This window comes from Harpia harpyja, chromosome 15, assembly GCF_026419915.1.
Source record: "Harpia harpyja isolate bHarHar1 chromosome 15, bHarHar1 primary haplotype, whole genome shotgun sequence".
NCBI lineage: Eukaryota > Metazoa > Chordata > Aves > Accipitriformes > Accipitridae > Harpia > Harpia harpyja.
This window is the reverse complement of record NC_068954.1, coordinates 28618954-28688785: the sequence shown is the minus strand read 5'-3', so window position 1 is coordinate 28688785 and position 69832 is coordinate 28618954. Positions and strand designations below refer to the sequence as shown.

The following is a 69832-nucleotide window of genomic DNA, read 5'->3' as shown; positions in this document are numbered from 1 at the left end:
TTAGCTCTGCCGATTGGGATCTTCGATACTCAAATCACGATTGCAGCCTTCAGCCAGCGGCGAGGCCAGCGGAGGCGACGGTAAGTCGGCGGCTAAGCGCTAGACCGAGGCGGAGCGGGAGGTCCCCGAGGCCCGGGAGCGCCGGGGAAGGGCGGAGGGACCCGGCCGGAGCCGGCGGCTCTCGCGGGAGAGGCTGCCGCGGCGCGGGCGTTGCAGGGGCAACGGCGGGAGATTGGAACGGCCCTGAGGAGCGCGGCGAACAGGGCGTGGCGCGGCAGTTGGCGCGGCAGTTCGTGCAGGCAGGGCGCAGCCCCCCCCTCTTCCCAGCTCGAGCAGGCTGCTCAAGCGGTGGGTGTCGGCCCGGAGGGAGACCCAGGGATGGTTGCCACTCGGGGGAAAGCCGTTGTTAGGAAAAATAGGGCAAGGCAGACAGAGGTCCCAGGTAAACATGCAGCTGTCCAGGTCTCTGGCTGCAGGGAGTGCCTGAGTCTGTCAGAAAGGACGGAGGTCAGCGGGGACACCTCTTGTGTGAGGGGTGCCCAGGTGAGTGATTTGCTCAGCCTGGTGGCAGAGCTGAAGGAGGCAGTGGAAAGGTTGAGGAGTGTCAGGGAGTGGGAGAGGGAGACAGATTGGTGGGCCCGCACCCTACACACCACACACTCACCCCGCACCCTGCCATCCCTGAGGCAGGGGCAGCAGATGGAGGCTCCGCAAGAAGCGGAGGTTCCCCTGCCCTCCTGCCACCAGGCAGGAGGGGACCTGAGAGATGGAGGGGGATGGATACAGGTCCCTGCTCGGGGAGGCAGGCGAATCCGCTCCCGCTCTCCCTCACCTTCCCAGTTGCCCCTACGCAACAGGTATGGGGCTCTGGAACTTGAGGAGCAGGCCAGTGAAGATGAAGGCCTGTCTAGGGAGATGCCTAAGCCCAGTCGGGCAACCCCACGCATTCTCACATCCTCTGAAAAAAGAAAAAGGAGGGTAATTGTCGTAGGCGACTCCCTCTTAAGGGGGACAGAGGGCCCGATATGCAGACCTGACCCATCCCACCGGGAAGTCTGCTGCCTCCCTGGGGCCCGGGTAAAAGACATTAGCAGGAAACTCCCTGGTCTGGTTCGGACCTCTGATTATTACCTATTGCTGGTTGTGCAGGTTGGCAGTGATGAGATTGCAGAGAGGAATCCAAAGGCAATCAAAAGGGATTTCAGGGCACTGGGACGATTAGTGGAAGGATCGGGAGCACAGGTAGTGTTTTCCTCAATCCCTTCAGTGGCAGGGAAATACACTGAAAGGAACAGGAAAACACACCTGGTTAATACGTGGCTCAGAGGCTGGTGCCATAGGTGGAATTTTGGGTTTTTTGATCATGGGGAGGCTTACACAGCACCAGGCTTGCTAGCGACAGATGGTGTCCAGCTATCTCAAAGGGGGAAAAGGATTCTCGCTCATGAGTTGGCGGGGCTCATAGAAAGGGCTTTCAACTAGGTTCGAAGGGGGTAAGGGATAAAACTGGGTGCGCCAGAGATGAGCCTGGGGGCAGCGTGCCGATGTTAGGGGTGGATTCGATGACCCAGCTCAAATGCATCTATGCCAACGCACGCAGCATGGGCAATAAACAGGAGGAGCTGGAAGCCGTCGTGCAGCAGGATAGATATGACTTAGTCGCCATCACGGAAACATGGTGGGACGACTCCCATGACTGGAGTGCTGCAGTGGGTGGCTACAAGCTCTTCAGAAGGGATAGGCAAGGTAGAAGAGGTGGTGGGGTGGCTCTCTATGTTAGGGAATGTTTTGACTGTACAGAGCTACACGATTCTGATGACAAGGTGGAGTGCTTATGGGTGAGGATGAGAGGGAAAGCCAGTAAGACAGATACTGTGCTGGGAGTCTGTTACAGACCGCCCGACCAGGTTGAAGAGACGGATGAATCGTTCCACAAGCGGCTGGCAGTAGTCTCAGAATCGTGTGCCCTTGTCCTTGTGGGGGACTTTAACTTTGCAGACATCTGCTGGAAATACGACACAGCAGTGAGTAAACAGTCTAGGAGGTTCCTGGAGTGTGTGGAAGATAACTTCTTGACACAGCTGGTGGGTGAGCCAACCAGGGGAGGAGCCTTGCTAGATCTGTTGTTTACGAACAGGGAAGGACTGGTGGGAGGTGTGATGGTCGGAGGCCGTCTTGGGCTTAGTGACCATGAAATGATAGAATTTTCAATTCTTGGTGAGGCAAAGAAGGTGGTCGGCAAAACCACCACTATGGACTTCCGGAGGGCTAACTTTGGCCTCTTCAAGGCACTGGTTGAGAGAGTCCCTTGGGAGATGGTCCTGAAGGGCAAAGGGGTCCAGGAGGGATGGACATTCTTTAAAAAGGAAATCTCAGTGGCTCAGGACCAGGCTATTCCCATGTGCCGCAAGTCGAACCGCCGAGGAAAACGACCGGCCTGGCTGAATGGGGAGCTTTTGCTAGGACTTGAGAAAAAAAGGAGAGTTTATCATCTCTGGAGGAAAGGGCGGGCAACTTGGGAGGAGTACAGGGATCTTGTTAGATCATACAGAGAGAAAATTAGAAAGGCGAAAGCTCAGCTAGAACTAAATCTGGCCACTATCATAAGGGACAACAAAAAATGTTTTTACAAATATGGTAACGGTAGAAAGAATCCCAAGGAGAATATCTTTCCTTTAATGGATACAGAAGGGAACGTAGCAACCAGTGATGAGGAAAAGGCCGAGGTACTTAATGCCTTCTTTGCCTCAGTCTTTAGTAGTGAGTCCAGTCATCCTCAGGGTACTCCACCCCATGAGCTGGAAGGTAAGGATGAAGAGCATAACGTACCCCCCTTAATCCAGGAGGAATTAGTTAGGGACCTGCTACGCCATCTGGACACTCACAAATCTATGGGACCTGATGGGATCCATCCAAGAGTACTGAGGGAACTGGCAGAGGTCCTTGCCAAGCCACTCTCTACCATCTATCAGCGTTCCTGGTCAACAGGGGAGGTCCCAGAGGACTGGAGGCTTGCCGATGTGACTCCCATTTACAAGAAGGGTCGGAGGGAGGATCCGGGGAACTACAGGCCTGCCAGCCTGACCTCGGTACCGGGGAAGATTATGGAACGGCTTGTCTTGAAAGCACTCGCATGGCAACTCCAGGATAAGAGGGGGATCAGGCCCAGTCAGCATGGGTTTACGAAAGGCAGGTCCTGCTTGACCAACCTGATCTCCTTGTATGACCAGGTGACCCGCCTAGTGGATGAGGGAAAGGCTGTGGATGTTAACTACCTTGACTTCAGCAAGGCCTTTGACACTGTCTCTCATGGCATACTCCTTGAGAAGCTGGCGTCTCGTGGCCTGGATAAGTGCACTATTCACTGGGTGAAAAACTGGCTGGATGGCCGAGCCCAGAGGGTAGTGGTGAATGGGGTGAAATCCAGTTGGCGGTGGGTCACGAGTGGTGTTCCCCCGGACTCGGTGTTGGGCCCCGTTCTGTTTAATATCTTTACTGATGATTTGGATGAGGGGATTGAGTGCACCCTCAGCAAGTTTGCAGACGACACCAAGTTGGGAGGCAGGGTCGATCTGCTTGAGGGTAGGGAGGCTCTACAGAGAGATCTGGACAGGCTGGATCGATGGGCTGAGGCCAATCGTATGAAGTTCAACAAGGCCAAGTGCCGGGTCCTGCACTTGGGTCACGGCAACCCCATGCAGCGCTACAGGCTTGGGGAAGAGTGGCTGGAAAGCTGCCCGGCAGAGAAAGACCTGGGTGTGCTGGTTGACAGCCGGCTGAATATGAGCCAGCAGTGTGCCCAGGTGGCCAGGAAGGCCAACGGCATCCTGGCCTGTACCAGAAATAGTGTGGCCAGCAGGAGCAGGGAGGTGGTTGTTCCCCTGTACTCGGCACTGGTGAGGCCAGACCTCGAGTACGGCGTTCAGTTTTGGGCCCCTCACTACAGGAAAGACATTGAGCTGCTAGAGCGTGTCCAGAGGAGAGCAACCAAGTTGGTGAGGGGCCTTGAGCACAAGTCTTATGAGGAGCGGCTGAGGGATCTGGGGTTGTTCAGTCTAGAGAAGAGGAGGCTGAGGGGAGATCTTATCGCTCTCTACAACTACCTGAAAGGGGGTTGTAGTGAGGTGGGTGCTGGTCTCTTCTGTCGTGTGGCTGGAGATAGGACAAGAGGAAATGGCCTCAAGTTGAGGCAAGGGAGATTTAGGTTAGATATTAGGAAAAATTTTTTTACTGAGCGGGTTGTCAAACATTGGAATGGGCTGCCCAGGGAAGTGGTTGAGTCACCATCCCTGGAGGTATTCAAAAAGCGCGTGGACAGGGTACTCCGGGGCATGGTTTAGGGGGCATGGTTAATGAATGGTTGGACTCGATGATCTTGAAGGTCTTTTCCAACCAAAATGATTCTATGATTCTATGATTCTAAGATGGGAAGGGTAAGGGGGTTTCCAAGCAGCAAACTGGTGTCCATGACGGTTTCCTTAGTCTCTTGAAACAAAACACAGAAAGACCAGTAACTTCCTGGTGAGGCTTCCGTGGTTAGCTATTTCAAACTTTGACAATGTTAAGGTTCCTAGAGTCACACATAACACAGTTCCTAAAGTTTCTATGGCTGCATTTCAAACTTAACAATCCTATACATGATACTTCACAATTTTACTTCTTAATCAAAGCCAACTCTTCTATGTGATTAAATTTTGATTTCTTTACCAGAATATTTGCAATACCGTGTTCCCTCTCACCCTGCTTTCCGTGCCCAGGAGACCGTGCAGGTCCTGCAGGCCAAGGTGAACATCCTGGACGTGGCTGTGCTGGACCAAGTGGAGGCCTGGCTGCAGGTGAGGCGGGGGCAGAAGGAGGGAACTGCACCGGTGGGTGTCAGGGCTCCACGGGAGAGCCACAGGACAGCAGTGGCCAAGGTCATGAAATTGGGGGTGGGCAGAGCTGGATTTGGGATCTCGCATCTGCTTCCCCTTTCCCAGAGCGTCCTGGGGAAGGTGAATGAAATTGCCAAGCACAAGGCAACCGTGCAAGATGCCGACATCCAGAGCAAGGTAGGAGCTGGAGGGGAGGGCCCCCAAAGGCAAGCCCGGCACGGCAGGGGATATTCGGAGCCCCCCCTCCAGACTGTGCTTGCCCCCCACTTCTTGACCCGGCCCATCCCCCAGATCCACCAGACCTATGAGACGATGCAGCACTGGGACCCTGTGGCCAGCACCTTGCCTGATGTTGTGCAGAGGCTGGTGACCCTCAGGGACCTGCATGAGCAAGGTGAGGGGCTGGAGGGGATGTTGGGGACAGTGGCATGGTGTCACTGGGAGCATCTTGGGAGGGGTGGTGGCTCTGCTCCCCGCCTCCCGCACTGAGCTTTCTTCTCCCTCCCAGCCACACAGTTTGGGCAGGTCCTCATGCACTTGGACACCACGCAGCAGGAGATAGTGGGTGCTCTCAAGGCCAACACCATGCGGCTGGCTGAGGTGGGTCCCACCAACACCCACTGGGCTGGAGTGGGATCCCCTTCCTGCCCCCGCCGCTCACCCCCTTGCCCACTCGCCCCCGCCAGGTCCAGAAGACAATGAAGGAAAACCTGGCTGTCGTAGAGGACAACTTTGCGGACATAGATGCCCGTGTCAAGCGGCTGCAGAAGTGACAGCACGCTGGAGACACCCTCGCACCGGGCATCCCTGCCGCCGCCAGGGCCCTGCGACCCTCTGGGAATCTCTCCCTCCCCAAGCGGGTACCAGCCCCTGCTTGTATATACCCTGGCTGTGCCCCCCTGCCCAGCATGGGGGCTGGAGGGGTCCTCCCCACCCCTCCATTCCCACCTCGGGACGGGGGGTGGTGGTGTCTCTGTACCCCCCCGATTTACCCCAAGAAACAGCTCCAAGTGTATCTGTGTCAGCATCTCCTCTAGGCTGTGGGACATGAGTGCGGCCCAGCTGCTGGGTTTTAAATGTCTTTTCATGGTGCATAACCCCCCCACCCCCATGCAGCCTCCTCGGTGCATTAAATCCAATTGCTCTGTCAGAAAGCTGCGACCCATGGGGAGAATGTCTCCCTGTTGCCAGCCGTGGGGCAGGAGGTAGTGTGTGTGTGGGATGGGGGCGACCCCGAGTGGGCGGGGGTGGCCTGGGGCAGGGGCGCATGGCCCCCCCACAGGCTGGTGGAGATGATTATTGCTGGGACTGGGGGATGGAAGGGGGGAACCTTGTTTTTGGTGAGGGACAACCTGGAGCAAAACTAACCCTGAGTAGATCCCGCCATGGGGCTGCGACCCCCTCAAGCCAGAGGTGATGGGGGGCAGAGGGACCCCCCAGCATGCAGAATGGGCACTGGGGACGGAGCCCTGGCTGCATCCCCTCACACCAGTCCTGTCCCCCCAGCGCGGGGGCTTCCCTGGGGTGGGGGCCACCTCTGGCCCTGGTGGGTTCGAGCCCTGGGGGCAGTTGCTGGGCCATGATCTTGTGGGGATGGCGGAGGCGCGGTGGGATGGCCGCCAGGACTGGGGTGAGCACTGGAGGGACACAGGCTCTTCTGGAGGGGACAGGCCAGCACAAGGAGGACGGGAGTTGCCCTTTATGTGAGGAAGCAGCTGGAGAGCGTGGAGCTCTGCCTGGGGATGGGTGAAGAGCTGACTGAGGGCTCCTGGGTAAGGACTAAAGAGCAGACAGGGAAGGGTGACGTTGCAGTGGGTGCCTGCTACGGGCTGCCTGACCGGGGAGAAGCAGCGGGTGAGGCCCTCAACAGACAGGTGGGAGCAGCCTCATGTTCGTGGGCCCTGGTCCTCATGGGGGATTTCGGAGAGACCTGCTGGAGGGACGACAGCAGGACATAAGCAGCCCAGGAGGCTCCTAAGGGCACCGACAACGGCCTCCCCTTCTAACAGCGAGGCCTCTCCCCTTCTTGTCAGTCAAGGTCCCTTGTACGTGGCTTCAAAGCCACCTTTACGTGGTGGCTTTTCTTGTGTAACATTGACAAGGTGACGCGCTTGTCCTACAATCACAGATTTCTTTATTCTCGTTCTAGTTCTATTTCAAGAGAACTGGGACCTCACTGGGCAGCTCCCAAAGGCGTCTGCCAGCTTTGGTGGCAGGACTCCATTGAGGATGTCCCTCTTCAGGAGGATGAAGATGAGGATGGCGATCTGCAGGAAGGCGAGGAACAGAAGAAATCTCCTGCGGGACAGGAGAGAGGTTAGGCCGAGCAGGGGGTAAATTTGTCTCAGCTCTTTCCAGCCACCTTCTTTGAATAGCACCGTGGGGCCTTGCACCGTGCCGGGCAGAACACACCCTGCTCGGGACTGGGGTGAGGACCCAGGCATCTCTCTTGGCTCTGCTGTACATCTCCCCAGTGGGCCCCCAAAATCCCCTGCTATGTGCCGCCCAAGCAAGGAAGAAAAGAAACACTGAAATACTTCATCCCTGGCAAGTCCAAAGCTGCCCAATGCCCTCGGACCACTGGCACAGGCATTCCGCTGCACAGGGAAGAGCCCTGGCACCCCGAGCAACTCACCGCAGCCAAGAAGTGATCTTATGCCTCCTTGATGCCAGCTGCTCCTCCTACAAGCCAAGGCACACAGGGACATGCGTTGGGGTGTGTGAGGCAGCTGAGGTCTGGGGGCTCAGACCCCCTCCCTCGTCCCTGCTGAGATCAGCGAGTGCCCCCATGTCCCCTGGGCACAGTGCAGACCCTTCCCTCCCCAAGGCCCACAGTGGGGTTGTCTGTCCTACCAGCCGCGCAGCCACCAACTCCTGCAGCAGGCTCTCGCCTGCCATGTCTGCCTGCGCCGTCTTCCCCCTGCTACGGACACCACGGGGTTTGGGCTGTGAGAAGAGACCTTGGCCAGCACGGTGAACCCCTGGGTGGCCAACAGGCAGCCAGGGTGCTGCCCAGCCTCTGCTGGAGCTGGCACCAGGCACCCCCGGCATCCCACCACCGCACAGACCCACCCCAGGCCTGGAGGGCACGGAAGAAGAGCCTGGGAGCTGCTCAGAGTTGTGCAGAGCTGCTTCCAGGAGTCCCGAGTTGCTCAGTGCTGTTTTGAGCAGCTTAGGCAAAGACAAAGGGCTCTCCGGCCTGCAGGAGCCAGAAGGATGTCTGAGCAGCAGCGGCCTGCCCAGTGCTACTCCGTACCCCCCCACCCCCCTGCCCCAGATTTCAGTCAGGGCCCCGTTGCCACTCACAAAGCTGTTGGCTCTCGGAGACCTTCCCGTCTCTCCAGCAGGTGCTGGAGCTTGTTCCTGAGCAGCTGCAGAAGCAAGCAAAGGGCCTGGTCAAGAATGCATGCCATGCCTCCTCTGAGGGGGGTTCCCCCACAAACGTGTTGAGCCCCCGTGCCTCCTGTCCCCAGTACCTCATTGATCAGTGCCTGCTCCTGAAGAGCTTCTGCCAGCTCCGACCACTGCTCCCTCTGCGAAGCCAGCGGGCGACGTCGCAGGGAGCCACGCGCGGCAAAGGGTAACTTCTGTGCCACTTCCAGGCTTGCGGCTGCCTCCCTCTTTGCCATTTTCTGAAAGTGCTCCTGCGAGAGAGGAGGGGAGGAGGAGGAGAAGCCATCAGGGCACCGGGACACTCCCCATGCGCACTCCCCTCCGCATTATCCCTTCCCGGCTCCCCTCGGGCACTGCCTTTGCCCTCGCGTCCCCTCTCCTTCCCAGCCCTGCAGGCAGACAGAGGGACCCCCAGGCCCAACTCTGGACACGGTCCACATCTGGACATGGGCCTGAGCAGCCGGCTGTAGGTGACCCCACCTGAGCAGGGGCATTGGACGAGACCAGATCATCTCCAGAGGTCCCTTCCAACCTCAGCCAGACTATGGTTCTGTGAACTTGCCTTCATCTGGGCCGCCTGCCTCTCCAGCTGCGCCCGTGCGGGGTCCTTGAAGCTACTCTCTGCCCTCGCTCTCCTCTCCCCCCGTCGGAGCCTTCTGCTGCACGGTGGACACAGGACAGGTTGTGGGTGAGTCGTCTCCAAACTCCTGCCTAGCAGCACCGAGGTTGTCCCCCAAATGCTCCCCCGCCTCTGGGAGCAGCCCCTTTTATACCCGCCGGGGCGCCGATGTCACAGGCCCAAGGTGACACACAGAGACACAGCCATCGCTGCCCACTGTGACACGGCCATCAGCTCCCTGGGCTGGCGCCAAGAGCTGACCCGGGGCCCAGCCGCTTCCACTGGGGAACGGGGCATCACTCTCAGCATGGCTTTTAGCCCACCGGTGGGAGCGACGGCAGGCACCACCTGTCCATGTCTCCCTGGCGGGTTTGCTGGTTCCTTCCCCAGCCGGCTGCCACAGCTCCCCACCGCAGGACCAAGCAGGAGCCAGGCTGCGCGTGTAGTCCCAGCAGACGCTCAGACAGACGTACGTGCACCACGGGTGTGCACATGTGCACGGACGGCCACAGCACGCGGGCTCCAGCGCCCACCAGGATCCAGCATCCAGCCCCAGGGGGGAACAAGAGCCCGGGAAGGGGAAAAACGAAGACCAGCCCTCTGCTCTAGCCCAGGCAGACAGCATGCTTGCAGGCTCCCAAGAGGAATGGGGTCTCTCACTTGCTCAGAGAGCAGCAGCTGCTGTCATGCGAAGGGACACCAGGAGGAAGGAGTCGGGGCACGCGGCAGGCAGGCAGTGACCCACAGGCTTCGGCTCTGGCCCCTCGAGCAGCTGTGTGCAGCGGCATCGCATTCGGGAGGTAGCAGCCCGGGTCGCTCCGGCCACCATCCGACAGGGCCCTTCCCCTCGGCAGCGAAACCTGCGAGCGGCTGGAGAAGCTGGCAGGGAGCAGCCAGGGCTGTGCCGGCGGGTGGCTGTGGGTCAGCGGGGACAGGGCCACCGGCTACGAGATTGCTGGAATGCGCCCCGTGAGATGGGGTGCAACCGGCCACAGGGCCAGCTCCACTGGGGATGGGGACAGGCGGCCACAGCGCTGTGGGGCCATGAAGGATGGCAGCCTGGGGATGGGGGGAGACTGGGGCCCTGGGAGGAAGGGAGGGAGGCTTGGGGGCTTTAGGTGATAACGTTTGCCACCTTCCGTGTAAATGTGTCCCTGGCTGCTGGAGCCTGAGTAGTCTCAGACACGCTCACAGGGGCTGGCCTGCACGGTGCTCAACGGTTGCCAAAAAGGCAGAGTAAAAAGCCCGTGGGGACATATCGAGGATCTCCGTGGGACCCCAGCCCATGCGGTGCACCCCAGCGTGTCCCCACAACAGAGAGGCAGGGAGCCTGGGGGGATCGGCACAGCCCAGGGGTGGGAGCACCCAGGGCAGCGAGCCCTGGCCAGGGGGGGGCCACGGCTCCAACTCCCCCCTGCCCCACTTCGGGGCCACACAGGGCCCCGCGTTCCCCCCACCTTAGTCTGCCCGGGGGTGGGCAAGTGCTCGGCTGCCCCAGCCCCGCGGGGTGTCCTGGACACGCGAGGAGCCTTCACCCGCCAGACTGCCGCCCCACCCGCTGCTCCGGGGGGGGTCCCACAGCCTATGGCTATATTCCGTCACCCACACGTAGGCTGCATGTTCATCGTAGGAATCGCAGCTCTTGCTGTAAAAATGTAAAATAGCCGAACTGTTGGAAAGGACAATCACAGAGTTTAATGATTTAATCCAGTCTTAAATGTGCAGTCAGCTGATGGAAAAGCCCCCAGGCTTTCTAGCTATTTAGGCCAACCCCTGCAATATTTCAGCTTTCAAGACTTCCATTGCCTGAATTGGCTTTTGGAAACTGTGAGTAGGTAGAGATGGTGTCATTGTTGATTGATTCCATGGTAGAGGGAGCTGAGGGTCCATTACAAAGGCTCTGATAAACTTTTCAAGATCAGGGCGTGAGTTCTTTCCTGTGTAGTTTTCTAAGAAACCTCATGTACTGAATTTGCGCTCGAAACCTTTAAGTGGCTGAAGACAAGGCAAAGAAGGGTTAGGCAATTTGTGTGAATAGGAACACTTTTAATTAAAACAATTCCCTGATGCATTGGCAGTGATTTGGAAGTTGAACGTAGTATTCCCGTTAGTAGGCGATGGCAAGAGATGAAATCAAGAGCAAAAATGGGTAACCTTGCTTGTTATAGGTCCTTATCTTAGTTAATAAGCAAGCAAATAGAATAAACAAAACCTCCGTTGGGCATCTACCTTTCTGTTTGGTAAGCTGACGTACTACAAAGGCAGGTCAAGACAGGTAATCATCTAGGTCTTCACATGGCAACTCTTGCACCTCTTTCTGTGGCACTTAATACTGCTGCTAAAGACATTTGGGGAGCGTTATCCACCTCTGTGTGTGGTCTCTAGCTCTCACTAACTAGGTAGGTGAAAGCTTTACTTTGATAAGCCCTCTCAAGAGGGGATTAACCATTCCAGTGCAGGAACGTAGTCAGGTCATATAGTCTCCACTCTAAAGTACGGTTTGGGTAACTGTTAGCCTTCCGGGTTTTACCCCAAATCTGAAAGTTAGGTTGAAGGGCCTTTGTAGGTGATGTGACCACCTACCAGAATGACGGAGCAGACGCTGTATTAACCAGCAAACTCCAGTTTTCTGCATAACCTTATTGCCTGCCTACGTTGGCATGAACTGTCATGTATTTCCGTGCTACTGAAAGGCAGGTGGAAGGAGGCGGCTGTTCCACATTGCAAAAGAAACTCGCACAACTCTCCCTCTGTGACTTCTGAGGGGCACAGACTGGGAAGAAAACAGGTAGAGTTAACCGCTGGGATACTCGCCTAACTCTAAAGCCGCTATTAACGCGAGTGCAACGAGAGCTTCGTTTTGCATTATTACGTGCTCGCTGGTTGCCACGGTCACTAAATGCTTGATGCCACCGCTCTGTACAATGGTCCTAATTACATCCTAAAATAATCCAGAGAGAAATGAACAAAATCTGCATTGTGCATTGCACGCAAACTGTATTAAATAACAAAATTGTCATGGATGCTATGTTATCTTCGGGTAAGGATACCCGTTGGCTTTATGCATATGTAATCCCTTTATACACAAATGTACATGCCTGGGGGCCTATAAATTATCTGCTGTTACTCTGCAATTGTAAGATACAACCTGATAAACGAAGGCAGTTAACCACGTGACTTAAGTTAAGACGCATGTAACTAACTGTTTCCCAGGTTATACTGTGTAACTCAAGTTCTCATGGCGTGCCATCAGTTGCCTAACAAGGAGTCCCCTCTTGGTTATGTTTGAACTCAGCTGGTGTTCAAAGAGGATTAGTCTTCCCTGCTTTATGTTGTGATGTTGAGAGCAGCTTATCAAAAGCAGCCAACAAACCATGTATTTGGGATCAGGAGACACAACAACATAGTTTTAATAAAGTTACCAAATCCCTCATCTCTCCCCGTGAATTCTCAGAGTTTCTTCAAAGCGTTCAGAGAGGCGAGATCACAAATATTACACCTTACTAGGTAACAGAAATGGTGCGCTTGAAAAAAGATTGTTAGAAACGGGCAGGAAAAGGAGTGGCGTTCTTCTGAAACAGTGTGGAATTTTCCTTCAAACACAAAGCAGGTCAGGAGAGGCTAGTTGTGGGATGCCGGTGTGTTGGTTTCTGTTGTAAAGCCAGCAATTAAAGTGAACTAGTATCTAGGAAATGAAAATGCTGACTGGGTTAAAGGGCTTCAAAGCAGTTTAAAAATACACAGCTGGGATTCTGTTTGCAAGTCCAAAATTCCATCCGACTTAGGTATGTGACAGGATGAATAAAGATTTCTGGTGTCTGCAGGTCCTGGGTTACTTGTTAATTATCATTTTAAAAGAGAGTTTGCACCTGATGTTTTCACCCTTATGTGTCCCCCAAATACTTGCAAAACGTTTGCCTGAAAATCGGGTAACTTGGCATGCAAAAGGGAAACTGTTCAAGGAAATGTGCTTTGGTTTTTATTGCTTTTTATTTGTTCTGTGGATGCACAAAGTTTTGAAAGGGTAGTTATTTCTTGAAATAAGAATCTGATTTAAAGGTTTCATCAATGTGTTGAATTTCCATTTAAAGCACGCATCCCTTTCTAACTCCAGGCACAAGCCAAAACTCACTGATACACGTCTTTACAACGATTTATGTTCCGGTGCTTGCACAGGCTATGCAGTGGCATTCTTTATGCAAGGAAACCGACGCGATGTGATCATAATCCTTGAAAACTGAAATATCTTTAGATACTCATGCTGAAGATGCTAGTGGCTCAGGAATTTCACATTGAAAACCTGTTTTTTTCTGAATGACATGTCGTACGCAAGCACCCAAGTATTTCTGTCTTTTTTTCCTTACTTGTGATGATGTGTTTTATTATTTGTGATTTTGTGATGGAACTCCAAAGTAGTTTTGAGACTTCCTGGAAGAATCTGGGAACTGCTCATTTCTTTTTGAACTGGTGTGGGATTTTGGCTATATAAGCCTTGGGAATCAATCAGCACCTTTGACATCCAAGTGTTTTATTTTGTAGCTGAACGTCGCCCTCTAAAAGGCAGTACCAGCAGTCAGGTTTGGTGCTAGTGTGGCTCAACTCCCAAGTACCTACTCTGTTTTGTAGAATGAGACATAAGTTTTCTAAACTACTGTCGCCTTTGTAAACACTACCCCAAGTCCTTTAAAATTAAAAACCAAATTCAAAGCTGATGTGAAGCTGTACAGAACCATACAGTTGTACTCCTATTCAAACCCAGAGAGCAGTAAAAGCATTAAAAACCCCACCCTGTCAGCTCTGTTTTCCTCTGCCAGTCAAGTTTCCTCTATGAGTACATAAACCACACAAAAGTTCATCTGTGATAATTCTGCTAACTTCTGTATTGATATCTATTGGATGCCATCAATAGCGTCTCTGTATTTAGAATTGAATTCTGTTCTCCTCTAGAGAGTACTGATAAAAACTCACATCTGTGGTGGCGTATGCCATCTACGCATGCACCTTGGGGAGGGACCGTGTGGGGGAGGTGTAGAAAGAATGAGAACTCAAGTGAAACCCGATCAGTTTTAAAGGCTGAACGTAAAACGGAGAATGGGTATTAGAAAGAGACAGTAACATTGGAAATCTGCAAAGATTTAAATCTCTGTAAGGCCCCTTGATTTGGTTTTGGAGAGGCTCAGTATAGAACAGGTCCACAAGATGTTTTTCACTTTGCAAATGCCATGCACGAATGAAGAGGTCCCTGTTAAAGTCTGGGCTCTCCAAATCACACTTGCTATTTGAGCTCAGTGATGCAGCCTGCGTTTCTATCAGTGAACACACTAAATGAAGTCTGAGCCTGAAATGGCTTGTTTCCAGCGGAGATGCTTTTGTCCTTTCTAAGGCTGTTTTGCCTAATACTCTCCTGACGGTGGACTTGGACTGCTGTTGTAAAAGTGTTCGTTGATGCAAAGGTGGTGGGAGGGACAGAACTCGTCTTTCCCACGCTTTCTCTTAATGTCCTACCTTTTGCCACATACAAGCAAGCTTTGGTTAGAATTGGGAATAAATTATCATTTCTAATGATCCGTTAAAATCCTAAAACTCTGAAGTATGCTACATGAAGAGTAGGGGGACAGGCTATTTCTGGATCTCAGTTTTATATAAATACGTAGCAAGATCAAAACAATTGAGTGCAATGATTCTTCATGTATAGCATCATGAAGACGTGGAAAATATGGCATGCTGAACTTCTACAGGATACAATACAAATAAAAATGAGTCAAGACTTAGCCCCGTGAATCCTGACAGTGTTCCTTCAACTGGCCCACCGCTCTGAAATGGTTTTGCTTTGTTTGTTTTTTTTTTTTTTTCCTTCACTTAAGGAGGTCCAGTGAGCATTTAAACCTGTCGCTTGTGTCTGACCGGCAGGTGCCAGAGGCAGAGGAGAGGTAGCCCATGAATTAAGCAACCTGGCTCTCTAGAAGGGTTATATACCGGAGGGCTCGGCTACCGATACCAAGTGCAGAGGTAGCTCTTGGTTCTTAGAAGCTGACCTTTTTCACCGCTAACTTACTTCTGATTTGCTGTGTCGTCTAAGTGCAGAAAGTAGTCTGCTGGACTCTCCCATCACACCTGCGTGATCCTTGGCTTCACACCACTCCACCAGTCGTGCCACCCGTTTTACATTTTTGCCCAGCTGTTCAGCTGCTCCTGCTACATAATGCCGGAGCCAACACCACAACAAAAAAGTTGTCACTTTTTAAAGCAAGCGCTAGAAAAATAAGCTGAAAGTTACTAAGCAGGAGGAATCTGTTAAGTAGAACTTCACTAGCTTGCACTAACAGTGGGAGAAGTCTAGGTTGCATGGAAGCAAGTAAAGCCAGTCTAAATGGAAACAAAATACAGAAAAACATTAAGAGTCCAGTTTTTGAAAACAACTTACCAGCCCCGTTAACGAGGCTTGTGCATTGATTAAGAGTAGGGAAAATACAGGGGATGTCACACCCGCAGGTGAGCTGGCTGAAAAGTTTGAAACCAGGAGGGACTGCTGCCAGAGGGAGCACTGCGGTCAGTTAGATTAGGTTTTATAGACTGTAAGTCACCTAAGTTTCTTCAATGAATTTCTATTTCACATCTAATAGCTTTGCTAGAACTAGAATGGATCTTTTGCAAAAATCTGCAGAACTGGGTCAAAAATAAATACTTGGCTAATTTATCTCATTGACTACTTCTGGTTTTTAGCAGACGTCTGATTTTATAAATCCTCATCCTGGAACAAGCTGCTAAGCTAAAAGGTGCTTGTTCATTTTGAAAGTGCAGTTTATCAATGAACAAGTGCATTAGTCTGTTCCAAGGAGCTAGGTACAGCCAGGAAATGCAGTAAGTGAACAGCAAAATGGGAGCGGTAGCTTAAAACACTCACGCCTCAATACATACTCATACGGTGGCAGTGTAGGGGAGTTCTGAAGTAGGAAAGTAAATAAGCATTTGACACCTATTCTGAGGCTCCCTGGTAGGCAGTTTTGGAGTTTGGGGGGGATCAACCCACATTTCTCCCCCCCCCCGCCCCGTTCGCCTATGTATTAGATTTATTCCAGGACTTGAGGAATAAAATTTTAAAACCCCCTCTGCTTCTCTCTTGTAAGAATCTTGGCACAGCATATCACAGACTGAACCAAAGAGAATCACTTAACATAGAGAACAGTTTATTTTTACCTTGTGTTCATCTATTAACATTCTTAATGTTCCCAGCAGCTTGAATTGAACAGGGGGCATCTCCGATCTGAGACATTTCAATACAGCTTCTGCAACACCATCTTGGAGCATCTTGGCCTTATTTACAACTGCATGAATAAAGAACAGGGATGATCTCGAGAACATTTCTGGAAGATGCAGTTTATTTCCAAGACGGTCTCGAAGCCAATTTTCAGACATGGTTTGAAAAATAGCTTGTGAACACAGACTTCAGGAACATGAGCATGCGCTGACAATACCGCGTTGTGGAAAAATGTCATGGTTGCTAAGACACGGGCGTGAACTTAAGTGCTTTTTCCTAGCGGGCACATCTGATTTTCAGTGTTCAGCCTGACCATAAACAGAAGGCTGGACTTTTGCCCCTTGGTCTAGGAAAGGCGTCTTCCACAAAACACACCAAGTAGAAGCCCAGGCTATACTTGCACTCTGAAATATGAGGAAACTTCCCTGGTTCCCAACAACGCTCTTCTATTTCACATAGGCAAAGGAAGTAAAGCAACTCATTAGCAGAATAACCTCTTGCCTGGTTGCAATACTTAGAGTACCAACACTGTGGCCTGACATGGCTGGAGCCTGTAGTCCTTGTATTGCCCCCCCCCAAACTCTCTTTCATCCCCTCCACTAGTCTACGTTCTCTGCTTTCATGGAGCGCTCTGGAATGTATGTAAGGTGCAAACTTGGTCCAGTATTGTACTTTGAAAAAAGTACTTCCTTCATATTCAAAGTAGTGTTTAACAAGCAGTTCATCACTGAGGCCAGTTATGACTTGCTCATTTTTCTATAACAATATACGTGAAATCTTATGTAGGTCTCTGGCAAGACATCCTTGAGCACAGGCTGCAGGGGAGCTCGCTGCCTGATGGAAGTTAATAGAATTACTCACCCGAGAGAGGTAAGCAAATGGCATACCACTAAAGCCGCATGGGTTTAGTTATGTATGCATGATCATTTTTAGAAAGTTATTGTTTGCCAAAACTGAAAATAGTAAAATAAGGTTAAATGGGTGAAAGGCTTTTTTTTGGCTTGGTACGAGAAAGCATACACAAGTATCACAGGCTTGCTTTGGTTTTCTGTGCATGTGCTCTGCCTTTTGTGCTCGGGTAATCAAAGCTCATACAAGTTAAGCTATTAAAAGTGACAAAATTCGCATTCAGTTCATTGCCTACGAACAGTAACTAATTGCAATAGGCTGGCTGTTCCAACAGCCTACCTCCAGCTCTAATTTGGGAATTGTCAAAGCCTCGGGAAGTTACGGTAAGATGCAGTGTTTCAACAAAGTGGGCGCTGCTGTCTGGTGGGGACCCTCAGCTGAGAGAGAGATCCCCAAGGAAACCAACCAAACAAAAAACCCGAGTGCTGTGGACAGAAAAGGTTGAGAAACCATATCCGAGGCCTCCTCCGCTCCCTGCCTGTTAGAAAGCTGCCCTTTCCTTGGTGGGGGATAATACTGTGGGATCAAAGGGGGAAAGGACGGTCAGTAGGCCTGTGATGCATTTAAAACCGCTTGTCACGACTGCTGTGCAAAAGACATAAAAGTGCTGATGGGCCTGGATGGAAAGCAGCCGTCTGACCTGTCTCTAGGACTGTCAGTCAGTTCTCCCCCCTCCCCCCCCGGCGGGGTGCCGTGGGAGAACAGAATTTCACCTTCGGGTAACGAGCAATGCGAAGCGAGGCTTACCGGCAATCGCCAGGTTTCTGAGAGCACCCGGTGCAGCGTGCTGCACGCTTCCCTTTCCATCCTCCGCATGGCTGTCTAGCAGATCCATCAGCTTTTGAGCTACGCCATTAGCCAGCATAGGGATGCAGTTTCCGCCTGTGCGAGATAAGGCAAGTCACCTGTGAATGGAAGATTATTACTAAGATTTTTGCAAGAGCTTTTTAAGAATAGAAGGGTTATTTCCTTGCTCCTTTCTAGATTTCATTGTTGAGAATTTGACCACCATCCCCAATGGGAGTTGCAGTGCTCAGGACAAATTTAGAAGAGTGATACAAGAAACACTGAAGAAGGCAGGAATCCCCTATGCCTTTCTACAGATGCGAAACCGTACTTTTAACGTAGGCTTAACGCTTTTCAGGACTGTAAAGTATAAAACTACTGATGTTGCCGTACAGCTCAACGCCAGCTTTACCGCGACACGCAGTTTTTGTTTGTAGCTGTACAGACAGAGCACGATAGAAGGGCACAGATAAATTTACATAAGCTATGAGGGCACATTCTTACCATTTCTGGCAAAATTTGCAATAGCCAACGCTCCTGCAAGCTGTAGCTGATGGCTATTGGAAGGAATCCATGAAAGTACTCTCTGGAACACACCGCCTTTTCCTCCTTCACATAACTTTTGCAGGGAGTCATCTGGGGTAAAAAGCACAGACAGTCAGCAAGCCAAAGAAGTGTTTGTTAGGGAAAATTCTTCTCTTCATATTTGTGAAGCTCTGCTGGCTTCACTACAATTCATCCAGTCCTGCAATGGGATGAGAGACAAAATCTGACCCGTTAAATGTTAACTGGCAGGTAGGAGGTCCTCTAGGTTATTCAGAAAATTAGCAAACAGTAAAATTCAGCAGCCAGACGGCATTACAAGCATCTGCTGTTGCTTTGCAGAAGATCGTGACGCACCGTAGTTACCTCCAAGCAATAATAAAACCGTAAGGTCAGAAGCTGTTTTGAGCTCTGCAATGTCATCCTCTTTGTCACTGTCCGCAGTCTTCCGGACGATCTCAAGTAAGCACTCCACCAAGCCTGCTTCAACCAGCTGCAGTTTAACGACCTCTGAAGAATAGCAGGGATGATAGGAGTCAAAACCATGATTTTAAATACATCTATTGTACGTACACGCAGGGCAGACTGTGAAAAGAAGTAGTGGTGCCAATGGTTTCACTGACAGCTTGCGTAGGTAAAACTGCGACTTCTTTCTTTGAATTCTCAGGGCCAACTTGTGTTGTTATTCATCTACCAGGCGCTCCCCCAGCTCCGGACTGCCTTTAGAGCACAACTATCCACTGAAGCTGTATGGAGCTGCTCTTCCCTTCTCAAAAGTGAGGCTACTTCTCTACAGCAAACTTGGGGCATCGCAGACGTCACGCAGCAGACTCACAAGGACTGTGCCGTGTTTGGGCTTTCCAAAGACTTTGGACCGTATTGCAGAACAACCGTAGGGTTCCTTATTCTATTTCAGGTACAGAAGAGCTACTGACTTCACTGAGACATGCAAGGATAAAATACAGAACTTTCTGATGAAATCTCAGGGCAAGTAATGACCCATTTCTTTCAGCTGAGCCAAGATCTCTGCCATTCGTCGAAGGGGCTGCAGGAGGAGTACAGCTAAGGCCAAATCCAAAAGGCTGGGTTGGGAGAGAAATTTGTTGTGATTGAAGGAAAACTGGAAACTGATGAGGTAAACTCATTTCTTAGTTGTTATTGGCAACAAGGCTCAACAGAGAAGGTGACAAACGTGTTTTTCAGGTGGTGACACAGGACTTGGGAGCAGCATTTTTTCTATTGTTTCTGCAACACAATCTTTAACAGAGTTTTCCCTGTGACCTTGGAGCTGGGAATCTCCTTTACATGCCTGAAGTCCCTTTCTGTTAAGTGGGAACGGCAGGTTGTCTGATGCTGTGTTACGTCTTTTGGTTATGTGATAGTGATTCTGGTAGGTTTTGCATGCTGATTTTAGAAAGTACAGTCACAGACCTCTGCAGAAATGTGCAAACAAATGGATTTCTCTTAGCTTTCTGCGTGAAATGGTGTTTTAACAGTCAGGAGTTTAACCCAAGTTAAAATATCTTTAAAGGCCAAAGCTTTGGAAATATTTTTTTCCATATAGTTTACAAGTGACAGTTGGGTGAGGAAAAGTGTTCTCCCTCTGGTGAAGGATGTGTCTGAGACTCAATTTCCTGTTGTCGCTAGGCTTTCTGCCTGAGTGAAATTCATCGTTCCTCTCAGAGCGGCCGACCTTCTCAGGTATTTTGTTAGGGAATGCAAAATACCCAGCTGGGATTTTTTTAAACAGGCACTTTTGCGCTGAGGTACTTGAAAAAACAGAGAGTTCCCTTAGTTACAGAATACCAGGTTGCAGATGTTCAGTGATTTGAAATATAAATTGCTACACCAGTGTGCGTAAACAACAGCAAAACAACAACAAAACCTCAAAAAACCCCAACCACCAAAATCCAGACTCTGCAAATACTTCATGTAGATGTTTTTGCCTCCTGACCTGTTGCTAATTATCTACAATCAAAAGCACCTAGACAGTACCAGCACAGGGAACTCATTTAAGTATGCCTGGAATCCACAGTGGAGGAGTTCAGCTGACTACCTCATAGCATGCAAGCACCTGAGTTTTGTTCAGCAGCAGTAAACTTAGCAAATTTTATTGCGACTATAAAACATAGTCTAAGGAAAACTAAGCATTTGAACTGAAATATGTCAAACTCGCAAAAGGTTCGACCCAATTCTGTGTCAGTCTCCAAGGATGGAACTACCTTAGAGCAACTTGCTAGTAACTATATGATAAATGAATATATTTTGGCAAAATGTGCATTTTTAGAACTGAAAAAAGGAATCCTGTTTTCACATACCACTTGACGTAAAAGCCAGAATAACTTTTTAAATTGAAGTAAAAGTTTGTCTTGATTAATACTATGTAAAACAGACACAGGCAGAGTGTGTGTGTGTACAACAGAGAAGGACGAAACCTAAATCGTTAGGGTTTACATTTCTACCTAGTAATTTATTCCGTTCAAAGAAGCTTTAATGCTGAGGCGATTAAAACGAGGTTACAGAGTCATCAAATACTGTCATGTCTTCCATGCTCAGAACTGCTTCCCACTTCAGCCCAGCTCCACCTGTTAACTCATTTCTTCATTTCCTTTAAGGGCAGATGGTAGATTACAGAAACCACCCAGAACTGCTTTGGGAGAACGTCCCGGAGGGGTGACCGGGCACACATGGCTTCCCGCTCTGGCTTGAGCAGTGAATGGAACTCAAGTCTCCTGGGGCTACCACAACATGTGCCACCAAACACCCAAACTAAATTCATATGATCTCGCAATGAACAGTAGAGGGAGAGTGGCCAGCTCTTAGCTCTGCAATTAACATGCCCCTTGCAAAAATAACGTCCATAGGAAACGGAACTGCCAGTCGTTCTGCCATCCCAGAAATGACGTGATGACTGATGTCCTGGCGGTGTAACGGACTATGAACGCTTGTGCCAGCGTTTTGCAGACAAATGTAATAAAGCCCTCCAAAAAGCGGCTTCTGATATTCCCACTGCGGGTACAGGGAAATAAACTATAACATAATCCTATACAGAGTGAATCAGAGGGGGAATTAGCATCAGCAGTTTGTTGGCTCCTGCCACGTGCTCAGACAATGAAGACCTATTCACTTTATATGGAACTGTCATCCCACGGGTGACGAGCCATGGCGGCTTCTGAACGAGGCAGCCAGTTACTCTGCATTGAGTCCCTGAAGAAGACACCGATATACCAAAATACATGAGGGAATGAATAAAAAATAGTATAAGAAAAAAAAAATCCAATTCTCACTGTTTTCTGCCAGGGGAGCCCAAACTTCAAACTTCATCTCCTTTTTATCATGCTCTATTTGCTTCTTGAACAGTTTCACAAGCTCCTCAGCAACGTTGGTGTAGGCAAACTGCTCTTCACTTCACCCTGTGAAGCAAAAGGAAAATTTCAGTATCAAGTAAACAAGCCACATCAGAAGGTATGACTATTTTTTTCCCCTTTATTACCAGGTTTATTTAGTAAGATGACTAACGGTGCTCTTCACAGACAAGAACAATAGACTTGTGCTTGTCACTAAATGCAAAGAAAAATGCCTAACACTTTAAGAGAAATGTACTGGCCTGAGTTAGTTACGACTAAGGCTGTTAAAAATATGTAAATATCTGATCAAGGCTGTTGGGGCTGTTTCTGCCCAACAGAATGTAAAGGTAGCTATGGAAACAGTAACATTACAAAAACATATATCAAGCCTTTGATTGCCCTCAGCTTAACAAGGAGACTAGCAGATTATATACTGCATTTTCTATGGGAGAGATGAAGTGTTGTACTGAACACTTGAATATTTACATGGTTTCACGACGGTGACATTTCCCTTGAAATCTGCGCGTGGGTGTTGCAGGGCCATTTCATACTGCACAGAGAGCATAAGGCCACTTTACAGATGGGCTAGCTTGCTACCAGGAGGTTAGCCAGCAGGTAGCAGTTCTTCAAATGTAGGTTCAACAAAAGCATCTCTTATTCCATTGCCTGTGTCTTATTCCTCCTCACTGGCAGTAGTACAGGGGATGCAGGGGGAAGGGCTGGTGTTCTGCATTCTCCAGGTGCCACCTCCTGAGGGCCACCTGTAGTTAGAAAACCTTCCAGCACCTTTGCTACTGCTCTAATGGATGGTTCGGGATTATGTTAATGTAGAATTGACCCCAAGGACTGGGGAAAAGCATGAACTGCAGACCTAGACCCTTTTGTGCACATCCCATTATTGTTTTCTCTCAATGTGCATGACTGCACAGCGTATTCCATCCATTCAAAAATCCACTGATTTTTGACCTTTCCAGTATTTTTAAAAGCAGAACCATCACTCTCTTTTACGGTAGGACTCAGATCAAAAATATATGCTCAGCTATTGCCATAAAATACTGTAGTTTCATCATATGCCACAATCAAATGGAATCGGGCTGGTGACTATGACTATTTGCTTCCCTCCCTCCTACAAAAAACACATCTATCCAACACTTCAGAGAGTTAATCTCTCGCACCCTGACCTCTTAAAAAAAACCACCCTCAAGTCACTGAGTATTTCACAGGGAAGTTCCTTCGTTGGCAGAGTAAGTGCCCCTGAATCACTCTTCATCCTGTGTCCATTTAAGACAAGAGAACAAAATACAAGGATGATTGACGATATAAATACATACACATACATCAAAATTCATAAACACTCTTCAGAGGAAGAGTCTGCCAAAACCTGCTTTCCATCTAGGAAAAAGAAAATTGCAACGGGTTTAAACTGACTAGACCATGTTTCAAGCCAGTGCATCTTGCCGTAACCCAGTACAAACCAGGATGCTGACTAGTAAAGCACAGTGTGTAAATAACGGTATCAAGACCCCCTTTATAAATAGGCCTTCAAAAGAAACTGCCTATGTGTGTATCCACACACACCTGGCCAATACGTACCCCAAATGCACCCTCTAGTGCTGATGCACAGCTAATTACCCAGAAGGGAACAGAAAGGAATACTAGTCCTGTTCCCGCCTGTTTTGACAAACAAGAAATGCAATTTCAGAACCATCATACACACTGTATTTCTGAGAGGCCGGGCACAGATCACAGTCAACTCGCGGCCAAAGACAAATTCAGCGCCCTCCGCAAATCTTAAAACACTGTCAAATCATTCCTGCACCCTTAAAACCCAAAGGGGAAACTACACGAACCCCTTCCTCTCCCCCCAGCCCGCACATACACAATAAACCTCAGCATATCACAAAACACCACCTTCCCTACAGCTCGGTCAGTGCTTTGCACAGACAGAAGCTACATAATCTTGCCTTCAGACGCAGTAGCATCCGAAGAAAGCGCATGCTTTGTGCCATTTTTTTCAGAAGGACATTATTGGGCAACAGGACTGCCGACAGAGCACAGCTGATGTGATGCAAGGAGGATTTCTTTCCCTTTTTGGTTTTTAAGGCGGCCAGAACTAGTAAGTGATAGTCTTACATATACCGCTCTCCTGCCACACTATGGGAACTCTTGGTTATTAGTACCTACACAAACCCTAGGAACAGGCGAGATGAGAACTGAAGGCCCTCAGGAACTCTGTTCTACAGAGGCTCAGGATTTGCACAGCGAAGGTACTGGGTCCCAGCCCAGACTAAACTCACTTTCTGCGATTAGACCCTAAAACCACCACAGACTCTGCAAGGGGTGGGTGCATTCACTCCGTACACGTTCACTGTGTGCTGGATATCCAGCAGTAAGCCGTCGATTGCAAAGTTGGTATCTTGCTTTGACAAAAAGATCACTGCTGGGATTTCAGAATTTGTTTAAAAAGAGGAGCTAGGAAAGAGGAGCTGTTGACCAATGCCTCTGGCTCTGATGCAAACATAAACCATCCGAGGTCTAAAAAGCTTTTGCACATCTTCTGCTCACAAAGAAAAACAACATAGAGCACCAGCCTCTGGGTGAAGGATCCAGAACAGACAGCACTCTAAATGCAGAGAGAAGGGAGCTAGGGGCCTGAGCAGAAAGGGTTATATGCTGAACAAGCAGGTACAGAGAGAAGCCTGGGCAATCTTGTATGAACAAGCTACAGATAGCTTAGAAGAAAGCTCTAAACCCCTTATATAGTAAATCATATATTCAGGTATCTCTACATCGGTCCACTTGTATCAGAAAAGCACAACAGCAGCTGCTGGAATGGTTTTCTCCTGCATACAGGCTAAATGGCTCCTGCTACAGGAAGGAAAAGTAGTCACCAAAATAACTGCTCATCCTTAATTAGGACTCGTAGGTTGTTTGGGTGGTTTTACACCCTTCCCTAATAGATACTTCCAGATAGCAAAACTCTTCAGGTCCACTGCAAGAGTACTCAGGAGGATCAGTTAATGCTTATTCTGGATCTCCTTAGAGGAAACCTGCCTTACATAATAAAATCAGTGTTGCCTTCCAGATAACAAAGTCTTAACCCCCGCCCCCAACCCAAAACCCAAGAGGCTTTCATACACGTCAACACACAAACACACATTCCTGTAGCCTAAGATACAGCAGACAAGACAAACGTTGCTTAGAAACTCTTGGAAATCAGGGCACTGCACAGTGTTGACAGAAGACACTGCCAAACACTCAGCTCTCCCACTCTTCCCCCTCCTACACACACATAAGGACAGTCCCTAAGTATTTGCCCTTTACACCAGAAATAAACTTCAGGCCCTAGATGTGCTTTTGCTGCAAGGGCAGTTGCGGAAACTGGGGAGGAGACATAAGCAAACTCCCCCCAAATTCAAGTCGTCTTTTGCTATCTTTCAAGTCAATAAACACCTATTTCACAAACAAAGGCGATGCTGAGGCCAAAGAGCTCATATACGAGAGATAATCAACTTGAAAGGCAGGAGGAGTAAGAGAGAAGTGCTTCCATCTTCACGCAAGGCGTCCTAAACCTATTGTATCAGCTATGGGGAAACACTAGAGTAGTGAAATACTGCGTTAAGGTGCAAGGGCAAGACAGAGGGGGAAACGGTGATGGCATTTTTCACAGCCATCTTGCATATCATACAGCAACGGTGCACAAATGATTTGACCCACCAGAGACGGGGAATAGGATGAAGTAAAGCCACCTTTTATTACCCCATCGCTTAAAACTGTTGCTCCCAAAGGATCCAGAGGGAAACTATCTTGTACAAAGCTACAAGGGTCTGAAGAAAAGGTGCTCCTTATGGAACACTACAGGGAAGCATGTGCTGACACCCAAGGGTATGCACACACAGAGAGTGTCATCCTCCCCCCACCCCCCCAAAAGAGGATTAACAGGGGTCCTTTGATCTAAGGAGCAGGAAGAAAAAGGCTGCGAAAGTTGCCAGCTTTCGCCATTACACTTACCAGTCACCGACACAGCCAGCAGCCCCACGGAGAGCAGCAGCACCCGGCTCCAGGAGCTCACTTCCACCGTCGTGACAGCAAAGATCCCCAGTTTTCCCCAGTTCCTTCCAAAGCCACAGCTGCATCCCGGCTTGTCCCGTCCAAGGCAGGTTGCATGTCCAGGGGCAGCAGGAACGGGGCGTGCTGGGCCTTGGTGGTTGTTGGCCTTCCCCTCTTTTTCTTCCCCTTTGCAGTTGGGATAGTCCTCAGCTCGGCTGCATGAAGAGGAGAAAGGAAAGAGGCAGGGGAAAAGCAGGTCAGGCTTGCAAGTGGTTTTTTTCAGCCCAGAAAAAAAATATCCCACCGCATGGAAGGCTCTGAGCTTCTGCAGCTGGAAGGAACCAAGCGTGGCAGCAGCTCAGGAAGGGGAGAGGAGAGGCAAGGAAAGGAGCGGAGGGCTGGCTCATCCCTCTGGGTGGCTGTCTCGGAGCCAGCTCCTCAGCACTAGCAGCAGCACACAGTCCCCAGGGATTTATACTTTTCTATTAGCTGGTTGATTTAGCATTCCCATCTCTTGTTCTCCTCTTCGCTAAATGCTGGGGAAGGGAGAGGGCACGGGTGTTGTGGTGAGGGGCTGCTGCGCAGCCACCCAATGGATCTGCAGCCACCCAAAGCATCTGCCTCAGTTTTGCTTCCCCAAACCCAGCACAATCCTCCCACCAGCACCCACCCCACCAGAGCCAACAAAGCCCAATGAAGCGTGTAACCCGTGGTAACCGTATACATCAAGTCAGGGAATAGGGAGAGCCCTCCCCTTGGGTCAGGGGGTTCAGAGCAGACGCCCTTGCTTTCTCAGGGAAGAGCCGTGGGGCGGCTGGATCCGCTCCGAGTGCCAGAGTCGGGCAACGGTTTTACGCCTTAAAGGGATGAGGGGCAGGGACTGTGGAAAAGGAAAGAGAGAGGGGACAGGCAGAGAAAAAGGAAAAGCGCAAGAGGTCCCCGGTCCTGGGAGCAGTCAGCCGAGGGGTCCGGCTCCGGTGGGCGAGTGCAGGTGGGGCTTCAGTTTGTGCCCCTTTATCATCCTTGCCCCTCCCGCGGGCGGGCACTCGAACTCGCGAGGCTAATTAGGTGTCCCGAGCGGTTCGTGAGCCTTCGGGAAATGGGCCGGTGGGCTTGGGGGTCGTTTGGGGAGTAGCTTCCCCTTCCCTGCAGACGCGACCAGCTTGAGCTTTGAGCTGCCCTGCTCAGCACATCGGCACGGCATTATCAGAGCCCGGAGCGGCGCACCCTCCGGCCCGCCCTCCCCCGCCTGTCGCTGAGGGGTGCTGAGCGGCTTCTTTTCACCCGGGGTTCCTTGCCACGCAGCGTTCGTCGTTCGGCAGGACTTGCCCCACCACGACGTTTGAGCCATTAGCTCCTTCGGTCTCTCACGGGCGGGCGGGCGGAGGTCTCGGGGGGGCTGCCCCCCAGCCCTCCTCACCAGCTCGCCCGCAGCTCGCCCGGCTGGAGGCGGGGGACAGGAGCCGTCCCGAGGCCGGAGCGGCTGCGGGCAGCCCACCTGGAGCACGACCTCTCGGCGGGAGCATCACCCCGGGGGGGTGCGAGGGCAGCCGGGGCTCACCCGGGGGGCTTCTCCCCGGAGGCACGGAGCGGGCACCCGCTTGCTGGACGGACAGACCGTCGCCCGGATGGGTTGCCGCGCCGTCGCCCTGCTCCTCGGCTGCAGCCGCGCCGCGGCTCCGGCCCGGAGGGACCGTGCACGGGGGTGGCTCCCACCCCCCTGCGCTCCGGACTCCCGGGTTCGCGCTGCCCAGGCTCGCGGCCCGTTGTCCTGGGCTCGCTGGCGCGATCGGAGAAATCTGGCAGAGGGAGGCGGAGCAGGGCGTCGCCCCAAACCGGCCGGGGTGGCTGTGCCCTCCCTGGGGTCAGCTCGGGGTCCCCACAGCCCCCCCTTCCCTGACGCCCCCGGCTCACCCCCTCCCTCGGTGCTCAGGCGCCTGTCCCGGAGCTGGAGCTTCTCGTCCGCGGCGTTGGGGTCGGGGAGGAGGTGCTCCGCGCCGGTGCCGCTGAGCTCCTCCTGCGCACACCGCTCGGCGTCAGGGACGAGGCAGCCGCGAGGGTTTGTCGGCAGAGCTGCCGCCTCCCTGCAGCACCGGCGGCCGTCTGGGGCCGGCGCTGGGGGGAGGCTGGACGGTAACGGGGGTGGGGGGGGCGAAGGCGCAGCCCCCAGGGACTTGCCGCGGCCCGCTGGTGGTGGGGCTGAAGGGCACCAGCCTCGCGGCGAGTCAGGCAGGGGCTGGGGGCGTGCGGGGTCCCTTTCCTTTCCCCCGCCCCGTGCCCAGAGCGCTCGGGGGGGGCAGCCCCTGGGTTCGCCCTGCTCTCCGGTCCCTGCTGCGTCGACCCCGTCTCTCCTCGGGAGCCGAGGGGCGAGTGGCAGGGGCGCGAGGAAGGTCTCGAGGAGCGGCAGCGGGAGGAGGCCGAGGGAACGCCGCGGGTGGTTTTCTGTCTGGGGCGCAGCTGCTGGTTAAAACCGAGCAGCGGTCCTTCGCCTGACGCGCGCTCGAGCTGCAGAGCCCTTTCCTCAGGATGTGGTGGGTGCTAGAAGACTGTCTGGGAAGAGCCCTCGTCCGAGGGCGGTTAGGGACGAAGCTCGGCACCTCCCGAGCTGCCTGCGCCAGCAAGCCCGGCTGGGCAGCGGCCGGGCCCCTCTGCCAGGCTGGGCAGCGGCCGGGCCCGGCGGGTCTTGCCCGCCCTTGGCGGGCCACCTCAGCCGCCAGCGGTCGCCTCCGCAGCGGCCTTACATCCCGCGGACCGAAAGCCAGAGGATCGGCGCTGCCGTTCTCAAGCGAGAGCGTCGCGCTGGAGCTGGGGTCGAGGCTCGGAGCTCGCGGCAGCGTGGTCTGCCCCTCTGGGGTCCTGCTTTGGCCGTTGGCGTGGCAGCAGCGGTAGTACTCAGCAGCCGAACTGTCCCTGGCTTCTTGGAGGGAAGGAGTCTCTGGTTTGTTCCAGCGAGCAGAGGCTGCGCTCAGAAATTCCTGTTACGCTCGTGGGGTTGTTTATGAACGGCCGGTCGGTGACTGTGGGCCGCTTCGGTTTATTTAATGGCACGTGACACATTTCCCCTGTGTGTAATTCCCTCCAGGCAGGTTTGTGGGAGCTCGAGGAGCCTTAGATTTTCTTTGTGAGATTTTGGGGTCAGGCACCTTCTCCTTGTGCATCCTGGAGTAAAAGTGATGACTTGGCTCTCCTCCTTAAAGACAAGAAAGATGGACGTTCAACACTTGTTGACCTTGACCTGCCGCGTTCCCGTGGCAGAGCGTCCCGCGGTTGGCGTTGCGGACCGTTTTGGCCGCCTGACTGGCAGCGAGGTGGGTGGCTGCAGCACCTGCTGCTGTTGAAGCCGTGTTTAACCCCGACTTAATACACCTCTGGATTTATTTGCAGTGCTCAGAGGCGCGGAGGAAAGCCGCGTGGTTTCCGTGGCTTCCTCGGTATGCCTAGCTTTTTAAACGCTTCTTCTTTTGCCTTCCGATCGTGTTTCTCATCGATCCCGCAGATTTGCTCATGGCACCAGAGAGGCTGGCTGGGCTCTACCCACCTGCAGAGCGTGGGAGACGAGAGGCACGAGGGGAGCAGAAGCAAACCTGGAAACTGTCACTTGAGAATAAGTGTGGACTAACTGGTAAACACAGCAGAAGGTGCAAAGTTGTTAAAAAGAGGGAAGAGTTTTGGAGAGGGGTTTCTTTCCTTTGGTGAGAGGAGGGTGTATTCAGTAGAACGATTCCCACAGAGCGAAGAAAGCAGAAGCCAGCCTATAAGGGAATTCAAGAGTCAGGTCATGGCTTTTTCTGCACTTCCATCGCTCGCTGAGAGGAAGCAAAGTTTAAGGGGGACTTGGTGGGAGCTGGGCAGCAGAAGGGTGGGGATCCTGTGTATGCATATGTTTGCCCTTCAGCTAGTACTAAGCAATTGTACGTTGCTGTGGGAGAGTTCATCTCTTCCGTAGCGTGGGATCCTAATATGCTCATCGGTCTCTGGGAAGCACCTGCCTACGTAGGAGTAAGCAGTACAAGTGGTGTTGTACACCCGCGGTCTTCCCAGTCGTAACCCACTCCTTTTCCTTCCAGTAGAAGAAGAGCTGCATGTTGGAGCCACGCTTCAGGGTCGATCTCGGAGCACAGCGTCTGGCCTTGTCTTTAGACTGGTCCACAGGACGAGAGCAATGGTGAGGATGTGAGGATGGGAGACAAAGGCTGATATTGGAGGTTGTGTGTGTGACAGCTTTCAGGCGTAAGTTGAGGACTTTGATGAATGAACCTTTGGTGGCTTCTTGTGAAGTAGCTTAAGACTTTCTTGGTCCCAGCTGTGTCCCTGCATCTTCTGGAAAGTTACTCTTTCCAGAGCAAGGGTGGCAAAGGAAGAAGAACCCATACCGTGGCCACTGTAACAGAGGCTAAAGCAACAACAGATGTGAGGTTGTGCTATGGTGACTGGTGGCAGGTGAGCCAGGGACGTGTCTTCTGTTGCCTTTGCTCAAAGGAAAGACCAGAGTGGGATGCAGGTGGATCCACTGGTTCCAACTCTGCTCTTAGAACAGCTGAAAGTGTGAAGTTCTGCTTAATATTAGCAGTATTAAGGACCGCTAATAATAGCACGTGTAGGAAGTTTAAATGTGGGTTAGGGAGAAACGGGAGAGAATTGGTTTGGAAGTGGCTCCTTCCTCTCTCAAATGCTCATACCTTTGATTTCAGGAGTGGCATCGCTGCCTGAAATGACAAGAATTAGCTGTACCTTGGAAGAGGTAGGGTGTATGTTTTCTGTTAAGTTAAGCGCAAAACAGAGCGCGGTGCCTTTGGTGTGAGGCTGGAAACTGAGGGGATCAGGCAGACGTGTGCTTAATGCTGTAGGGCGAATATTCAGTAGCTTTTGCTAATGAAAGCTGTTTCTGGGCATGCTGTTTAATGAATAAGTAGAATTCCCAGTTCTACTTTCTTCTTCCTTACGTTCCTTCTTCCCCTTGTCTCTGCCCTTCAAGATAAATGATCATTGCCATGATGAAAGGTCCCTTTAAAGCCTGTCACTGTTGTCACTTGAGAGACAAATAACCCCTTCTAGAAGCCGAATGTGCAACCTTCACATCCCTGTAGGAAGGGGGTGACCCCCTATCTATTGCGTGGAAATTTGGGCGATTCAGTATGGTATAGTAACTAGCATACAGTGTAGAAATGGAAAGAAGCCCTGAGCCGCCCAATCAGTACCTACAATTGCAGGTAACCAAACAGAAGGTACCTAGTTCGTGTCAGGGCATGTCAGAAAATCTGTGCGCTGTGCGCTGCAGAACCTTTGCCAGTGCTCCATGTACGTTGCGTCCAGAAGCTGCAGCTGTAGCGTGCCACAGGAAGAGAGCAGGAAAGGTCAGGATCCGCCAGCACTTCAGATGTCTGTGATAGCAGGGAAATAAAACATTTCTTCATACTGCGGAACAGGGAAGAGACTCAGAGGTCCTTATCGGCCTGACCTGGAGGAAGAAAAATCCCTCTTTACGTGGAATTTGTTTACTGATGTAATATCAAGCATGTGAGAAGTCACGTTATGCATCTAGGAGAAAGAAAGACCCAGGGCGGGTTTTCCTTCCCTCGCATGAGCGTGAGTGGTTTGCTCCCCCTGTGAGATCAGGGAATGGGGATCATTGGTGTAGATGAGTTTAAGATGGGATGGGCTGAAGCTGAAAAGAACTGTATAAACGTGTGCATTCCTTCCACTGTACTACCAGTTTCTGTCAATGTTTATTTGAACCAAACAAATATAGCATTGTGTTACACTTTCTGTCTATACTTTGGCTGCTATTTTTTACTCTAACAACTTCTTAGGACACAACTTTCAGTACTTTCTAATGTTTTCTCTGTATTCCACTGTAGTGGATATCCTTTGAGGGTGATCAGCAGTGATTCAGAGGGGAAGCTGCATCTTTTCTCCATAGATGAATCTGCTCCTTCTGTGCCTGTTGTGAACCAGTGGGAAGCTCACAAATTTGAGGCCTGGACTGCTGCTTTTAATTACTGGGACACTGATTTTGTGTATTCAGGTCTGTAAGGCTTGGGAATCTCATTTGGGGGCGGGGGGGAATTTGCACCTTGTTTAGGGATGTGTGTTCCTTGGGGTTTTACTTCCAGGGTTGGGTATGCTGCTTGCAATCACAGCTCTTGAAAGAGTTGGGGCCTCTGCTAGGGGTAAAAGGCTTCTTGATTGTGGGAAGTGGTTGGAGTTAATTAGGAGAAGCTGAGCCTTTTAAAGTGTACTTTGGCTGCCTGTTGGCAAAAAAGATGGTAATCTCTTGCGGTGTGCAAAAGAGAGCCAGAGAGCTTCTAGAATCCAGTCTTTTTATCTTCTAACATTTTTTTTTTTGCTTAGCAAAGTGAGGGTATTGTTAACACACATCTCTTCTGTGGTGACGAGTACCGTGAGCTTCAAATGATGTTTGGTATGTCCGTTAAATGCTATGAGATCCGAGGGCTGAAAAGCACCAGCTCGGCGTTAACTGCGTTGCCTCGGCGCCCTGTGCTGCTCCTTTGGATGGTGCTTAGGGTCACAATGTTTTGTCTTTGTGCAGGAGGAGATGACAGCCTGCTAAAGGGCTGGGAAACCAGGTGCAGCCCAGAGATTCCTGTCTGCACCAGCAGGAGGGAAGCAAGCTCTGCCTGCAGCTGGACCCTACAGCTATGGTGTATGAACACAGGGTGCTACCGTGTCCCTTCCCAAGCCATGGAATTCAGAGACGTGCAGTGACAGTGGAGCCCTGCTTCTGCCTCCCTTGGGAAGTGGAGACATCTATTAGGTTTTTTTCATCAGGACAACTTCAGGTGGAAACTTTCTTGTCCATGTCCTTCAACGTAATAAACCACCTGCTCAGTTCCACCCGTGAAGATGGTGGTAGCTTCTTTCTAGAAGAAGGATCCTGATTTACACTTTTATTTTGGGAATTTTTGTGTGTGTTAAATTTGGATAGCTTATCATGGAAGGTTTTTTAGAAAACGTTTTGGTCTCCACTGTTCACTCATTTGAAGTAATCTCTTTTTTTCCAGTGGCATAACCTATCTTTTAGAATCTGATTAAAACAATATAGACAGCTCTCCAGTGAAATTTTATATGTAACCTTAAAATAAACTGGGGATTATTGCTGTGGAAGTATTAATGTTGGGAGTAAAGCAAAAATTGTAATGCAGAAGCTCTGTCACTTACTCTCTAGTGTAATTCATTTGCAGTATCCACCTTCTCCAAAGTCATTATACACTTGATAATAGAATGTTCAAAACCAAACACATGATTTTTTTTTCTACAGCCTATTATGGCTGACATCAAAAGAGTCAGGGAAGCAGAAATCACATACAATTTGAGTAAACCAACTTGAAAGATTGCGTGTGTGTAAATAGTGTGTAGCTTCTTGTCAGTTCTAGGAACTCTACTAAGTCACAGTCCAAGTCTGAGCATTTGTTTCTTTGCTGTCGCTGTGCATGAGAGAGGAATTAATTCCTGTTATTTTGCCCTGTGTACACTGAGTTGTTCAGCTCACAGATCTTTGGGGGGAAAAATGCTGCATATTTTGCATGTGAGCTTGTAGTTTAAACTTCTTGCATGTTTGATGTTTTAATTAAGCATTAAGTATTTACGAATGTGCTTGACTTGTAGACATCTTTTACTGAGCAAAGTGTTCTTCAGGCCTCCAAACATAATTAATAATTAATATTAATTAACAAATAATTCTTTTCAACTTTAGGAGTTACTAACTTCTTTCCCCTGTAAATTCCTACCGCAGCTGACCGCAATTGCAGTTGGAGCTGCAGTGGCATTGCTACTGATAGCAATTGTTGGGTTTGTCGTTTACAGAAGAGTGAAACAATCATAGCTACATATGTTTTAAAAACGGTTTTCTCAGCTGTCTTCAGTATTTTTACAATAACATGTGGTAAATTCTGTGCCGATTTGTAATAATTGCTTTCTGTGAAGGTAGGGGTTCTTGCAGGGAAACAGCTTTAAAAGGATGAAGAACTTGTGTTGATTCACTTCCCCAGGTCTGAACATAGAATTCGGAACTGTCGCACGCAGGACGCTGGAGGTTTTTCTTTCTCTAGTGTATGATAGCCTTAGTATCAGTTGGCATGCAAATAACTTCAACCCTGCTGCGATTTCACTGTTAAAGTAATGAGAAATGGGTGAATTAGAGTTTTCCCTTGTGAGATTAAATTCACCTGATCCTTCTCTCTGTTTAGAGAGCCTTTGTATCTCCTCCAGCGATTAGGTAGAGCCTCAAGCCAGCTCTTCCCTAGTCTGGCTTGGCTAACCAGAGTTGGATAATGAGCTGTCTTGTGTTGGTTTAAATTCCAGATGCTGGCCACAAGAGCTTGCTGCTTAGTAGACAGGAGCCACCGCTGTTACAGAGGTAGCAAAATTGACAGCCTGTGCTGAGTTTTCCTTCCCTTAGCACAGAACCGCAGATGGATTCTGATGTGATGCTTCTCTGTTTCAGAATAACTTCAGCCACACGCGCCTCCGTACAGATTTTGCAAGAGAGACAAAGTGATGTTCTGTGGGTGGAAGATCATGAGAAAGGTAAGTGCATCTGGCACGGTGGGAGGGAAGTAAAGGTTAAAATCCAGTTCGGGAGGTGTTGTAAACTTTGCAATACTTCACTTGCTTAGCCTGGCCCAGGGCCTTCAACCTGTAACATTTCACTGGACTTTTGGGGACGTTTCAGAGCTCCTGGGGTTCTGCCTGAATTGCTGGTGGAACAGCAATAGCTTCTCTTTCTGGCCAAACCTCACCTCTTTCAAGAAAATTTGCTGACAATGAGGGTAGTAATAAATCAGAGAATATCTAACTCATCTGTGGAGTTGGTGGTTGTTTAAATATGTACAGTACTCTGTCTTTCTCAGTGTTTAGGATTATATTCCAGATATTCAGTGCCTATATTCAGGATTGTCCTTTTCAGATAATGACTTCCAGCACTGCCATTACAGTCAAAGCTGACACCTTCTTTCCCATGTGAGTCTATCTGCGGAGCAGATACTCGAATTTACCCTTCTGCAGCCTACCTGTGAAGAGCACTCAGCGCTTCAGCATATGAGCCCTTGTTTTCTTGTACTCAGTTGCAAATAGGACTTGTGAAACTGTCTCATTAGAGACTGTTGAAGAGGGGTTTATCCCAAGGTTGACCTCTTTGCCTTGGATTGTCACAAGGAATACCACCTGTGCCCTCAGGTTCCTGTCCTGATGTTGTTCCTGTTGTATTATTCCGAAAGGTCTCCTCAAGAATTTTCCATCAGTCAGGAATCTGTTTCTGCATCAGTTGGTTAAATCCTTCAAGGCTATGGCTGCCTGTTTGATATTTTCTTCCTTTTTTGTTTGTTTGTTTCTTTTTTACTTTTATCTTTGCAAGTAGCTTTTCTTGGGGAATCGCAACAAGAAGTCTTGAGGAAATCTGAAGACAGACGTTTCCTTTAATGGATTAGGTTAATCTTAGTAGGTATGCTGGGTGTTCAGCGCTGATTGCCTGGAATTCATTTAACTGAGAAGATTAATCTTCCCGTCTTTCTCCGCAAAATACATGCATCCCTTGAAGCTACTTAGTGTATGTGGAACGTGAGACTTGTTTTTCTTCTGACTGACAGTACCACCGTGGTCAAAAGAACTCATCTGTTCAGAGGTGTCATGAGGGGCTATGTCAGCGCAGAGATTTTGCATTTGGTTTTGTTGCAAGCTTGTGCGATAGGTCCTAGAGGTCGAGGTGACTTCCTTACTCAACGCTTCCCATACCAAAATTTACGTAGCAGCTTCTTGGACCTGCACGTGCAGTTTTAGTATACATGATGCTGTTGATAAAGGCTGACTTTGGAAAGCCGCCTCTTGCTCAGGTGGGGACTCTGACCCCTTTTCAGAGTAGCAAACGTTTCTCGCTTGCTGGTAGTCATCTGTTGAATGAATGACGGTAAATAGAAATGGTTAGTGAAGGAAAAAGGCTATTTAATTCTGCCTGCGAGAAGTGCTCCCTGCCCTCTATCCTGCAGAGTCAGAGCCAGGGTGTGGGTGCAGTGGGCTCCCCAACCCAGGGGAGCTGCGAGGCAGGAATGGGACTGGCCCCTTTTGGGACCAAAGGCAGAGCGTGGCTGGGGGGGTCCTCACTGTGCCCTGCGGGGTAACCTGCTCGAGTCCAGGTGTGCACTCACCTTGCCAGGGCACTGAACACCAACATCTATAGAAAAATAAGGCACAGGTAAATAACTGCTTGTCGAGGAGCGCTTTCTCTTGTGCACTGCTGCAGCCTTCTGTCTCACACGCTGCTGAACTTCGCTGAGGTGAATTCAAATACTTGGCCTTAATTGGACACTGTGCCGGTTTTGGAGCTCTGTTTCATTGTGGAGGGAGGAGACTACTCCCTGAACCTTGCTTTTGCGTTGCAGATCAGCCTTGATGTAGAACTTGGCCAAAACAGCCCTCAATGAAAGGAAATTGTGTGTGTTGCCAGCAACTTTGTAATTTTAATATTCAGCTGTTTATATGTAACACACATGAGTAAAGGATGCTTAGAATTCCAGGTGGTAAAAGCATCTCAGGTAGTTTTTGCTTTGGGGTTTTAGACCTTGCTTTTTTTGCTTTTATTCCTGAATAAGCCATAGAATATTACAAACTAACTGCTGTTGATTGTACTTCATGTCTTTTTGATAAAATACCAAGATTTTGCTTTTAAAAAAAGAAAAAAAAAAGAGCCTCCAAACTAATTAAAGACTTCTTTTGTGAGAGAAGCTTCTTCCTAGGATTTTACTCTGTGAGAACCAAATGGAGAACTAGTAATGTTTTGAAAGTAACTAATGAGGTGTTTTCTCGGTCTTGCAGTTGTTGCATTTCTGCAGAAGGTGGCACTTAGTAACTATTAAAACCAAGTAAAAGCTTTGCTGCATGTCAGTGGTGCTGTTTGTCACCAGCTGAAGAATGAAGCAGGCCCTAGTGTGTCAGCAGCACAGACCGCCGCAGTACTACTGGAGCTTTAAATGTTGCTCGTCTGCCTGATGTTGAATGTTCCCGAGTGAGAACTGTATAGGTAAGGGTTTTTTTTTTTTCCCTTCTACCATCCATTACCACTGTAGTAGTTGCTTCTTAAAATCAAAGTGTACTCCACTTGCTTTCTAGGAAGAAAGTGATCCTGAAACAGATGTTGTTCCAGTCCTCCAAGGTCTTATACGAGTGCTTCACTCTGCTCATGCTCTAATGACTTGGTAGATGAGTTGGAGCCTTTGCAGGGTTGGAACTAGTGGGTTGGTTTTTTGGCCTGTTTTGGTTTTTAGTAAATGTTTTTGTTTTCATTATTTCCTCCTGGGTTACAACTCTTCCAAACTCTCTGGTTGGGAACGCTGTGCCTCGCCAAAGGATGCGGAAGCGGGCAAAAGTTTTATCTTTGGCTAAAAGGTACTTGGGCTTTTGGGAAAGGGAAAATTCATGCCCTAGCGGCTGGTTTTGTGGGTGTTTTGTTTGTCATGTGGAGCCTGTCCCTAGCATATAGCACTTTTCCATAGCTGCTGTTTTTTCCAAGTCCTGTCAGCTGTGCGTCAGCCTAGCATTTTGCTGGGAAGGTTGTCGAAATGGAGTGGTTTGTGCACACAACAGCACTGTCTCTAGTTTGGCTGAAGAAAGGCAGGAGGGTGGAATGCTACTGTTTTATCAAATTGATAATGGGTAACTTGGCATGGTGTGCATTTAGTATTGCAGTCAGCCTATGGTGTCAGTGTTCAGCCCATACTTAAGACAAATGAGGAGACTTCCTGAACTTTCTGACCTGTGTTTTTCTCTGTAGGATTCTGTGTATTAATAGGGAATGTGCAACTCTGCAGCCGAAAGAACCGCCGCCTCCTTTGCTAGAGCCAGATCTGACTGAATTTGATGTAAAGCATTCCCATTTGCCATCGGAAGTCCTATACAGGCTTAGAAACGTTAGGTAATGTTGAATGGAAGGATAAGTTTGGATTTTGGTTTTGGCGGGTGTTCAAGTGATCTAAATATTTGGCAGTTTGTGGCAAGTCTTAAATTTTATCAGTGCATGGTCAGAGTCTTTAAGCAGTTGACTGAAAATTCTTCTGAGCATGAGGAAAGAATAAATGACTTCTAATTTTTTAGAAACGTTAAGAAAATAGTTGAGTGTGTTTTTAGGAAAAAAAAAAAAAGCAAAACAAAACCCAGAAAAAAGATGTAGATTAGTGGCCTAAATTCAGGGCTAGTGATAATAAAGCTATTCTAACATGAACAGATTTCTGTTAGTGCATTTTAAAATTCCCTTTAGACTATATCAGACAAGTTTTTGGTACAGAAAAGCATCGGAATTGGTAAATGTTAATTGGATACCATATAGACAACTCTCTGAACTGCAGAATCTTTAACTTCTCTGGCCGAAAAGGTTGCAAATGGAATCCAAGTCAGCTTAATCCCCACAGCTCTTTGGCAGGTTGAGAAGAAGGGATAGTCCTTCTGCCTGTTCAGCACGGGGCTAAATATGCTGAGGCAGCAAAGAGGATGAGCTCTTCTGATCTGTAATTTTGGCTTTGTTTGTGTATGTTCATTTTTCTCCCCATTATGATATAATTTAGTCCTGAAGGTCATACATACTCTAATAAAACTGCTGTTTAAGTCATCTAAACTTTCTACTGTGGAATTCTGATCTCCTATGACTAATCGATGTTGCAGTAGAATTTGATTGATTGATCCTGTTAAGTGTGATCTACTGGAGCTACGTGGAGGGCCCTTCTGGTGCTGTGCACAGAATGATCACGTTTAAGACGCGTATTTCTGTCTGCCTGGTAGTGACCGACTAGTTCCAATATCGAAGGACTCCACTTGCATGTTACCTGCAGGAGATGGAATATTCCAAACTTACAAGTATGTGCACGTGACAGGCATTTTTCCCTTTGTTTTCAGTATTTCTCGCGTGTTCTGGTTATGTGGACAGGGTAACTGTTCTAAAAGGGAAAGTTCCATAGGGTAACTTTTCTCGTGCAATGTGTGAATCTTGCAGGTTCTTACATTTCTTCCCCTTCCAAAGCCATGCTGGTGTTTGCTTGAGGAAGACTGGATAGATTTCCTTCTGAGCCTGCTGGCATTGCTCAGAGTGCTACTCAAAAAGGACCTCCAGTATTTACAGGTTTTGGCATCTCACAGTACTTTTGCACTGCTGTCTTGGGGAGTTCTGCTCCTTCTGCCATGCTGTTGGACTGCCATGCAACAACTGACTCTGGGGTTGCTCTGCTATTTGTGCCTGGGGGCTTTGCAAATTTAGGAAGGATTTTCCAAGGGCAGCGGCGATTTTAGGTTTCCCTTTGCGTTTTCTCTCCTGCCGGGTCCTTGGCCACTTTGAGACACCTCTTTTCCTGGAACTGTGCAAGCAGATGTTTTTTGTGCAGTTGCATGAAGGTGAATACATCTGTTGTCCTGGGCAGCTGGATGACAGCATCTACGTTGTGCAGGATGGCAAGCTGGAAGTTTGCATTCAAGAAAGTGTAAGAACAAACCGATCTGCGGTTCTTGAGATAAATCTGTTGGCATAGCATATAGGTTGGCATGAATCATTAAGCACTGATTAAACTTGGACATTTGAATCGTAGTGATTTAGAAAGGATTACTTCCAACCCTTCAGGGCCATGATATTTATAAAGATCAAAGTTTTTATCTGTGGTCCTCCGTGTCTTAGATGAGAGAGCAAAACACAATGCCGATCAGGCTTTCTGAAATGTGCTCTCATACTCTAGTTGCATAGTTATTGCGGGAGGACAAGGGTGCAAGAGGGGCTTTGCACAGGGTTGGAAACATTCTTCTTTTGGATGGTAGTTATAGAAAATAGTTAGGTGTACGGAGCAGGAGAGACTGAGTACACTTCACTCCATAATATTGTAGCGTGGTAGTTAGCGGGTCCGCCTGGGAGGTGGAAGATTCAGATTCACTCTTGGGTAGACAAGGAAAATAAATGATGGCTTGTTTTATGGGTGAGTCTTAAGCATTGAGTGCTAGTCCTTGCGATCCCTTCTGGCAATTTAGATTTTTTTTTTTCCCCCCTTCTTCCAGAGTGAACTTTGAGTTTAGCTTTAACACGTGAACAGTTTAGTGATGGCTGAAAATGCAGGGGGGGTTGTGTTTGTAAATTATGCCAAATTTGCTGTTTTCTGTATATTTTTGCACTTTGCTGTTTTTTGCTTTGTACTACCTCTTGACACGTAATGCCTTGATAAAGGGAGCTAATTCTGTCTCAGAGTGAAGGAAGCTGTTTTTTTATTGGTTGTTACGTAGCAAAGACAAGCAGGTCACATCTCCCCCTAGACACGCCTGGCTTTTAGTTTCTTTTAATTTATCGCTCTTAGGACGGTGGTTGACAACTTTGGAGGTTTGAATTAGCACATTTCCATCAGAGCAGAGAGAAAACAAGCATCCGAGTTACCATGGGGGACCGTTTCTTTTAGGGCCGCTCAGAGTATCTGGGAGAATGAGAGCAAGTTGGGCCTTCTGAAATGCTCCATATATGCCAAATATGCAACTGTGAGCCTGCAGCAATCTTCTGTCCTACACTTGCAGGGTGGAACAGAAGTGGGTGTCAAGGAGGTGCTGGCAGGAGACAGCGTCCACAGCCGCCTCAGCATCCTTGATGTTACCATGGTAAGTTCTTGAAAGTGAAGGTTTTCTGCAGTGCTGCTTTATGTCGCAGAGCTTGTTGGGGGAAGTAGACTTTGAACATTGCTAGGAAAGAATCGGCATGGAAAAAGTTTCTTTGACTAATTCTTTTCCTCCTCCCAGGCCTTCACAGCTGTAAACTTAGTGCTGTGGTGTGTAAGTTGGTTGTGAAGCACGTATGCTTGACAGTGTAACACCGGCTATTTCTGATGAGCAGTAGGATTTGAATTATTCTTTTGTGGCTGGTCAGGGCCCAGAAGTCCAGGCTTTCACACCGTTTGCTTACTGAATTTATTTTTATTTAGTCTAATGAAAACAAACCTGACAGTTGTTATTACTGTAGTTATACTGTGAAACCAGTTGATGGATTTCATTTTTTTCCTAATATGTTAATGTTGCTGGTGACTATCGGAAGGTTGTGCTCCTTGGCAGGTGACAAGATGAGCTACATGGTAGTTGGTCGTATTTATCGCACAAATGAGTGGTGTGGTTTTTGTTTCAGTTGGAGTTACAATGGTGGTTTTGCTGAAATTGTCACAGTGCATCTATTTAGGAATACCTAAGCTGAAGGTGGTGAATTCATCATCTTTGATAATACGTAAGCACTTCAAGTGTTCACTTGAAGGATTTTGATAGTTGAGAGGATGAAGATAATGTAATCAATAAGTTGTTCATATTTGACCTTGTATCCTGTTTCTCTTGTGCTTGGCTGTCTCCGTTCATTAAAAGGTAGTGTTATTCCATCTGTAAGTAGTTTTAATGATTCTGTAAAGTGTTCTTTGCCACTTCTAGATGCAAGCATGTATCTGTGTACCTGTATGTATAATTTCCATAAAACCTATTGAAAGTGATAAACAATTTTTAAACTTTGTCACGCTTTCTTCTGTAGAAAGTAAAAGCACATGAATAATTTGGACTGTACGAGTCTAGTTCTTGCCGTCAAATCCATATTAATAGCAGATTTAGAGGTATCTCTGCCCTTGTTACTTCCACCAGTAAATTTTCTTAATGGCAATATTCTAAAGAGCAGGACCATCGTATAGGAACATGAATACTAGTCATGTTCTTTTCCTATATTCTTTTTGAATAAACAAGAAGAAATCCTTCTGGTGTAACAATGGTTTGTGGTTTTGGTTTTTTTTTAAAGGGTGGTTGCCATTCATTTTGTGTTGTGGTGGGTTTTTTTTGTTGTGGTGGGTTTTTTTTTGGTTTTTCTGTTTGTTTGTTTTTGTTTTTTTTTTTTAATTCTCATTCTATCTTTTTTTTTCCTCTTTCACATTAGTTATAGCACTGGTAAATCAGAAAATAAAAATTACTGAAAATGTGTTGAAAAGAGCTATCAGCGTGCGGAAGCATCTATAACAAAAAACCTTGTAATTTTTTTTCTAAAGTAACTTGTTTTCATTTATTTTTCAACTCTCTTTCTCCCTTGTTTCCCTGCTTGAACTGGTTGTTTTAGTTCTGGTTTTCATCTTCTTTATGCTCCTTGCTGACTTTAGGTATAGAAGTAGCATGAAAACGGGCGAGAAGAGAGAAAGTAGCATTGATCAAAATAGAGGAGGCTTCTTGGTGGCATTCCAAATTAGTGAACGAGTCTTAGAACTTCCTGCAGATACCACAACCTTAATTAAGTTTCAGTGTACCACCAAACACATGGATCTGACATGAAGAAAGACTATTCAGAGAGGATTTGAGTTGTCTGAGCTGAATTTGTGATTCCTTTGACTGATTTTGTAACACATGATGTCAGGCCGGTCCCCCACTTGGTTGAGAGATGTGCAAGACAATTGAGGTTGCTGCAAGCAGTGGTGACCTGTTGTTATTGGATCTAAAAGATAAGTCACACAAGAGGTACTTTCTAATGAAACTTTCCAATCTTTTAAGTTGAAAAGTCCCCTTCGATCTACTAAATACAAAGATACCAGCTGTGACATAAGAGCCACCTTCTGTGTTTCCCTTATTCTGAGAACAGATAAATGCTGCTTTCTCAAAACGCGCAGAAACTGGAAGCTTTTGAATCCAAGTAGATGCTAGCCCTTTCCTGGTATTTTGGAACAGTTCGGTGTTGTAGTTAATCAGACTCTGAACTGATACTGCCTCAAATATTAAAGAAGCCTCTGAACTGAACATTGTTGATGTCCATGCGAGTGTTTTCAGAAGCTGTTGCTGAGTGCTCCCTCTACCCATATGTGCGGTCAGATCTTTTTCCTGAACAATGACTTTTCATTCAGAGTTAAATGGGACAAACAGAGATGGTGTTTGATGCTGGTGGCTAGAGCTTTGGGCTTTACTCTTCTTTTGTCCTCCATGTGGAGATGGTATTTGGGAAACTGTGAGCAGGTGGCATAGCTGGAATGGAAAAGAAGAGACCGGGAGGAATATTGATCAATTGCCAGTGACTGAGGGGAGAAACATGAAAGTCTGAGGATGAAAAGAAGCTGCAAAAACACTGGGGTAACAGTGAGCCTGTAGGGCTCAAGTCTGTTTAAATGGCAGTGGACAAGAAAGGTGGGATTATAAAGAAGCAGTTGATTGCTGCAAGAACTTTGGGTTGCAGCAGTGTTGGTGTAGTGCAGAGGATGGCAGGTAGGAACGGAGGAAGACAAAATCCAGGCAGTGGGAATAGGGAGAATGTGCCAGATTTGGGGGTACAAAAAGGGCTTACTACTCCGGGTGGGAAAACGTAAGGCACTTGTGTCTCTCGTAGCAGATTTCTTAACCAAATTCATTTGGATTTGGCCGTTGGCTGTCATCTGGATTCAACAACTGCTTTAGCTGTGACATTTGTCACCTACAACATTTAAGTACTCCGCAGCTCTTAGAACGAGACAGAAGTAAATAGTTATCCATGTTGAGAACAAAAAGTTCTCTGTTGAAAAAGCCCTAGTTCACTGCTGATTATAACTTAACTGTTCCTTGTGACCTCAGTGTGTGATTGTAAAATAGTAAAATTTAAACACGTTATTCTCTGTGTACTGCTGATTACATTATATTTGAGAGAAGTGACAATTACAGGAACATTTTCTCTCTTTGCGTTCCTCTGACAGCTTTTAGCATGTTCCAAACCAATGAGACGTGGTGGTTGGCCCTTTGAAAAGCAGGCTGCTCTCATGCAGGGGTTTTGAAAAGGAGAAATTACGTGCTGAAAAACTGGAGGGATGGGCTGTTCTTTGGAGAAAAAGGCTGCTGCATCCTTATCCTTTATTATCCTAAAACTGGTTTTCTGAGAGACTGTCAACATTGGTCTATCCTCAGAAAAGCACTGTTCAGAAAAAAAGCAACAAACACTTTACTGGGTAGAGTGTAGACCATCTAAACCCTACCCACAGCGGTTATTTTGCCCTTTTGAATCACTGTTATGGAACACTACTAAACTTAATGCTTATTCTTTGTCCAGCGACTGAAGATTTAATAGAGTGACTTAGTTTTTCAGCATGTATTTGGTGTAGAGATTGGTAGGAAATACAGTCGATGGCAAGTATAGCGATGTATGTACTTAAAAGCAGACTATATACATGGGACCTGATGAGATGCATCGGCGGGTCCTGAAGGAACAGGCGGGTGAAGTGGCTAAGCCACCATCCGTCATATTTGAGAAATTGTGACGGTGGGGGGAAGTTCCCACTGAGCGGAGAAGGGGAAACATAACCCCTGTTTTTAAAGAGGGAAAAAGGAAGACCCGGGGAGCTACAGGCCAGTCAGTCTCACCTCTGTGCCTGGCAAGATCGTGGAGTGGATCCTCCTGGAAAGTGTGCTAAGGCACGTGGAAAATAAGGAGGTGACTGGAGACAGCCAACATGGCTTCACTAAGGGCAAATTGTGCCTGACAAATGCGGTGGCCTTCTATGACGGGGTTACAGTCTTGGTGGCTAAGGGAAGAGCAATTGATGTCACCTGCCTTGACGTGTGCACAGCATTTGACACTGTCCCGCACAACACCCTCGTCTCTAAATTGGAGAGACGTGGATTTGACGGATGGAGCACGCGGCGGATAAGGAATTGGCTGGATGGTCGCGCTCAAAGAGTTGCAGTCAACGGCTCGATGTCCAAGTGGAGAGCAGTGACGAGTGGTGTTCCTCAGGGGTCGGTCTTGGGACCGGGGCTGTTTAACACCTTTGTCGGCGACACGGACAGTGGGATCGAGTGCACCCTCAGCAAGTTTGCCGACAACGCCAAGCTGCGTGGTGCGGTCGACACGCTGGAGGGAAGGGATGCCGTCCAGAGCGACCTTGACAGGCTTGAGAGGTGGGCCCGTGTGAACCTCATGGCGTTCACGAGGCCAAGCGCAAGGTCCTGCACGTGGCTCGGGGCAATCCCAAGCACGTATACAGGCTGGGCGATGAGTGGGTTGAGAGCAGCCCTGCGGAGAAGGACCCACTCAGAGAAGGGTGCTGGTTGACGAGAAGCCCAACGTGAGCCGGCAATGTGCGTTTGCAGCCCAGAAAGCCAGCCGTACCGCGGGCTGCATCCAAAGCAGCGTGACCAGCAGGTTGAGGGAGGTGATCCTCCCCCTGTACTCCGCTCTGGTGAGACCCCAGCTGCAGTACTGCGTCCAGCTCTGGGGCCCCCACCGTAAGAAGGACGTGGACTTGTTGGAGCGAGTCCAGAGGAGGGCCAGAAAGATGATGAGGGAGCTGGAACCCCTCTCCTGTGAGGACAGGCTGAGAGAGTTGGGGTTGTTCAGCCTGGAGGAGAGAAGGCTCCGGGGAGACCTTAGAGCAGCCCCCCAGTGACGCGCGGAGCAAACTTTACAACTCGGAGAGTGAGTTATAAAGCAGGCATGTTTATTTCAGCACTGGGTACTCGGGGGATCGCTCCACCTATCGTGCACACCGTAAAGCTCGTCAGTGAAGTTTAAATACATGTGTGATGTGAATATTCATTATATTTCCCGGAAACCTTATACATATTCATTACATTTCCGAGAAATAATTAACATATGCAAATGCCCTTTGCGCAGTCGCAGTTGTTGCCTTGGGTCATCGTCAGGTGTTCTTCGGGGGTCTTATCATCCTCTTCCTCGCTTAACCGTTCTTTACCCTTTTCAATATTTTGATATTAAACTTCTGTTTTTCCTTTGTTCTTCTTGTATCTTTCATGCCAAATAATCTTTGACCTCCAAAGTGCTGTTCTCATGCCAACAAACCACCCCTTATCTTCTTACTTGCATTCTTAGTTTCTCTCGTCCTTGAGTCCATATGTCTATTTTCCTGTGTTCTCACAAATCTATCTACGCGTCCTTTAATTACTTGAGTTGCAGGATGTCTTATCTCATTAAAGGAAACCATATATTCTGCTTATACCTACTTATTGCTTACAAACTACAAAATATAATTGACATCTGGAATATATATCAACTACCATATATCATTCCCTCCTTTCCTTTCCTTTTGAAATTCTTATTCAGTTTCAAAAGGTCATCTTGTATCTCATTGTGGTACAACAATCACAAATTTGTATCATCAAGCATGCTAAGATACATTCCCCTACTACTCCATTTATTGTTATAAACAGTCTCTTTAACCATAACCAGTTTGGGAGCCATGATGTTAGCGTATGCCATACTTCCTCAAATCCCCAGGAAGTATTATCCTTAGTGATTTCATGTAGTATTGTACCTTGCTGATGGATATTCTCAGTATCCTGGGAAATCCGCCCACTTGCATCAATGTATGTGCAACAACTAGAGTTTACCACCGCACATACACCTCCATGAGAGGCCAGCATCATGTCTAAAGCCATCCTGTTTTGTATTGCTACTTTCGAGAGTTCTGACGTCTCTTCCTGTAGGGTCTGTATTGCGTCCGAAGTAGCATTCCCAATCTTTTCAATAACTCCTGAAATATTTCCTATGGCCTTTTCTAATTCACTAACCCCTAGCATAGGAATTAACCATCTTACAAAGGAATGAAATGCGGTTGGTCTTTTAACTAAAGGGTTCTCAATGGTTCTCTTCCGTCTTCCAGTTGGGAATCTCATCCAACCCATTCCACTTAGATGGGTTGTTACCCTTATGTCTGGGGATACCACCCCTAAAGTGCAAGAGCCCGTCCACCAGGGAGGTAGAGCCTTGAGAGCGATATCTCTGCATAACCAATACCATCCCGTCCCTTTGGGAACTTTCCAATACCTTTCCCTATACCTCTCTTGGTTTTTCCGTAACTGAAGTTGGAAAGCCCAGTCGCGGTGGGGATACTTTCCCACCGACACGTTGCCAGGGAGACCTGTTCTGTGATCCGTTACGCATTTTACCTTTTCTGTTAACATAGGGATAGTTATTGTGCAAGTTTACAGATCAACATCATTTTCAACAAAATGCTCATCAGGTTTGTCCCAAAGGTCGCTCCAGGGGGTATTGAAAGGAATGGGAAGTCCTATTAGGGGTACTCCTGTCTGAAAACTGTGTTTAGGAAAGTTAGTGCAGACCCAACATTTATTTACATTGATGGCCATAGCCACCTTTTCCATTAGTTGCACGTGAACATTACCATACCACGGACTGCTTGGCTTCCGTTCCCAGATGTTAGCTAAACCACAGCTCAACATGACCAATAAGACTCCTATTACTGTCTTTGAAGGCGGAGCTTTAATGGTCCCAGAGATGTGGATTCCCAGCGTGGTTGAGGGGTTTTCTTTGCTCGAGTGTGATGTATCCACGAAGTCTGTTCTTTAATCTTGATTGCTGTGTGGGTCGTTAGCAGCACCTGGAAGGGACCTTCCCGTTTCGGATTCAAGGATGAGTCTGTAAAAGACTTTACATACACATAATCACCAGGTTTAATATCAGGTACCGGTCCATCAAGGCCTCGGGCTCTGGTTCCCAAGACTAGTTTCTCTACTTCCTGAAGTTGTTTTTGCAGGCTTATTACATAATCTGACAACGTTTCATCCCCTATCTGAGTTGACATACCCACTTGTAGAGTATAGGGCCTCCCATATAATATTTCAAAAGGGCTTAACCCTTCTTTAGTTCTTGGCTTTGTTCTAATCCTTAAAAGTGCTAAAGGTAATGACTGTGGCCAGGTCAGTCCGGCTTCTTGCCCTCATTTCACAATCTGTGTCTTAATTAGGTGGTTCATCTTTTCTACTTGACCACTCGCTTGTGGTCTATATGGAGTGTGTAACTGCCAATCTATTCCCAACAATCTGCTAACTTGTTGAACTATTTTTGCAATAAAATGTGGCCCCCTATCCGAGGAGATTGTTGCCGGAACTCCGAATCTTGCTATTATTTCTTGTAGCAGTGTTTTGGTTACTTCTCTAGCCTTGTTAGTCTGGCAAGGGAATGCTTCTGGCCATCCTGAAAAGGTGTCTGTTAAAACTAGCAAATATCGGAACCCTCCTTTCCTTGGAAGTTCCGAAAAATCAATCTGCCACTGTTGTCCTGGATAATTCCCTTTTCCTATTTGTCGCAACTGGATTTTAGAATTCACCTTAGGATTATTTTGTAAGCGTGTTTCGCACTGCTTGGTTACTTGTTTTACAGTAGTATAGAGATTCCGGGCAACCATACGTTGACTTAAATAGTTATACAATGCCTCGTTTCCCCAATGAGATTTTCTGTGTTCTGCTGTAACTGTGGCCCATAATAATGTAAATGGGACTGTTATTTTCCCCTGCGGGGTCTTTGCCCACTTACCCTTCTCTATTGTTCCACCTAGGTCTTCAATTAATTTCAAATCCTCCTTGGAATACCTGGGTTCACAATCGATTGGTATTTTACTGCCTGGGACCAAAGACTGTACCTCTATTTCACCTCTCACGGCCACTCTTTTGGCTTCGCGGTCTGCCATGGCATTACCCAACTCCTGAGCGGTATTTCCTTTCTGATGAGCCTCACAGTGCATGATCGCTACCTTTTCGGGTAGCTGCACTGCTTCCAGGAGCTTAAGAATTTCTTCAGCATATTTTATGTGTTTCCCTTGGGTGGATAAGAGTCCCCTTTCTTTCCATATGGCTCCATGGGCACGGACTACCCCAAAGGCATATTTGGAGTCTGTCCAGATATTAATCTTCTTGTCTTTGGCTAGCTCCAACGCTCGGGTTAAAGCTGTTATTTCTGCCTTTTGTGCCGAGGTATTTGGGGCAAGAGCTGCGGATTCTATTACCCGATCTGTAGTGGTTACCGCATACCCTGCTTCACGGACGCCTTGTCGAACAAAGCTACTTCCATCTGTATACCAGGAGTCTTCAGCATCTTCCAGCAGTTCTTCTTTTAGACCTGGTCGGCTGGAATAGACTGCTTCAATTGTTTCCAGACAGTCCCGTGATACCGGCTCTCCTATGGTTCCACTAAGGAAAGATGCTGGATTGACAATGTTAGTAACCACTATTTCCACATCATCCTGTTCCACCAGAATGGCCTGGTATTTAAGGAATCTCTGTGGTGAGAGCCAGTGTCCCCCTTTTACTTCCAATACAGTAGACACAGTATGAGATATCGATACTGTAATCTTTTGCCCCAACGTAAATTTACGTGCTTCTTGAATATTTAACGGCAATGCTGCTACCGCCCTTAGGCAGCTAGGCCATCCTTTACTTACTTCATCAAGCTGTTTGGAGACATATGCCACTGCTCTTCTGTATGGTCCCGAGTTTTGGGCTAGAATTCCCGGTGCTGTTCCCCGCTTCTCATGGGAAAACAACCAGAATGGTTTAGTAGTATCTGGTAAGCCTAAGGCAGGGGCATCCATTAGTTTCCTCTTCAGTTGCTGAAATGCCCTTTCTGCTTCCCCATTCCAGGTAAGATTTTTTAAATTAGCTTTCAACGGTTCATAAAGTGGCCTTACCAAGAGTCCGTAGTTATATATCCATAGGCGACACCATCCTGTCATTCCTAGAAACGTGCGAAGTCCTTTAGCTGTCTGTGGTCGGGGAGTCTGGCAGATAACCTCCTTTCTTGCCGTTCCTAAGGTCCTCTGGCCCGCGGTGGTCTCGTATCCCAGGTAAGTTACCTGCTGCTGAGCCACTTGGGCTTTCTGTGGAGAGACTCGATAGCCATTAAGTCCAAGGAAATTTAGCAAGCTAACTGTCCATATTATACATAGATCCTTTGTTTCGGTGGCTATCAATAAATCGTCTACATATTGTAATATTATTCCCACTCCATGAGGTCGCTCCCACTGTTCCAAGTCCTTGGCCAGTTGGTTTCCGAAAAGAGTGGGGCTGTTTTTAAACCCCTGTGGTAACACAGTCCATGTTAATTGTGTCTTCCTTCCCGAATCGGGGTTTTCCCATTCAAAGGCAAACAGTAGCTGGCTCTCCGGGCTCAATGGTAGGCAAAAGAAGGCGTCTTTTAGGTGCAATACAGTAAACCAGGCCAATTCAGGGGTTAATTTAGTTAATAACGTGTATGGGTTCGCTACTACTGGATGTAGGTCCTCGACAAGTCTGTTGATAGCTCTGAGATGTTGTACTATTCGATAACTACCATCTGGCTTTTTGACCGGTAGAATGGGAGTATTATACTCCGATTCACACTCTGTTAGTAACCTATGTTTGATAAATCGGTCAATTATTGGTTGAATTCCCTCCCTGTCTTCTATTCTAAGGGGATATTGCCTGATTCTTGCAGGCCGTGCCCCTGACTTAAGTTTGACTATTACTGGGGAGGCATTTTTCGCTTTTCCGGGTATCTCTGAGGCCCATACCCCTGGATATACTTGGTTCTGGATTTCTTCAGGTACTCCCGAAGTGACAGGAGTGTTTACAAGGGCCAGACTCAAAAGTTCAATTAATTGGTCATCCCCTACTCGAAGTTCTCTCTTTCCTCCTTCAAATCTTATTTCCGCTTTTAGTTGTTCCAATAGGTCTCGTCCTAATAGAGGTTTTGGTGAGTTAGGGGTATGTAGGAATTTGTGTATTCCCAATTGTTTCCCCAATTTAAATTTGAGAGGTTTTAAGAAATACGCCTTTTTGCTTTGGCCAGTAGCTCCCCTCCCCATTACAAAATCATCATCCATAGGTGTTAAAGCTTGGTTTAGAACGGAAAATGTTGCCCCGGTATCAGCTAGGAACTCCAGACTCTGTTGTTGTTTCCCTAGCTTCAATATAACCAGTGGATCCGCCAGGGTAGATTCCCCCGGTCCCCGTCAATCTTCCTTGACGTGGGCCTGTATTCTCCCTTTCCCTCCTCGTCTCTTTGGACACTCGTTTTTCCAATGTCTCTTTTGCTTACACCAAGCACACTGATCCTTTCCCAGAGGCATCCTAGGCCTCATACCTCTAAATCCCTCACTCTCTTGCAACGCCGCCGCCAGCGCCCGTTTAGCCTTCCTCCGATCCTCCTCTTCTCTGTTGCTAAACACTCTCCAAGCCTCATCTGATAGAGTCTCCAAATTTCTGCTTTCTGACAGTTTCAACTTCTGCAACTTCCTTCGAATATCACTTGCTGACTGCCCTATGAATAGAGACACCAACTGCTGTATTCCGATTTCCGATCCTGGATCCAGGGGGGTATGCCGTCTCATAGCATCCCGAAATTTATCAAGAAATTCTGAGGGGGTCTCCTTCGGGCCCTGCCTCACGGCATACAGAGTAGACCAGTTTATGCTTTTGGGGATTGCTCTTTCCATACCCCTTATAACCCAGCCTCTGTACCTTCTTAGTAGCTGCATACGAGCGCTTCTGTTAGGATCCCAATGAGGGTCCTGTAAGGGAAAATGGTCCTTTATGTCTTCCCCTGTGGTTTTAAGCTGATCACTGGCTATGTCAAGGGCTGTTTTCAAAATGAACTGTTTCTCTGTCTCTGTCATATGGTCTAGCAGTAATTGAATGTCATTCCAGTCCGGGTTATGCTGCCTTACCAAAAACTGGAAATGCTTAGTAACCCCCCCCAGCATCATTTTGGTAAGTCTTTGCTACTGATTTCCCTGTTTCTAGAGCAAATGATGAAAAAGGAACTTTTATTAGAATGGGACTCCCTTCTAGTCCCACCGCCTCCCTAAGAGGTGCTTGTATCACTACCTGCTCTTTTCTGCTCCGAGTCCGAGAAGACACAGGACTGTCTAAAGAAGCAGGCTCTTCATTTACGGCAGCGCTGGGGACACGGGGGATGGCTCCTCCAAAGGCGTGTCCCACTCAGTATCAAAATCCATCAGTTTTTATAGACTTTTTCTGTCAGGTCATTGTTACAAAAGCTCTTTCCATAAAAATGCATACTGTGCTCGTTCTTAAATTTAACCTTTATAAGGATTGGTCCTTTGATTGTATAACCTTGTCAATATTCTTATTTAAAAACAACCATTGGTCAGTTACACTTAGCTCTGCCGATTGGGATCTTCGATACTCAAATCACGATTGCAGCCTTCAGCCAGCGGCGAGGCCAGCGGAGGCGACGGTAAGTCGGCGGCTAAGCGCTAGACCGAGGCGGAGCGGGAGGTCCCCGAGGCCCGGGAGCGCCGGGGAAGGGCGGAGGGACCCGGCCGGAGCCGGCGGCTCTCGCGGGAGAGGCTGCCGCGGCGCGGGCGTTGCAGGGGCAACGGCGGGAGATTGGAACGGCCCTGAGGAGCGCGGCGAACAGGGCGTGGCGCGGCAGTTGGCGCGGCAGTTCGTGCAGGCAGGGCGCAGCCCCCCCCTCTTCCCAGCTCGAGCAGGCTGCTCAAGCGGTGGGTGTCGGCCCGGAGGGAGACCCAGGGATGGTTGCCACTCGGGGGAAAGCCGTTGTTAGGAAAAATAGGGCAAGGCAGACAGAGGTCCCAGGTAAACATGCAGCTGTCCAGGTCTCTGGCTGCAGGGAGTGCCTGAGTCTGTCAGAAAGGACGGAGGTCAGCGGGGACACCTCTTGTGTGAGGGGTGCCCAGGTGAGTGATTTGCTCAGCCTGGTGGCAGAGCTGAAGGAGGCAGTGGAAAGGTTGAGGAGTGTCAGGGAGTGTGAGAGGGAGACAGATTGGTGGGCCCGCACCCTACACACCACACACTCACCCCGCACCCTGCCATCCCTGAGGCAGGGGCAGCAGATGGAGGCTCCGCAAGAAGCGGAGGTTCCCCTGCCCTCCTGCCACCAGGCAGGAGGGGACCTGAGAGATGGAGGGGGATGGATACAGGTCCCTGCTCGGGGAGGCAGGCGAATCCGCTCCCGCTCTCCCTCACCTTCCCAGTTGCCCCTACGCAACAGGTATGGGGCTCTGGAACTTGAGGAGCAGGCCAGTGAAGATGAAGGCCTGTCTAGGGAGATGCCTAAGCCCAGTCGGGCAACCCCACGCATTCTCACATCCTCTGAAAAAAGAAAAAGGAGGGTAATTGTCGTAGGCGACTCCCTCTTAAGGGGGACAGAGGGCCCGATATGCAGACCTGACCCATCCCACCGGGAAGTCTGCTGCCTCCCTGGGGCCCGGGTAAAAGACATTAGCAGGAAACTCCCTGGTCTGGTTCGGACCTCTGATTATTACCTATTGCTGGTTGTGCAGGTTGGCAGTGATGAGATTGCAGAGAGGAATCCAAAGGCAATCAAAAGGGATTTCAGGGCACTGGGACGATTAGTGGAAGGATCGGGAGCACAGGTAGTGTTTTCCTCAATCCCTTCAGTGGCAGGGAAATACACTGAAAGGAACAGGAAAACACACCTGGTTAATACGTGGCTCAGAGGCTGGTGCCATAGGTGGAATTTTGGGTTTTTTGATCATGGGGAGGCTTACACAGCACCAGGCTTGCTAGCGACAGATGGTGTCCAGCTATCTCAAAGGGGGAAAAGGATTCTCGCTCATGAGTTGGCGGGGCTCATAGAAAGGGCTTTCAACTAGGTTCGAAGGGGGTAAGGGATAAAACTGGGTGCGCCAGAGATGAGCCTGGGGGCAGCGTGCCGATGTTAGGGGTGGATTCGATGACCCAGCTCAAATGCATCTATGCCAACGCACGCAGCATGGGCAATAAACAGGAGGAGCTGGAAGCCGTCGTGCAGCAGGATAGATACGACTTAGTCGCCATCACGGAAACATGGTGGGACGACTCCCATGACTGGAGTGCTGCAGTGGCTGGCTACAAGCTCTTCAGAAGGGATAGGCAAGGTAGAAGAGGTGGTGGGGTGGCTCTCTATGTTAGGGAATGTTTTGACTGTACAGAGCTACACGATTCTGATGACAAGGTGGAGTGCTTATGGGTGAGGATGAGAGGGAAAGCCAGTAAGACAGATACTGTGCTGGGAGTCTGTTACAGACCGCCCGACCAGGTTGAAGAGACGGATGAATCGTTCCACAAGCGGCTGGCAGTAGTCTCAGAATCGTGTGCCCTTGTCCTTGTGGGGGACTTTAACTTTGCAGACATCTGCTGGAAATACGACACAGCAGTGAGTAAACAGTCTAGGAGGTTCCTGGAGTGTGTGGAAGATAACTTCTTGACACAGCTGGTGGGTGAGCCAACCAGGGGAGGAGCCTTGCTAGATCTGTTGTTTACGAACAGGGAAGGACTGGTGGGAGGTGTAATGGTCGGAGGCCGTCTTGGGCTTAGTGACCATGAAATGATAGAATTTTCAATTCTTGGTGAGGCAAAGAAGGTGGTCGGCAAAACCACCACTATGGACTTCCGGAGGGCTAACTTTGGCCTCTTCAAGGCACTGGTTGAGAGAGTCCCTTGGGAGATGGTCCTGAAGGGCAAAGGGGTCCAGGAGGGATGGACATTCTTTAAAAAGGAAATCTCAGTGGCTCAGGACCAGGCTATTCCCATGTGCCGCAAGTCGAACCGCCGAGGAAAACGACCGGCCTGGCTGAATGGGGAGCTTTTGCTAGGACTTGAGAAAAAAAGGAGAGTTTATCATCTCTGGAGGAAAGGGCGGGCCACTTGGGAGGAGTACAGGGATCTTGTTAGATCATACAGAGAGAAAATTAGAAAGGCGAAAGCTCAGCTAGAACTAAATCTGGCCACTATCATAAGGGACAACAAAAAATGTTTTTACAAATATGGTAACGGTAGAAAGAATCCCAAGGAGAATATCTTTCCTTTAATGGATACAGAAGGGAACGTAGCAACCAGTGATGAGGAAAAGGCCGAGGTACTTAATGCCTTCTTTGCCTCAGTCTTTAGTAGTGAGTCCAGTCATCCTCAGGGTACTCCACCCCATGAGCTGGAAGGTAAGGATGAAGAGCATAACGTACCCCCCTTAATCCAGGAGGAATTAGTTAGGGACCTGCTACGCCATCTGGACACTCACAAATCTATGGGACCTGATGGGATCCATCCAAGAGTACTGAGGGAACTGGCAGAGGTCCTTGCCAAGCCACTCTCTACCATCTATCAGCGTTCCTGGTCAACAGGGGAGGTCCCAGAGGACTGGAGGCTTGCCGATGTGACTCCCATTTACAAGAAGGGTCGGAGGGAGGATCCGGGGAACTACAGGCCTGCCAGCCTGACCTCGGTACCGGGGAAGATTATGGAACGGCTTGTCTTGAAAGCACTCGCATGGCAACTCCAGGATAAGAGGGGGATCAGGCCCAGTCAGCATGGGTTTACGAAAGGCAGGTCCTGCTTGACCAACCTGATCTCCTTGTATGACCAGGTGACCCGCCTAGTGGATGAGGGAAAGGCTGTGGATGTTAACTACCTTGACTTCAGCAAGGCCTTTGACACTGTCTCTCATGGCATACTCCTTGAGAAGCTGGCGTCTCGTGGCCTGGATAAGTGCACTATTCACTGGGTGAAAAACTGGCTGGATGGCCGAGCCCAGAGGGTAGTGGTGAATGGGGTGAAATCCAGTTGGCGGTGGGTCACGAGTGGTGTTCCCCCGGACTCGGTGTTGGGCCCCGTTCTGTTTAATATCTTTACTGATGATTTGGATGAGGGGATTGAGTGCACCCTCAGCAAGTTTGCAGACGACACCAAGTTGGGAGGCAGGGTCGATCTGCTTGAGGGTAGGGAGGCTCTACAGAGAGATCTGGACAGGCTGGATCGATGGGCTGAGGCCAATCGTATGAAGTTCAACAAGGCCAAGTGCCGGGTCCTGCACTTGGGTCACGGCAACCCCATGCAGCGCTACAGGCTTGGGGAAGAGTGGCTGGAAAGCTGCCCGGCAGAGAAAGACCTGGGTGTGCTGGTTGACAGCCGGCTGAATATGAGCCAGCAGTGTGCCCAGGTGGCCAGGAAGGCCAACGGCATCCTGGCCTGTACCAGAAATAGTGTGGCCAGCAGGAGCAGGGAGGTGGTTGTTCCCCTGTACTCGGCACTGGTGAGGCCAGACCTCGAGTACGGCGTTCAGTTTTGGGCCCCTCACTACAGGAAAGACATTGAGCTGCTAGAGCGTGTCCAGAGGAGAGCAACCAAGTTGGTGAGGGGCCTTGAGCACAAGTCTTATGAGGAGCGGCTGAGGGATCTGGGGTTGTTCAGTCTAGAGAAGAGGAGGCTGAGGGGAGATCTTATCGCTCTCTACAACTACCTGAAAGGGGGTTGTAGTGAGGTGGGTGCTGGTCTCTTCTGTCGTGTGGCTGGAGATAGGACAAGAGGAAATGGCCTCAAGTTGAGGCAAGGGAGATTTAGGTTAGATATTAGGAAAAATTTTTTTACTGAGCGGGTTGTCAAACATTGGAATGGGCTGCCCAGGGAAGTGGTTGAGTCACCATCCCTGGAGGTATTCAAAAAGCGCGTGGACAGGGTACTCCGGGGCATGGTTTAGGGGGCATGGTTAATGAATGGTTGGACTCGATGATCTTGAAGGTCTTTTCCAACCAAAATGATTCTATGATTCTATGATTCTAAGATGGGAAGGGTAAGGGGGTTTCCAAGCAGCAAACTGGTGTCCATGACGGTTTCCTTAGTCTCTTGAAACAAAACACAGAAAGACCAGTAACTTCCTGGTGAGGCTTCCGTGGTTAGCTATTTCAAACTTTGACAATGTTAAGGTTCCTAGAGTCACACATAACACAGTTCCTAAAGTTTCTATGGCTGCATTTCAAACTTAACAATCCTATACATGATACTTCACAATTTTACTTCTTAATCAAAGCCAACTCTTCTATGTGATTAAATTTTGATTTCTTTACCAGAATATTTGCAATACCGTGTTCCCTCTCACCCTGCTTTCCGTGCCCAGGAGACCGTGCAGGTCCTGCAGGCCAAGGTGAACATCCTGGACGTGGCTGTGCTGGACCAAGTGGAGGCCTGGCTGCAGGTGAGGCGGGGGCAGAAGGAGGGAACTGCGCCGGTGGGTGTCAGGGCTCCACGGGAGAGCCACAGGACAGCAGTGGCCAAGGTCATGAAATTGGGGGTGGGCAGAGCTGGATTTGGGATCTCGCATCTGCTTCCCCTTTCCCAGAGCGTCCTGGGGAAGGTGAATGAAATTGCCAAGCACAAGGCAACCGTGCAAGATGCCGACATCCAGAGCAAGGTAGGAGCTGGAGGGGAGGGCCCCCAAAGGCAAGCCCGGCACGGCAGGGGATATTCGGAGCCCCCCCTCCAGACTGTGCTTGCCCCCCACTTCTTGACCCGGCCCATCCCCCAGATCCACCAGACCTATGAGACGATGCAGCACTGGGACCCTGTGGCCAGCACCTTGCCTGATGTTGTGCAGAGGCTGGTGACCCTCAGGGACCTGCATGAGCAAGGTGAGGGGCTGGAGGGGATGTTGGGGACAGTGGCATGGTGTCACTGGGAGCATCTTGGGAGGGGTGGTGGCTCTGCTCCCCGCCTCCCGCACTGAGCTTTCTTCTCCCTCCCAGCCACACAGTTTGGGCAGGTCCTCATGCACTTGGACACCACGCAGCAGGAGATAGTGGGTGCTCTCAAGGCCAACACCATGCGGCTGGCTGAGGTGGGTCCCACCAACACCCACTGGGCTGGAGTGGGATCCCCTTCCTGCCCCCGCCGCTCACCCCCTTGCCCACTCGCCCCCGCCAGGTCCAGAAGACAATGAAGGAAAACCTGGCTGTCGTAGAGGACAACTTTGCGGACATAGATGCCCGTGTCAAGCGGCTGCAGAAGTGACAGCACGCTGGAGACACCCTCGCACCGGGCATCCCTGCCGCCGCCAGGGCCCTGCGACCCTCTGGGAATCTCTCCCTCCCCAAGCGGGTACCAGCCCCTGCTTGTATATACCCTGGCTGTGCCCCCCTGCCCAGCATGGGGGCTGGAGGGGTCCTCCCCACCCCTCCATTCCCACCTCGGGACGGGGGGTGGTGGTGTCTCTGTACCCCCCCGATTTACCCCAAGAAACAGCTCCAAGTGTATCTGTGTCAGCATCTCCTCTAGGCTGTGGGACATGAGTGCGGCCCAGCTGCTGGGTTTTAAATGTCTTTTCATGGTGCATAACCCCCCCACCCCCATGCAGCCTCCTCGGTGCATTAAATCCAATTGCTCTGTCAGAAAGCTGCGACCCATGGGGAGAATGTCTCCCTGTTGCCAGCCGTGGGGCAGGAGGTAGTGTGTGTGTGGGATGGGGGCGACCCCGAGTGGGCGGGGGTGGCCTGGGGCAGGGGCGCATGGCCCCCCCACAGGCTGGTGGAGATGATTATTGCTGGGACTGGGGGATGGAAGGGGGGAACCTTGTTTTTGGTGAGGGACAACCTGGAGCAAAACTAACCCTGAGTAGATCCCGCCATGGGGCTGCGACCCCCTCAAGCCAGAGGTGATGGGGGGCAGAGGGACCCCCCAGCATGCAGAATGGGCACTGGGGACGGAGCCCTGGCTGCATCCCCTCACACCAGTCCTGTCCCCCCAGCGCGGGGGCTTCCCTGGGGTGGGGGCCACCTCTGGCCCTGGTGGGTTCGAGCCCTGGGGGCAGTTGCTGGGCCATGATCTTGTGGGGATGGCGGAGGCGCGGTGGGATGGCCGCCAGGACTGGGGTGAGCACTGGAGGGACACAGGCTCTTCTGGAGGGGACAGGCCAGCACAAGGAGGACGGGAGTTGCCCTTTATGTGAGGAAGCAGCTGGAGAGCGTGGAGCTCTGCCTGGGGATGGGTGAAGAGCTGACTGAGGGCTCCTGGGTAAGGACTAAAGAGCAGACAGGGAAGGGTGACGTTGCAGTGGGTGCCTGCTACGGGCTGCCTGACCGGGGAGAAGCAGCGGGTGAGGCCCTCAACAGACAGGTGGGAGCAGCCTCATGTTCGTGGGCCCTGGTCCTCATGGGGGATTTCGGAGAGACCTGCTGGAGGGACGACAGCAGGACATAAGCAGCCCAGGAGGCTCCTAAGGGCACCGACAACGGCCTCCCCTTCTAACAGCGAGGCCTCTCCCCCTCTTGTCAGTCAAGGTCCCTTGTACGTGGCTTCAAAGCCACCTTTACGTGGTGGCTTTTCTTGTGTAACATTGACAAGGTGACGCGCTTGTCCTACAATCACAGATTTCTTTATTCTCGTTCTAGTTCTATTTCAAGAGAACTGGGACCTCACTGGGCAGCTCCCAAAGGCGTCTGCCAGCTTTGGTGGCAGGACTCCATTGAGGATGTCCCTCTTCAGGAGGATGAAGATGAGGATGGCGATCTGCAGGAAGGCGAGGAACAGAAGAAATCTCCTGCGGGACAGGAGAGAGGTTAGGCCGAGCAGGGGGTAAATTTGTCTCAGCTCTTTCCAGCCACCTTCTTTGAATAGCACCGTGGGGCCTTGCACCGTGCCGGGCAGAACACACCCTGCTCGGGACTGGGGTGAGGACCCAGGCATCTCTCTTGGCTCTGCTGTACATCTCCCCAGTGGGCCCCCAAAATCCCCTGCTATGTGCCGCCCAAGCAAGGAAGAAAAGAAACACTGAAATACTTCATCCCTGGCAAGTCCAAAGCTGCCCAATGCCCTCGGACCACTGGCACAGGCATTCCGCTGCACAGGGAAGAGCCCTGGCACCCCGAGCAACTCACCGCAGCCAAGAAGTGATCTTATGCCTCCTTGACGCCAGCTGCTCCTCCTACAAGCCAAGGCACACAGGGACATGCGTTGGGGTGTGTGAGGCAGCTGAGGTCTGGGGGCTCAGACCCCCTCCCTCGTCCCTGCTGAGATCAGCGAGTGCCCCCATGTCCCCTGGGCACAGTGCAGACCCTTCCCTCCCCAAGGCCCACAGTGGGGTTGTCTGTCCTACCAGCCGCGCAGCCACCAACTCCTGCAGCAGGCTCTCGCCTGCCATGTCTGCCTGCGCCGTCTTCCCCCTGCTACGGACACCACGGGGTTTGGGCTGTGAGAAGAGACCTTGGCCAGCACGGTGAACCCCTGGGTGGCCAACAGGCAGCCAGGGTGCTGCCCAGCCTCTGCTGGAGCTGGCACCAGGCACCCCCGGCATCCCACCACCGCACAGACCCACCCCCAGCCTGGAGGGCACAGAAGAAGAGCCTGGGAGCTGCTCAGAGTTGTGCAGAGCTGCTTCCAGGAGTCCCGAGTTGCTCAGTGCTGTTTTGAGCAGCTTAGGCAAAGACAAAGGGCTCTCCGGCCTGCAGGAGCCAGAAGGATGTCTGAGCAGCAGCGGCCTGCCCAGTGCTACTCCGTACCCCCCCACCCCCCTGCCCCAGATTTCAGTCAGGGCCCCGTTGCCACTCACAAAGCTGTTGGCTCTCGGAGACCTTCCCGTCTCTCCAGGAGGTGCTGGAGCTTGTTCCTGAGCAGCTGCAGAAGCAAGCAAAGGGCCTGGTCAAGAATGCATGCCATGCCTCCTCTGAGGGGGGTTCCCCCACAAACGTGTTGAGCCCCCGTGCCTCCTGTCCCCAGTACCTCATTGATCAGTGCCTGCTCCTGAAGAGCTTCTGCCAGCTCCGACCACTGCTCCCTCTGCGAAGCCAGCGGGCGACGTCGCAGGGAGCCACGCGCGGCAAAGGGTAACTTCTGTGCCACTTCCAGGCTTGCGGCTGCCTCCCTCTTTGCCATTTTCTGAAAGTGCTCCTGCGAGAGAGGAGGGGAGGAGGAGGAGAAGCCATCAGGGCACCGGGACACTCCCCATGCGCACTCCCCTCCGCATTATCCCTTCCCGGCTCCCCTCGGGCACTGCCTTTGCCCTCGCGTCCCCTCTCCTTCCCAGCCCTGCAGGCAGACAGAGGGACCCCCAGGCCCAACTCTGGACACGGTCCACATCTGGACATGGGCCTGAGCAGCCGGCTGTAGGTGACCCCACCTGAGCAGGGGCATTGGACGAGACCAGATCATCTCCAGAGGTCCCTTCCAACCTCAGCCAGACTATGGTTCTGTGAACTTGCCTTCATCTGGGCCGCCTGCCTCTCCAGCTGCGCCCGTGCGGGGTCCTTGAAGCTACTCTCTGCCCTCGCTCTCCTCTCCCCCCGTCGGAGCCTTCTGCTGCACGGTGGACACAGGACAGGTTGTGGGTGAGTCGTCTCCAAACTCCTGCCTAGCAGCACCGAGGTTGTCCCCCAAATGCTCCCCCGCCTCTGGGAGCAGCCCCTTTTATACCCGCCGGGGCGCCGATGTCACAGGCCCAAGGTGACACACAGAGACACAGCCATCGCTGCCCACTGTGACACGGCCATCAGCTCCCTGGGCTGGCGCCAAGAGCTGACCCGGGGCCCAGCCGCTTCCACTGGGGAACGGGGCATCACTCTCAGCATGGCTCTTAGCCCACCGGTGGGAGCGACGGCAGGCACCACCTCTCGATGTCTCCCTGGCGGGTTTGCTGGTTCCTTCCCCAGCCGGCTGCCACAGCTCCCCACCGCAGGACCAAGCAGGAGCCAGGCTGCGCGTGTAGTCCCAGCAGACGCTCAGACAGACGTGCGTGCACCACGGGTGTGCACATGTGCACGGACGGCCACAGCACGCGGGCTCCAGCGCCCACCAGGATCCAGCATCCAGCCCCAGGGGGGAACAAGAGCCCGGGAAGGGGAAAAACGAAGACCAGCCCTCTGCTCTAGCCCAGGCAGACAGCATGCTTGCAGGCTCCCAAGAGGAATGGGGTCTCTCACTTGCTCAGAGAGCAGCAGCTGCTGTCATGCGAAGGGACACCAGGAGGAAGGAGTCGGGGCACGCGGCAGGCAGGCAGTGACCCACAGGCTTCGGCTCTGGCCCCTCGAGCAGCTGTGTGCAGCGGCATCGCATTCGGGAGGTAGCAGCCCGGGTCGCTCCGGCCACCATCCGACAGGGCCCTTCCCCTCGGCAGCGAAACCTGCGAGCGGCTGGAGAAGCTGGCAGGGAGCAGCCAGGGCTGTGCCGGCGGGTGGCTGTGGGTCAGCGGGGACAGGGCCACCGGCTACGAGATTGCTGGAATGCGCCCCGTGAGATGGGGTGCAACCGGCCACAGGGCCAGCTCCACTGGGGATGGGGACAGGCGGCCACAGCGCTGTGGGGCCATGAAGGATGGCAGCCTGGGGATGGGGGGAGACTGGGGCCCTGGGAGGAAGGGAGGGAGGCTTGGGGGCTTTAGGTGATAACGTTTGCCACCTTCCGTGTAAATGTGTCCCTGGCTGCTGGAGCCTGAGTAGTCTCAGACACGCTCACAGGGGCTGGCCTGCACGGTGCTCAACGGTTGCCAAAAAGGCAGAGTAAAAAGCCCGTGGGGACATATCGAGGATCTCCGTGGGACCCCAGCCCATGCGGTGCACCCCAGCGTGTCCCCACAACAGAGAGGCAGGGAGCCTGGGGGGATCGGCACAGCCCAGGGGTGGGAGCACCCAGGGCAGCGAGCCCTGGCCAGGGGGGGGCCACGGCTCCAACTCCCCCCTGCCCCACTTCGGGGCCACACAGGGCCCCGCGTTCCCCCCACCTTAGTCTGCCCGGGGGTGGGCAAGTGCTCGGCTGCCCCAGCCCCGCGGGGTGTCCTGGACACGCGAGGAGCCTTCACCCGCCAGACTGCCGCCCCACCCGCTGCTCCGGGGGGGGTCCCACAGCCTATGGCTATATTCCGTCACCCACACGTAGGCTGCATGTTCATCGTAGGAATCGCAGCTCTTGCTGTAAAAATGTAAAATAGCCGAACTGTTGGAAAGGACAATCACAGAGTTTAATGATTTAATCCAGTCTTAAATGTGCAGTCAGCTGATGGAAAAGCCCCCAGGCTTTCTAGCTATTTAGGCCAACCCCTGCAATATTTCAGCTTTCAAGACTTCCATTGCCTGAATTGGCTTTTGGAAACTGTGAGTAGGTAGAGATGGTGTCATTGTTGATTGATTCCATGGTAGAGGGAGCTGAGGGTCCATTACAAAGGCTCTGATAAACTTTTCAAGATCAGGGCGTGAGTTCTTTCCTGTGTAGTTTTCTAAGAAACCTCATGTACTGAATTTGCGCTCGAAACCTTTAAGTGGCTGAAGACAAGGCAAAGAAGGGTTAGGCAATTTGTGTGAATAGGAACACTTTTAATTAAAACAATTCCCTGATGCATTGGCAGTGATTTGGAAGTTGAACGTAGTATTCCCGTAGTAGGCGATGGCAAGAGATGAAATCAAGAGCAAAAATGGGTAACCTTGCTTGTTATAGGTCCTTATCTTAGTTAATAAGCAAGCAAATAGAATAAACAAAACCTCCGTTGGGCATCTACCTTTCTGTTTGGTAAGCTGACGTACTACAAAGGCAGGTCAAGACAGGTAATCATCTAGGTCTTCACATGGCAACTCTTGCACCTCTTTCTGTGGCACTTAATACTGCTGCTAAAGACATTTGGGGAGCGTTATCCACCTCTGTGTGTGGTCTCTAGCTCTCACTAACTAGGTAGGTGAAAGCTTTACTTTGATAAGCCCTCTCAAGAGGGGATTAACCATTCCAGTGCAGGAACGTAGTCAGGTCATATAGTCTCCACTCTAAAGTACGGTTTGGGTAACTGTTAGCCTTCCGGGTTTTACCCCAAATCTGAAAGTTAGGTTGAAGGGCCTTTGTAGGTGATGTGACCACCTACCAGAATGACGGAGCAGACGCTGTATTAACCAGCAAACTCCAGTTTTCTGCATAACCTTATTGCCTGCCTACGTTGGCATGAACTGTCATGTATTTCTGTGCTACTGAAAGGCAGGTGGAAGGAGGCGGCTGTTCCACATTGCAAAAGAAACTCGCACAACTCTCCCTCTGTGACTTCTGAGGGGCACAGACTGGGAAGAAAACAGGTAGAGTTAACCGCTGGGATACTCGCCTAACTCTAAAGCCGCTATTAACGCGAGTGCAACGAGAGCTTCGTTTTGCATTATTACGTGCTCGCTGGTTGCCACGGTCACTAAATGCTTGATGCCACCGCTCTGTACAATGGTCCTAATTACATCCTAAAATAATCCAGAGAGAAATGAACAAAATCTGCATTGTGCATTGCACGCAAACTGTATTAAATAACAAAATTGTCATGGATGCTATGTTATCTTTGGGTAAGGATACCCGTTGGCTTTATGCATATGTAATCCCTTTATACACAAATGTACATGCCTGGGGGCCTATAAATTATCTGCTGTTACTCTGCAATTGTAAGATACAACCTGATAAACCAAGGCAGTTAACCACGTGACTTAAGTTAAGACGCATGTAACTAACTGTTTCCCAGGTTATACTGTGTAACTCAAGTTCTCATGGCGTGCCATCAGTTGCCTAACAAGGAGTCCCCTCTTGGTTATGTTTAAACTCAGCTTTAAGTCTTCCCTGCTTTATGTTGTGATGTTGAGAGCAGCTTATCGAAAGCAGCCAACAAACCATGTATTTGGGATCAGGAGACACAACAACATAGTTTTAATAAAGTTACCAAATCCCTCATCTCTCCCCGTGAATTCTCAGAGTTTCTTCAAAGCGTTCAGAGAGGCGAGATCACAAATATTACACCTTACTAGGTAACAGAAATGGTGCGCTTGAAAAAAGATTGTTAGAAACGGGCAGGAAAAGGAGTGGCGTTCTTCTGAAACAGTGTGGAATTTTCCTTCAAACACAAAGCAGGTCAGGAGAGGCTAGTTGTGGGATGCCGGTGTGTTGGTTTCTGTTGTAAAGCCAGCAATTAAAGTGAACTAGTATCTAGGAAATGAAAATGCTGACTGGGTTAAAGGGCTTCAAAGCAGTTTAAAAATACACAGCTGGGATTCTGTTTGCAAGTCCAAAATTCCATCCGACTTAGGTATGTGACAGGATGAATAAAGATTTCTGGTGTCTGCAGGTCCTGGGTTACTTGTTAATTATCATTTTAAAAGAGAGTTTGCACCTGATGTTTTCACCCTTATGTGTCCCCCAAATACTTGCAAAACGTTTGCCTGAAAATCGGGTAACTTGGCATGCAAAAGGGAAACTGTTCAAGGAAATGTGCTTTGGTTTTTATTGCTTTTTATTTGTTCTGTGGATGCACAAAGTTTTGAAAGGGTAGTTATTTCTTGAAATAAGAATCTGATTTAAAGGTTTCATCAATGTGTTGAATTTCCATTTAAAGCACGCATCCCTTTCTAACTCCAGGCACAAGCCAAAACTCACTGATACACGTCTTTACAACGATTTATGTTCCGGTGCTTGCACAGGCTATGCAGTGGCATTCTTTATGCAAGGAAACCGACGCGATGTGATCATAATCCTTGAAAACTGAAATATCTTTAGATACTCATGCTGAAGATGCTAGTGGCTCAGGAATTTCACATTGAAAACCTGTTTTTTTCTGAATGACATGTCGTACGCAAGCACCCAAGTATTTCTGTCTTTTTTTCCTTACTTGCGATGATGTGTTTTATTATTTGTGATTTTGTGATGGAACTCCAAAGTAGTTTTGAGACTTCCTGGAAGAATCTGGGAACTGCTCATTTCTTTTTGAACTGGTGTGGGATTTTGGCTATATAAGCCTTGGGAATCAATCAGCACCTCTGACATCCAAGTGTTTTATTTTGTAGCTGAACGTCGCCCTCTAAAAGGCAGTACCAGCAGTCAGGTTTGGTGCTAGTGTGGCTCAACTCCCAAGTACCTACTCTGTTTTGTAGAATGAGACGTAAGTTTTCTAAACTACTGTCGCCTTTGTAAACACTACCCCAAGTCCTTTAAAATTAAAAACCAAATTCAAAGCTGATGTGAAGCTGTACAGAACCATACAGTTGTACTCCTATTCAAACCCAGAGAGCAGTAAAAGCATTAAAAACCCCACCCTGTCAGCTCTGTTTTCCTCTGCCAGTCAAGTTTCCTCTATGAGTACATAAACCACACAAAAGTTCATCTGTGATAATTCTGCTAACTTCTGTATTGATATCTATTGGATGCCATCAATAGCGTCTCTGTATTTAGAATTGAATTCTGTTCTCCTCTAGAGAGTACTGATAAAAACTCACATCTGTGGTGGCGTATGCCATCTACGCATGCACCTTGGGGAGGGACCGTGTGGGGGAGGTGTAGAAAGAATGAGAACTCAAATGAAACCCGATCAGTTTTAAAGGCTGAACGTAAAACGGAGAATGGGTATTAGAAAGAGACAGTAACATTGGAAATCTGCAAAGATTTAAATCTCTGTAAGGCCCCTTGATTTGGTTTTGGAGAGGCTCAGTATAGAACAGGTCCACAAGATGTTTTTCACTTTGCAAATGCCATGCACGAATGAAGAGGTCCCTGTTAAAGTCTGGGCTCTCCAAATCACACTTGCTATTTGAGCTCAGTGATGCAGCCTGCGTTTCTATCAGTGAACACACTAAATGAAGTCTGAGCCTGAAATGGCTTGTTTCCAGCGGAGATGCTTTTGTCCTTTCTAAGGCTGTTTTGCCTAATACTCTCCTGACGGTGGACTTGGACTGCTGATGTAAAAGTGTTCGTTGATGCAAAGGTGGTGGGAGGGACAGAACTCGTCTTTCCCACGCTTTCTCTTAATGTCCTACCTTTTGCCACATACAAGCAAGCTTTGGTTAGACTTGGGAATAAATTATCATTTCTAATGATCCGTTAAAATCCTAAAACTCTGAAGTATGCTACATGAAGAGTAGGGGGACAGGCTATTTCTGGATCTCAGTTTTATATAAATACGTAGCAAGATCAAAACAATTGAGTGCAATGATTCTTCATGTATAGCATCATGAAGACGTGGAAAATATGGCATGCTGAACTTCTACAGGATACAATACAAATAAAAATGAGTCAAGACTTAGCCCCGTGAATCCTGACAGTGTTCCTTCGACTGGCCCACCGCTCTGAAATGGTTTTGCTTTGTTTGGTTTTTTTTTTTTTTCCTTCACTTAAGGAGGTCCAGTGAGCATTTAAACCTGTCGCTTGTGTCTGACCGGCAGGTGCCAGAGGCAGAGGAGAGGTAGCCCATGAATTAAGCAACCTGGCTCTCTAGAAGGGTTATATACCGGAGGGCTCGGCTACCGATACCAAGTGCAGAGGTAGCTCTTGGTTCTTAGAAGCTGACCTTTTTCACCGCTAACTTACTTCTGATTTGCTGTGTCGTCTAAGTGCAGAAAGTAGTCTGCTGGACTCTCCCATCACACCTGCGTGATCCTTGGCTTCACACCACTCCACCAGTCGTGCCACCCGTTTTACATTTTTGCCCAGCTGTTCAGCTGCTCCTGCTACATAATGCCGGAGCCAACACCACAACAAAAAAGTTGTCACTTTTTAAAGCAAGCGCTAGAAAAATAAGCTGAAAGTTACTAAGCAGGAGGAATCTGTTAAGTAGAACTTCACTAGCTTGCACTAACAGTGGGAGAAGTCTAGGTTGCATGGAAGCAAGTAAAGCCAGTCTAAATGGAAACAAAATACAGAAAAACATTAAGAGTCCAGTTTTTGAAAACAACTTACCAGCCCCGTTAACGAGGCTCGTGCATTGATTAAGAGTAGGGAAAATACAGGGGATGTCACACCCGCAGGTGAGCTGGCTGAAAAGTTTGAAACCAGGAGGGACTGCTGCCAGAGGGAGCACTGCGGTCAGTTAGATTAGGTTTTATAGACTGTAAGTCACCTAAGTTTCTTCAATGAATTTCTATTTCACATCTAATAGCTTTGCTAGAACTAGAATGGATCTTTTGCAAAAATCTGCAGAACTGGGTCAAAAATAAATACTTGGCTAATTTATCTCATTGACTACTTCTGGTTTTTAGCAGACGTCTGATTTTATAAATCCTCATCCTGGAACAAGCTGCTAAGCTAAAAGGTGCTTGTTCATTTTGAAAGTGCAGTTTATCAATGAACAAGTGCATTAGTCTGTTCCAAGGAGCTAGGTACAGCCAGGAAATGCAGTAAGTGAACAGCAAAATGGGAGCGGTAGCTTAAAACACTCACGCCTCAATACATACTCATACGGTGGCAGTGTAGGGGAGTTCTGAAGTAGGAAAGTAAATAAGCATTTGACACCTATTCTGAGGCTCCCTGGTAGGCAGTTTTGGAGTTTGGGGGGGATCAACCCACATTTCTCCCCCCCCCCGCCCCGTTCGCCTATGTATTAGATTTATTCCAGGACTTGAGGAATAAAATTTTAAAACCCCCTCTGCTTCTCTCTTGTAAGAATCTTGGCACAGCATATCACAGACTGAACCAAAGAGAATCACTTAACATAGAGAACAGTTTATTTTTACCTTGTGTTCATCTATTAACATTCTTAATGTTCCCAGCAGCTTGAATTGAACAGGGGGCATCTCCGATCTGAGACATTTCAATACAGCTTCTGCAACACCATCTTGGAGCATCTTGGCCTTATTTACAACTGCATGAATAAAGAACAGGGATGATCTCGAGAACATTTCTGGAAGATGCAGTTTATTTCCAAGACGGTCTCGAAGCCAATTTTCAGACATGGTTTGAAAAATAGCTTGTGAACACAGACTTCAGGAACATGAGCATGCGCTGACAATACCGCGTTGTGGAAAAATGTCATGGTTGCTAAGACACGGGCGTGAACTTAAGTGCTTTTTCCTAGCAGGCACATCTGATTTTCAGTGTTCAGCCTGACCATGAACAGAAGGCTGGACTTTTGCCCCTTGGTCTAGGAAAGGCGTCTTCCACAAAACACACCAAGTAGAAGCCCAGGCTATACTTGCACTCTGAAATATGAGGAAACTTCCCTGGTTCCCAACAACGCTCTTCTATTTCACATAGGCAAAGGAAGTAAAGCAACTCATTAGCAGAATAACCTCTTGCCCGGTTGCAATACTTAGAGTACCAACACTGTGGCCTGACATGGCTGGAGCCTGTAGTCCTTGTATTGCCCCCCCCCAAACTCTCTTTCATCCCCTCCACTAGTCTACGTTCTCTGCTTTCATGGAGCGCTCTGGAATGTATGTAAGGTGCAAACTTGGTCCAGTATTGTACTTTGAAAAAAGTACTTCCTTCATATTCAAAGTAGTGTTTAACAAGCAGTTCATCACTGAGGCCAGTTATGACTTGCTCATTTTTCTATAACAATATACGTGAAATCTTATGTAGGTCTCTGGCAAGACATCCTTGAGCACAGGCTGCAGGGGAGCTCGCTGCCTGATGGAAGTTAATAGAATTACTCACCCGAGAGAGGTAAGCAAATGGCATACCACTAAAGCCGCATGGGTTTAGTTATGTATGCATGATCATTTTTAGAAAGTTATTGTTTGCCAAAACTGAAAATAGTAAAATAAGGTTAAATGGGTGAAAGGCTTTTTTTTGGCTTGGTACGAGAAAGCATACACAAGTATCACAGGCTTGCTTTGGTTTTCTGTGCATGTGCTCTGCCTTTTGTGCTCGGGTAATCAAAGCTCATACAAGTTAAGCTATTAAAAGTGACAAAATTCGCATTCAGTTCATTGCCTACGAACAGTAACTAATTGCAATAGGCTGGCTGTTCCAACAGCCTACCTCCAGCTCTAATTTGGGAATTGTCAAAGCCTCGGGAAGTTACGGTAAGATGCAGTGTTTCAACAAAGTGGGCGCTGCTGTCTGGTGGGGACCCTCAGCTGAGAGAGAGATCCCCAAGGAAACCAACCAAACAAAAAACCCGAGTGCTGTGGACAGAAAAGGTTGAGAAACCATATCCGAGGCCTCCTCCGCTCCCTGCCTGTTAGAAAGCTGCCCTTTCCTTGGTGGGGGATAATACTGTGGGATCAAAGGGGGAAAGGACGGTCAGTAGGCCTGTGATGCATTTAAAACCGCTTGTCACGACTGCTGTGCAAAAGACATAAAAGTGCTGATGGGCCTGGATGGAAAGCAGCCGTCTGACCTGTCTCTAGGACTGTCAGTCAGTTCTCCCCCCTCCCCCCCCGGCGGGGTGCCGTGGGAGAACAGAATTTCACCTTCGGGTAACGAGCAATGCGAAGCGAGGCTTACCGGCAATCGCCAGGTTTCTGAGAGCACCCAGTGCAGCGTGCTGCACGCTTCCCTTTCCATCCTCCGCATGGCTGTCTAGCAGATCCATCAGCTTTTGAGCTACGCCATTAGCCAGCATAGGGATGCAGTTTCCGCCTGTGCGAGATAAGGCAAGTCACCTGTGAATGGAAGATTATTACTAAGATTTTTGCAAGAGCTTTTTAAGAATAGAAGGGTTATTTCCTTGCTCCTTTCTAGATTTCATTGTTGAGAATTTGACCACCATCCCCAATGGGAGTTGCAGTGCTCAGGACAAATTTAGAAGAGTGATACAAGAAACACTGAAGAAGGCAGGAATCCCCTATGCCTTTCTACAGATGCGAAACCGTACTTT

General features: G+C 49.4%; 3 protein-coding genes and 1 long non-coding RNA gene across 4 annotated transcripts in view; 3 read left to right on the top strand and 1 right to left on the bottom strand.

Moving 5' to 3' along the window:
- Positions 1-5828, top strand: part of LOC128151756 (dynactin subunit 2-like) — a 6293-nt gene extending 465 nt beyond the window's left edge. The window contains exons 2-6 of the mRNA XM_052809404.1: positions 4711-4835; positions 4980-5051; positions 5166-5268; positions 5383-5474; positions 5561-5828. Coding sequence (XP_052665364.1) covers positions 4711-4835; positions 4980-5051; positions 5166-5268; positions 5383-5474; positions 5561-5647 — 479 coding nt within the window. The 3' untranslated portion in view covers positions 5648-5828. The remainder of the gene's footprint in view (positions 1-4710; positions 4836-4979; positions 5052-5165; positions 5269-5382; positions 5475-5560) is intronic.
- Positions 1-18700, top strand: part of EIF4B (eukaryotic translation initiation factor 4B) — a 149082-nt gene extending 130382 nt beyond the window's left edge. The window contains 1 exon segment of the mRNA XM_052809246.1: positions 18682-18700. The gene's annotated coding sequence lies outside the window, so the exon portion shown is untranslated.
- A 32509-nt stretch (positions 18701-51209) lies between these two features.
- On the top strand, positions 51210-57504 carry LOC128151755 (dynactin subunit 2-like). The gene is made up of 6 exons (XM_052809403.1): positions 51210-51264; positions 56385-56509; positions 56654-56725; positions 56840-56942; positions 57057-57148; positions 57235-57504. Exons 1-6 carry the CDS (start codon positions 51210-51212, stop codon positions 57319-57321), a joined length of 534 nt encoding a protein of 177 aa, XP_052665363.1. The 3' UTR covers positions 57322-57504.
- Positions 57505-58701: 1197 nt separating this feature from the next.
- On the bottom strand, positions 58702-59916 carry LOC128151694 (uncharacterized). The gene is made up of 3 exons (XR_008238448.1): positions 59855-59916; positions 59184-59230; positions 58702-58846 (listed from the first exon to the last, which is right to left on the bottom strand). It is a non-coding gene; the product is annotated as an uncharacterized LOC128151694 (long non-coding RNA).
- Between the last annotated feature and the right edge of the window lie 9916 nt (positions 59917-69832).

Coding starts and splice junctions, on each gene's coding strand:
- LOC128151755 (XM_052809403.1), top strand. CDS start 51,210: ATGCTGCCTTACCAAAAACTGGAAATGCTTAGTAACCCCCCCCAGCAT. Junction 56,726..56,839: donor ATGCCGACATCCAGAGCAAG/GTAGGAGCTGGA, acceptor CCCATCCCCCAG/ATCCACCAGACCTATGAGAC. Junction 56,943..57,056: donor CAGGGACCTGCATGAGCAAG/GTGAGGGGCTGG, acceptor TCTCCCTCCCAG/CCACACAGTTTGGGCAGGTC.